Source organism: Protopterus annectens, chromosome 1.part1, assembly GCF_019279795.1.
Source record: "Protopterus annectens isolate FY-2018-M chromosome 1.part1, PAN1.0, whole genome shotgun sequence".
NCBI lineage: Eukaryota > Metazoa > Chordata > Ceratodontiformes > Protopteridae > Protopterus > Protopterus annectens.
In genome coordinates, this window is record NC_056726.1 from 349,056,019 (window position 1) to 349,128,107 (window position 72,089).

The window sequence follows — 72,089 nt, forward strand, 5'->3', positions numbered from 1 at the left end:
ACAGATGGACGACAGCAGAGCACAACTACTTATATTCCAGTAAGGCAGTGAGGTTTATGAACATCTGCTATTACAGGTAAATAAGACTTAACCAATTGCAGTTTCTCGGACTTACCCTTTGGGCTATCCACTACTCCAGGAATGAGTGTTCACAAAGTATCTAGGTCGTGTGATATCCCACAGCAGATAGCAGGTTATCCACACCTTGCTTTATTTAGGTGGATTGTTTATCTTTGCAGAGTCTTTTTCAAAGTGTCTGGAGTGTTATTTTTGTATAAGGGATTTCCTTTGTCCTCATCTGACCAAACTCATTTTACTCCTGTCTTACATTACATGCTGTCTAAGGGGGTTATAGAAGTCAGCTTTGGCCACAGCAAAGTCAGCCATCTGCAGTTGAAGCAAACTAGCATCCTACTGTGATGGCAACAGCGGTTTTAGCAATCTTTTCTATTTAAATGTCTGCTTACCAGCATTCTGCTTGGACTGTTGATTTTGTTTTTCACTAAAGTCAGAAGGGAGCAGAGAATTTCTTGGAAGCTTGGAGATGGGGGGAGAGAAAAATCTGAGAGTCCCTGAATTAGCTTACCCCTTTCATCACATTTATTGCTAATGCATGTAGCAAAAGGTCCAGAAACTAAATCTCTCTGCAAGGGAGAAATCAAAATTTCATTTTTACCATCTTCCGGGAGGTTCTGAGAATGCAGCCAGGCAGGCCTCCTCAAAACAGGTCCAGTGGCAACAGCCCTGGAGGTAGTATTTAGAATCATAAACACATTTTAAGTAGTGATTTGTGAAACAGAAGCAACTAAATTACACAATGCAGTTGTCTACTAACAGCAGGAAATTGATGCTAACGCATTCCTCATGCTTTTAGCCAGAATAAACTTCCAACATATTAGCCTGACAATTTAAAATTCTAAAAATTAAAGTTGCCGCAGCATACACTTTCACCAAACTTATCAAAAGCTTTCTGATCCTTATCAGATGAAGATGGATTAAACAGTATTTAGCAGCAGGCTGGGATGCCAGGAGAGCATTCAGAAGATATATCTAACCTTCTCCTTTTTTTTTGTTGCCTGATGAACAGCTCAGTACAAAGAGATTTTCTTCCACAGGAAAGAATAGATCTTTATGTAGAATTATTTCTGGAGTTTTACACTCAGACTTTAGTGTCAGCAAGGGAATAATTCAGGGTGTCATGGCATCCATGATTTTCATGATATGTCTTGCAAGACTTCATATGAGAAAGATGCAATGGTATCTGAAATCTCTGTGGTCCCAGGGTCTGCACCCATTAACTCTGCAAATTCTAGTTTTGAGACGTTTAAAAAGGGAGATTATCAGGTGGAGAGATCAAATGTCTCAGAATCCAGGTTTTTCATGCTCCCCTTCTGCTCCAAAGCAGTCAGCCACAGCAGATGTCCAAGACTTTGCTTGGGGTGCAGTATTATTGGGCATAAAAGAGCAGGCTCTTTGGCCAAAAAAGTAGAAATAAAACGTAACAACCAACACAACTAAAACAAAATATTTTATTGAATAACAAGTAAGTGCTTTCACGCCCAATAAAAGTGCTTCATCCGACCACAATACACAAACCAGTACAAACTCTACGTAAATAGCACAATTGATTAGTGCAATAAATCACATGACCTTGGTGCTGGTTTCACTGGTACTACATCAAGTATAAAACATTTATCAGCTTACAACAATATAATCCATCATAATTCAGCAGATTCTGTGTTGTTAATAAAATCTCCACCTCTCAGATCCTTTTGTAGCAACTGTAATACTAAAACCTTAAAATGTGCCATATGTTGCCCATATTTATTGACATGTTTTGCAAGAGGAGTAGTTTCCTTGTTTCTACATATGTTGTTAACATGTTCTAAGATCCGTTCTTTCAGGGATCTGTTGGTGATACCAAAGCAGAAACATGAACAGTCAACACAGGATGCTAATTAAATTCAGTACTACTGCAGTTTGCATATAGTTTGGGTGAGTGTTGGTGTGTATAAAACAATTACATCTCCAAATAAATTTGCAAGCATTACAAGAATAGCAAGGAAAAGTGCCATTGTGTGCAGATATCTTCTTGGCTTTTCTACCTTTCCAGTACCATAACTGACACTCAAGTGATTTACCATTCTTAAAACTAAAGCTAAGATGATCACTCACTAAATCGTAATTTTCAGTTAACAAAATTTGGCCAATTCATCCTGATAATATCACATACCAATGAGATATCATGCATATAAGTAAGAGGTACTTGAACGACTTCATTGGTTGATCGGGAAATGAGTAGTTGTACTATCCAATTGATCAACATTACTGAAATCAGCCCTTTGCTTTTTCTGCTCTCTTCTGATCTCTAGGAAAGTGGATGTGAGGTATTGCCAACTATGCCAGGAAACGTAGGGAAGTGGATTTGTACCATATGCTAGCATAGCTAGTTGGATTTTGTAGAGAATTACATGTCATTTGTATATCAAACTGATTTATACAGGTGCTTGTGTTGAAAATGTATTTCTAAAGTTGCTTGTATTAAAAAATGTACCAACAGTGGGTCCTGCTGGGCATAAGTATACCTTTGTCAGACTGTATGGTAACTATTAAAATGAATGCATTGTAATGGAGGATACTAGAAGAGAAGAGGTTGATCTCAGTCCAGCTAACTTTGAAAAATAGTTTGAAAATAAATTAATTGATATAGGCCATAAAGTTGTATCTCACAGGTCTCAATGCAGCCAGAGACACAAAGGCTGTACTAGGATGCCTTCTATATTGTCCTTGGGGAACTAATTGTTACTCTGGAAGGGTGGAAGTTTGAAATTGTTGTATGACTTCCAGAAGCTGCAACACATCTTAGCAAAGCTCTTTCTGTGTGTATCGTAAACATATGTGCAAGATTCTAGATCATTTTATAGTAAAGTGGGGTAGTATGGGAACCAGAAGTCTGATGAACACATGTATGTGATGTCATTCTGAAATCCAGCACAGAAATGATGTTTTAATGCTAGATGAGACAAGTCTCAGATCAGTCTGTTTTTTGGAAACTGACATAGAAGGATCTATCACCCACCTCATCTTGCCTTGCTTTAGTAAGTAACCAGAAAATAGTACTTCTTTAGAGCAGTCAGGAAAATATATTCGTTAAGTACTGTTTTTCTGTATCTGTGTGAATCTAGTCATCTGTGTTATTTTAATATTTCCTGTGTTTGAAACTTTGGTGTTTATTGTCAATAGATATTTAGTATTTTCACATTCTTTTATTATTTATCGTGAAATATATTTCAAACTGTCATTGTGACTGGTCTTTAAGAGAATGTTTTGACATTTGAAAGTACATATATTTATTTGGTGATACTGTGGCCGCTCCTGAAAGCCTTGCTGTTTGGTCAACATTACCATTTGTATTAGTAGAGAGTTGATTATCTTAACTAATTAGTACCTAGGGTAGTTTGGATAATCAAACTGGATAAAAAAACTTCTAAAGTCTTGTTTTTTTCTACATGCAGGAATACACTTTTCAACCATTCACTGATTCCAATGGACAATAAAGAATATTTTTTTAAAACACAAGCTGGCTACAAGCTCAAAAAACATGCTCAAGCAAATACGTTTAATGTTTACATATTCAAACTTTTTGATTTTTCCTACCCAAAAACTTTGGAAGGCTAGTTCTGGTAATTGACGTTTTTGATCATCAACATTCAGATATCGACTCTTCTGTAATATTAATTTCACTCATTATAATTTAAGAGCCTTAGAGTAGCTGGCTTTTGAGTGCCTGTAGGCAGTAACTACCTTTTTAGTCTGGGCAGAGGGGCATAGCTAGTAAATCTGTGCCAGCCTTTCCCAGGTGTGTGTGTGTGTGTGTTTGTGAAAATGAAATCTCAAGAGTACATGTGTCAGCTACTCGGCACAGAGACACTCACTGGTTTCACAGAGAGTGTGGTGGAGGACTTGACTTGGACACTTGGCTGAGGACTCAGCTCTACAGCCGTGCCAGTGGGGAGTCTTATTGGGGGCCTGGAAAGAGAGAGAGAAAGGGAAACCCAGCCCCCAGACTCTTTTCCCTGTGTGCTCTTAAGGGAAATTGTGCTTGATACAGACAGCTGCATCTGGAATTACTGTGTGTATCTATTTTTGTTCCAAGTCAATGTCCCTCACCAGTGTCAGTGGTGAGGATTCAGGCTGCTTGAGTACTGGCCCAGAGGGGAGACATCACAGTGGCCTGAGTGCCAAATACCTGTACATCATTATTGGTAGAACCCAATGCACCCACAATTACTTCATCCAGTCTGCTAGATACATTAAAATAAGGCTTGACCATCCCATTTCTGTGCTGCTGCTGAACCAACTTCATTGGTTGAGTACCATCTTTGCAAGAAATCACTGGTCAATGTACAAAAGCTCTGTTGCAATGTAGTTTTATCATTACTAAGTCTCAATACTATAGTAAATTGCCCCTTCAAGACATTATCGTATGCATAATTTTGATGTATATTAGCTCTATGTAGTAAATTATTCTTTTTACATGGTTTTGAGTAAACACCCATAGTGATATGCCCATCCAATTTTTTTGTAATAGTCACATCTAAGAAATCAATAGTGCATATTGACTATTTTACTGTGAATCTCAATAAAGTAGTTGTTTATTCTATATAGGATAAATATTGTTTCAGGGTAATTATTGGACCCTTCCACAACAAAAATGCATAGTCTACAAAATGTTTGTAGAAAAAGATGTGTTCTGCAAACTGATTATTCTCTAATATTTTCTGTCTCCCAATATGCCAGTACTGTATTTGCATAGCTATTGGCACACACACGGTCCATAGCAATACCTAGTGTCTGTAGGTTGTTGTGTCTTTTGGCTTTTCCCGGTTAGGGGTCGCCACAGCGGAACTCCGGTCTGCTAATGATTGGCAGTTGATTTTTACATACCGAGTTGCCAGCCCTGATGCACAACCTTCAATGAAGGTACGCCCATTCACGTATGTCTCCATGCAGAAGACGTTCTAGCTGAGAGTTGAACCGGACAGCGTCTTAAAATTCTTCAAAAATAAAAACATTGTGCTCTAGAACTAATTCAAGTAGGGAGCAAAGCAAACTAATCAGATCATTAGAATACCCACTTTTTCTGGACAGGAGGAGACTAATATATTCAACCCCAGTATAATTAGATATCAGTGAAAAGGTAACGTACATCAAGGGGAACAAAATAGCACTTAGATACATCTCCAAGACTGTGCACATATTCAGAGAGTGATTTCAAAACTTGCTTCATATCTTTCAAAACAGAGGGTAGTCCACCTAACACTATTTACAGCTTTCTCTCAATAAATATAGAGGTTCAGTAACCTATTTATGACCTGACACTATGGGTCTAAAAGGAGAGTGCATAAATCCTTGTGAATCTTGGAAAAGCCATAGATCACTGGAATGAGAAGATGTTCCACCAAGAGAAAATTATATAAATCAATTGTCAATTTGCCTGTTCACTAAAAATTCATATAAAGTAGCATGTATATATGAACCTAAACAGTGCAGTGTGTAAGGGCAGTTGCTTGGGAAGTTTTATGTTTGCAAAATAAAAACGCTTATGTATTTCTTGTATATTTAATTAAAGGCTTATTGTATTTTAATGTGAGTTGGTTGTGATTGTGATTAAGAGCTCCTACCAGGTAACAGTTCTGTTTTTTTTTTTTTTTTTTTTTTTGTTTTCTTGTTTTTTACAAAATGCCTGGCTCCAGCAGCTGCCTTCTGCAAACTTCAGGGAACTTACATTTATCTTTACCTGAATGATTGCCTCATCTTAGCAGAATCAGTTCAAGACACCTAGCCATAAACCTCTCTCAAAAACAAGTTTTCAGTCTAAACCTGTAGTAATCTTCCCTAACTCCATCTCACAGGTTAATGTTTCTCAGATGTCTGTTGGGACATTGCTGTCATCATGGCTTCCCACCAGACAAGATATTCTAAAAACTACAGATGTTATTTTGTCCTATCTCACCTTCATTCTTACAGGTTGGGTTCGGAACCGATCCTCAGTTCTGACTCAGCCATATACTTAAGCTCAAGTCTTCCACTGGCTCGTGGCTGTATCCCTATCCCATCATGCTCTAGTGAAGCTCCCCAGATCTCGTTTGCCGCTAAACAGATCAGGTGCTTCCATTTTGGCTGTGGCTAAGTGAACACATTTTTATTTTATATTCAAGTTTCTTCTTTTTCCTCAAGTAAATTTAGTGTTTACAGTTTTTGTTGTCATGGTGGTTAGTTAGACAAAATTAATTGCTGTTTGTTGCATCAGGCCATCGTTTTTTTGTTAGGCCTTTGTTTCCTCCCTGTCCCGGCTTAATTTTCTTTCACATAAGCCTGTTTAGTTAGGGCTTTTTTCTACTATTACTGTTGTTGACTTTTTTGAAGTTCTTAACTCAAAAAAAAAAAAAGGAGAAAAAGTGTCAGCCCATTTAAGTTAGAGGGCTGTCACTGCCCATTTTAGTTAGAGGCCATTTTCCTACTGTTTATTGTTAACTTCTTTAGATAGTTATTCTTACTGTTAAAACAAAAGGGATGTCAGTCTGTTTAAGTTAGAGGGCTACCTAACTTCTTTCCTTCCTCTTGCTTGTTGTAGTTTCTTCAAAAAAAAAAAAGTTTGATATTTTATATATTTACCATAGGTGTTTAGTGTGTTAAGTAGTAGTTGTTGATTTGCTCTTGTCTTCAGACTGTGATTTTGAATATTTCCAAGGAGTATAAGGAGACTAAGCCTTCGGGCTTCAAAAAATGTGATAAATGCAGCCAAAAGATGTTAACTGATTCCCATACTGTTTGTGTCTACTGTCTGGGAGCAGTACATCTTCAAGAGTCATGTTCAATACGTCATTCATTTAGTTCCAGAGTACTGCTAGAAAGAAGAAACAAGTTGATTGTGAGAGACCTACTGAAGCCCCCCCCCCCTTCCAAGAAGCTTTAGAAAAAGGTCCAGGCACCTCCAGATTGGCAAAATCTCCATGAGCAAAATCCGACAAATCCACCAAGAGATCTTCTCTCTCTTTAGGACAATCGGAGCCTGTAAAAAGATTAAGTAAAGTTGTTTGTCCACCTCCGACGACTACTGAACTGACAAAATTACTTCATCTGCGCCAGCTGTTTCAATGCCAATGGAGTTCGAACTAAGGAGCAGGTCCCCAGAATTGGAGCTGGTTACTTCTGTTCTAAGGCCTCCTATTCTGCAGATGATTGGATCTCCTACTCCTTCCTCTAAGGCCTCCAGGAGTCTTTCAGATGATGATGTGGATAGGATAGTGTGAAGACTTTTAAGGACATGGGCGCTGGCCAAACTCCTCTCGGCTCCACCCCAGAAGGAATCTGAGCTGGCCAAAACCTTCCCATCAACATTAATTCCTCCTCCGAGCTGACCCAGAGCCAGAATGGCTGGAACCAATTGCTGTGGAACCATCGGTGCTGAAACCCATCCTGGGATCTTTGGGCCCAGCGTCTGCTCCGACATCATCAGTTCAATCTGAGGGGTCTAGGAGTCGACGCTCTTCGGTCAGGTCCAGAAAGGGGAGTTGGATCTGACATTTTTCGGATCCAAACTTACCTCTCGGGGTTTTGGCATGCATGAGCTTGGCTCCTACATCAGCTTCAGAGCCAACCCCCTTGGTTCCAGGGATATCGTCTGGCTCTTCAGAGCCGGAGGTGTCCTCGGATCAGGAGGGGGGACTTTCGAGCTGATAAGGAGAGTGTGTCTCCGCAGACAGCTCCACTCAAAGGTTCCAACATACCTCCCTCTAAAGCACCAGCATCTGTCTCTGCACACCATCCACAGACCAGCAGAGACCCTAGGCCTTAGGATACTCCAGCAGGTGAACCCCTCTCTACCAAAACCTCTCAAGAATAAACTTACGAAGAGGTCCCTCGTAAAACACTCTGCAAGAGGAAGCATTTAGACTCCCCAGAGGAGTCAGTCACCTCTGACACAGACCTCGATGAGTCAGAAGGGTCCCCATGGATGCCCTCTGAGGATGTCTCCTTTGCAGACATCCTAGAAATCCTTAAGCAGAGAGGTGGCTGGAAGCCCATCAACCCTTCTGATGAGGAGTCTGTTTACCTGAAGGCCTTTGGGTGTTTCTGCCTTTCAATGAACTTATGGAACTAGTTAGTAGAAAGATGTGAAAGTCTCCAGACGCAGTGGCACCTGTCCCTTTGCGGCCAAATAAGTTCATCACAGCCCCGTCTGATAAAGATTTTCTGACTAAGGGTATCCATGTAGATGGTATGGTGATGTCAGCTGCCACCAAAAAGGAACTTTCTGAAACATGCTCATCTGTCCATCTGCCAAACAAGAAGTCTAGTATGATAGATACGGGAAGTGCATGTTTTCTTCAGCAAAATTTGCACTCAGATCGCTGAATTATCTGACACATTTTACAAGGCTACAGAGAGAGATCTCCTGAAGGAGCTAGGAGATACTCCAAGGTACCCTAGCTGCAGGGGTATCAGACAAGGTTTCCTCTCAGCTCTTCACCTTAAACTCTATAGTCAACTTATCCATGAGGCTCGTATCTTATGCAGCAGATGGAGTGAACAGGGCAGTGGGTTCAGCAAATTTCCTAAGGAGACATTCCTGGATGGGCCTGTATGACTTTGTGGAACCTTTTAAATCTTTCTTTATTAATTCCCTTTTTGATGCCTTGTCTTTGGGCCAAAAGTCAAGGACACACTAACCAGGTGAGAGCAAGAAGGGAAAATTCTGTATGCCATGGGAGTCAATTTTTCCATACCTTCTAGACCTTATCCAAAAGGCCAGAAGGGAGGAAAGATGTGGTTCCGTAAATCCCAGAGAGTTTTTCAGGACACACGTGGTGACTCTTCCCCTAGTGGCAGAGGGGGGAAGTACAAATGGAAGATGCCATCCATGTGGCAGAGGGAGTCTGTAAAATCAGGCAACATGGATTCTTTCCGTGGTAGGCCCTTTTAGCACTCCTGAAGGGAGGCCTATCTGTCCATCTCTGGAGGCAGTCAGGTGGTTGTTTATCTTTGTACCTAGAAGCCTGGCTGGAAATAACACAAGACAAGTGAGTACAAAGTATCATAGCCAGAGGCTACTCCATACCCTTTTTCCTTCCTGCCCCAATCATAAAGAACACCCCAGATGTTCTACCCAGTCAAAGGGATTCAATTGTCGCTAGACAAAAGAGTCATCCAAAAAGTCCCCTCAGACCCAATGGGATCCGGAACTTATTTGAGATTCTTTTTAGTACCAAAACAAACAGGGGACTGGAGGGCCATTTTGGATCTCAGCAAATTAAACAAATCAGTAGAAAAGACCAAGTTCTGGATGGTAAAACTGCAGCCAATCCTTCCCTTTCTGGGAAAAGATAATTGGATGTGCTCTATAGACCTCCAGGATGCGTACTACCACATAAAGAAGAACTGGCCATCCAGGAGTCATCTGAGATTCCAGCTGGGAGCCAGTCATTACCCATTTCAAGCTCTGCCCTTTGGTCTTACTACAGCCCCCAGAGTGTTCAAGTGTATGGCAGTAGTCGCAGCTCACCTGAGATGTCTAGGATTTAGAGTGTTTCCGTATCTAGACGACTGGCTCCTAACTGCCACCACCAAGCATCTACTACTGGAAGTGAAAGACACCACATTATTTGTCTGCTGTCACCTAGCGATCACAATAAATTATGAAAAATCAGCCTTTTTGCCATCATAAAGTACAAGTTTATAGGACCAGAGTTAGACACAATAAACACGATGGCAAAACTTTCTACAGAAAGAATTTTAGTTCTAAGACAGCAAGTCTCCAACCTTCTCTTCAAGACAAGAGTACAGGTGAGAACAGTTTTAAAAGTCTTGGGAACCATGGCGTAAACGATAAGTTTAGTCCCATTAGCACTCATGCACATGAGAATTCTGCAGTGGCTACTATTCGCTCACTGGTCATTGCAGGATCTACTCATATCTCATCAAATTCTGTTAACAGAGTCCTACAAGAAGGACCTTTGCTGGTGGCTTCACTGCAGTCATGCGACATCAGGTCAACCCTTTCTTCCTCCATAGCCTGTGGCCACAGTGACCATAGTCGTCTCCCAGATAGGGTGGAGTGGCATTATCTGGGAAGGACAGTCCAAGGCACTTGGCAAGATCATGAGGCCCATTTGCACATCAGTATCCTAGAGATGAGAGCAGTGTTTTTGACGTTGCAAGCACTTTAGGACTCTCTCCCGTTAGGAACTATTGCAATACAGACAGACAACATGTCAGTTGTCTGGTACATAAACAAACAAGGAGGGACCAGGTCTTATCCCCTTTGGTGAGAGGCCCTGAGAGTATGGCAGTAGGTGATCTCCTCCCAGTGATTTCTGATAGCAATGCACATCCTGGGGAAATCTAACATGAGAGCAGACAAACTCAGCAGGGTAATTCTCATGCCTCATGAGTGGTCCATAAAACAAGAAGTAGTGGAGATGATCTTCCACAAATGGGGCCAGCCTTGCTGTGACCTTTTTGCCACATCCATGAATGCCAAATGCAGCAGCTATTTTGCCCTGATCCCCCCTCCTGGGATGTCACCAAGGGTGTACTGTGTTTTTTTTTTACACTGTGTTTTACTCGTATTCTGCTTTTAACTGTATACTAAAACTTGAAAAGAGACCACTGCTCTGCCTCTTGTGAGTCAGACAGAATTTTTTTTCCACCCTCCCACCCGGTTACTGTTGTGTTCTTAAACACCACTGTCTTTCTAGTTGCTTGTCCCTTATGTTAATTTGACTCTATATCTCATTTCCTCTGCTTTTACTGTCTGGTGTGAGTAAGCACAAAATTATCATTTTGTGAAATCACTCCCCTTCAACTATTTAAATTTATTGGCCATCTTGCTGTATTCCATAGTATCAGAATACAAAAGTAACCACCCCCTTTCAGTCTATCTAGCTGTTTTAAAAATAGTGACTCACCACTAAAACTTAACTTTTAGACAGGTAAAACTTAAGTTACCTCTTTCACATCTAACTCCTCTAGTGCACACTGCAGTGCTTAGGATAAACCATTTTTTTCATCTTACCTTTAAGCATCTATTGCAAGACCACCACTTATTGTAGAGCCCGCATTCTGTCTCTCAGTAGTCATCTTGAGATTAGTGCTTCTGTTTTCTCCTGGTGAGAGGAGTGCAGTTACATTATTTCTTGGAGACTGCTGATCACCAGAAAGCTTAATAACTGCTTTATAGGTGACAGCTTAGAATCTGTGCTTATATTCTGATCCTGGTGAGAATAGGAGCAGAGTGCATTGATTCCTGACTATTTCTGGTTGGAGAGTGAATGTCTGTGCTTAACTTGCCTGATTGGTCTGGTTGCTATTTGAGGCATCTGCCAGAAAAAGGCTACAAGCCTGCAAAAACCCTTGCATCATCAGGGACAAGACTGTGGATCACCAAACAGGCCATCGCCTGCTTCTCTTCTTGGGATTGGTGCTAAAACTAGCTAGGTTTTTAGTTTCAGCACTCAAAACTGTTTCCTTGTGCACAGCACTTGCTCAGAACTCGTAAGCACTAAACTACAAATTACTACAGCACTCGACTTTACTCACTTGTCAAGAGGAAAACAGTTCTTAGTACTTAAATTACTAAGCACCTATCCAGGCATGTCCATGGGTCATCTCCCAGTGTTTTCTCCTGTCCACCTAATGAATCTGGGCATCCATTCCCAGATGCTAAAATATCTCCTAGACAGCAACATCCTGTCACCTATGCAGCATGGTTCCAGACCTGCCTATTGTACCGCTACAGCCCTCCTCTGCTTCACATACACAGTAAACCATCACAAAAATGAAGGCCTGCAGGTGTCAACTCTTTTTTTGGATATGTCCAAAGCATTTGACACAGTCTTGCACCAAATCCTGCTAAACGAACTAAACCAATATCACCTATCAAATTCCACTCTTACCTGGTTCCAAAGCTACTTAACAGACAGGTACTAAGCTGTGAAATGGGAAAATTCTCTCTCTCCTCAGGGTTCTATCTTAGGACCGCTACTATTCACAGTCTTCACAAATGACCTCCATACCTCCACACAGCATACATCTATCATTCAGTATGCAGATGACACTACCTTAATCTGTGCTGCACAAAACATTCCCACCCTCCTGCAAACAACTCAACTAGCATTCTCTGACGTTGAAAACTACCTTACCAAAGCCCAACTTATCCTCAGTCCAAAGAAAACTCAGCTTATGATTATAACCAGTTCTAACAAAACCACTGATAACAGTCAATTCACTATCTACTCCACAAATGCTAGTCCAATCGCTCCAGTGGCACAGGCTAAGCTATTGGGAATAACCATAGACTCCCACCTAAAATTTGATAGTCATCTCAACTTAACTATTAAAAAAGTACATGCTAAACTGGGATCACTCTACCGTATCAAACCATTTCTTACCAACAACACAAGATCAGCCATTGTTCTCTCCCAACTTCTAGCCACCCTACTCTATGCATTTCCCATTCTGACTAATCTTAACAAAACTGAACTAAGCAAAATGGAAGTCTGCTTTAACAGAATTGCCCGCTTTGCTGCAAATTGCTCATATAGAACTCATCACTGTACTGCTTTGACACAGCTCCACTGGCTTGAACTGCCCAACCTCCTAACCTACAATCAGCTCTACTTCTGTCATTCGATCTATTACCTCCTCGATAAGTGCCCTGCCCTCAAAAACCTAGTACAACATAACTCAGCCAAAAGAACTCTTAGATCATCAAGCAAACTACTACTAGAAGTCACCAACAGTTACAATAGCTTTGAAGATGCACTATATAGAAGTTCAGTGGCTAAAAAATGGAACTCTGTCCCCCTAGCATTCAAAACACATCTTCTAAAGCTTCCTTTAAAGACCTCATCAGGCAACATCTCAAGCAAAGTTGGCAGTGCCATGATTGCTCCCCAGGCTAGTGAAAGTAGATAAGGTACACATACTAAACCTAGAGTACTTTAATAGTTTTCAATCTTACTAACAAACACTGGCTAATCTGCAATGTATGTACTGTACCTGTGAACTATATATGTATTCTACCTATGTTCCAAATTTCAGCTGTACACCACAAATCTATTAATTACCTTTATTTTTAAATTAATATTTTTTGTTTCTCTCCACTGTAACTGTTGATGTGCTGCATACCACTGTAAAAACATGTATTTTATAATTTGTGTGTATACTGATCATGTATAAATAACTAAATGTATCTGTAATTTTTCTATGTGGAGCTTTTCTCCCCGGGTCTGTGCTGAAAAAGGGCCTTTTCAGCTCAGTCAGACACCCCCGGTTAACAAATGTAAAATAAAATAAAATAAATCTTGGGGCAATGTAGCAATTGCCTCATGTACACTGATAACCCTCTCCTCCTACCACCCAACACTACAACCTATGAGAGATGCACTTATATAGCCAAACTGGAAGCCAAGCTCTCTCCTGCCAAGACAGAACTAGACAGTCAAGAGTAGAAGGTTAACACCTGCACCACACCACAGTCAACACATAGTCCTTCAAAACCCGCACTACCAAAACCCACACATAGAAACACAAAGAACACACCCACATTCACGGAGGGTCTCAATAAAAATCTGCCCAAGAAACAAGAGACCTCCCAAGCTGAAATGCAGACAACCACCACCCCCCAACACTAACCAAATGACACATAGCCCTCAGTGTGCCACTCAACCTCAGCCCATAAGGCAAAACAACGTACCCAACACACTAGTCATAGGTGACTCTATAGTCAGGCACACTGATGTCCCACTCACTAGGCTAAATAAGGAGGAAATCACTGTCAGCTGCCTATCTGGTTCCAGGATCCGCTACACAATGCACGCACTCATGTCACTCCACAACAAGTACAAATACAACTCTGTCATTGTCCATGTTGGTGTGAATGACCTGAGACGTACCTTCCTAGACTACATGAAAAGAGACATGGAGGAGCTCTCGGATCTTGTAGCCTAGGCAGGTATGACCCTAGCCCCGAGTAGTATCCTGCCATCACCCAGAATGATACCACAGTACAAGAACAAAATGATTGACTTCAACAATTGGCTAAGCTTCTGGTGTTATTCTAAGGGGATCCAGTATCTGTCTGCCTGGGATGACATGGTCAACAGACCATGATGCTTTGCCAGAGATGGCCTGCACCTGTCGCCTCTGGGATTCTGGATACTGGCTAAGGCTCTTGCCACCCCTATAGTGCCTTTTTTAGGCAAGGTTCAAATGCTAAATTCACCACTGTAACAGGTACAAGCAAGCAAACTCTGAGGGTAATGCTACTCAATGCTAGAAGTCTAAACCTCAAAATGCACTCACTGAAGGCAGTCCTTAAAATGGAGAACATTGACATCTGTGCAGTGACAGAGACCTGGTTCAAGGCTCCAGAGAGCACCCCTGCATTACCAGGCTATAATTCATACCACACCTTTCGGCCACCTAACCTGGACCAAAACACTAAAGGCGGAGGCATGTCCATATTCATTCAGAAGGGTCTATATCACAACGTCGAACTAACAAAGGTTTGATCGTTGTAATATCAAAACCTAAACTCTGAAACCCAACAAAACCAAAAACACAGAACAGAGATTTTTTTTCCCAGAAAAAAATCTCTGTTCCGTGACAAAAAAAACAAAAAAACTTAACCTTAAATTTAAACTAACATGGAGGGTTTCACCCCCACACTCCCCAATGTGGAGGGCTGTGCCCCCCACATCCCCCTACTTAAATATACCAACTCTGAGATCGCACCACAGTGTGGGAAATAGCAAAGCCCTGAAAATAGCCCACCGATTTTTTTCCCTGGGGAAAAAAGTCGATGTGCCGTGATTTCATTATTTTCAACTTTCGGACTTTAGGGTTCGATATTACAACATTTGAATTTGTTTTAGTTTGACGTAATATAGACCCCATTCAGAATATCCACACCTCCAGGCTAGTTGCTCAACATAATGCATCCAAAATTATCCAAGTGCAACTAACACTGGGCAAGACTGCAGTCCAGGTTGTAGCTTATTACAGATCCCCCACCATGCCCCAGGATTCCCACTCTTCATTTCTTAAGACACTGGAAAATATTAAGGTACAACCCAATATCTTAATTATGGGCGATTTAAGCTACCCACCATCAACTGGGAAAACTACTCATGTACCAACTCATTCGCTCAACATTTTCTGGAATTCATAAATTCCAACACCTTGGATCAGCTTGTCCACACCCCCACCAGGGGGAGTAATATCCTGGACCTGGTCATTACCAATATGGGTTCCATGGCAGAGGTCAACTCCTCGCTGCTGGTCAGATCTGACCACAAGCTAATTATCCTAGACATCCATATCCCACCCCACCCCAATTAAGGAAACCACCATCAAAAACTACTCCAAAGCCAGCTTCATGCCTCTTAAGACGGAAGTGGCAAACGTCATGGAAAATAGAGGTACGACTGCTGAATCTTACACAAATGCACTGTATAAGCACATACACGAGTGCATGGATTGTGCCATCCCAAACAGAACCAAGACGGTATCCTCCAAATAAAGGAAGCCAATCTGGTGGTCCCCTGCCAGAAACAAACTCTACAAGAGAAGGAAGAAGCTGTTGCAAAAAAAGAGTAAAATCCCAAGAATGGAGGAACTCCCTGGTCAGCTTCAGCAAGAAGCTGAGATCCCTCGTAAAATCCTCCAAAGCCAGTTATGAAAATAAAATCACCACTGATTACATAGACAACCACAAAGCATTCTACAGCTATGTCAAGAATCTCAATGGCAACACTCAAATCTGTTCTGAGATACAGCACAATGGTACTAAATATACATAACCAACAGATATTGCCAACATCCTGGAAGATAGGCTCAGTGCTAACTTTACCCCCCTCTCACCCTCCAAAGGGCCCATCTTAATACCAGAAGAATGCAAAGCCCCTGTAATCACAGATGAACAAGTAAAGACTGCACTCTCCAAAGCCAAGAACACAGCATCCATGGGACCAGACAACATCCCAGGCTGTGTACTGCTTGAACTACAGAATGAACTGGCACCCTACCTAAGTAACATGTTCAGTCATAGCCTCACCTCAGGCTATGTGCCTACTGAATGGTGCACAGTGATGGTTACACCACTCCACAAAGGGGGTGCCACCATGGACCCCGGAAACTACCACCCCATTAGCCTGATGAGCCTGGTCTGCAAGGCCATGGAACGTATCATCTTGGAGCTTACAAACAAAGATATAGGTAACCTCCAAACCCTGGACCCCACTCAGTTTGGGTTTGTGAAAGGTAGATCATGTCTGCTAAACCTGATTGACTTTTTTGAAGCAGTCACCAGAGCTGTAGATGAGGGCAAGGTAGTACACAGAGCCTATCTTGACTTCGTCAAAGCTTTTGATACCACCCCCCACTCTGGAATTATAGATAAACTCACTAAACTGGGCATAAATCCTTATGTCACAAGATGGGTGGCCAACTGGCTCATTGACAGATCCCACACAGTAAAAGTAGCCGACTCCAAGTCCGACTTCAGACCAATGACGAGTGGAGTACCACAGGGCTCAGTCATGGGTCCTCTCCTGTTCGGCATTTACTTACCTAAAGTGCAGGCCAATACAGAAGGTCTTTGGCTAACAAAGTTCACAGATGACTGCAAACTGGGAGCCATAATAGAATCACCTAATGATGTAGATATTCTACAAAAGGGCCTTACAGAGACAGCTTGGTGTCAAAGTCATGACCTCAAGCTCAATGCCAAGAAGTGCATTGTCATCCCCTTTGGGAAAAACTTGGTACCCATAAACTACCATATAGGCGGTAGCTCACTAAACACTGAAAGTGTGATAAGAGAACCTCGGGACACAGGTGAACAGTAGTCTCTCCTTTGATAACCACATTGCCACAGTAGTCAGGAAATCCTTCTAATTGGCACACCTCATTACAAAAGGGTTCTCCTCTAGAAAAAAGAAGGTCATTGCTCCTCTCTTCTCATCCCTCATCAGACCCATTATAGAGTACAATGCCCTGTTTGGCATGTATCTCACAAGACACCTACAACAATTGGAAAGGCCACAGAAATACCTCACTAAGAGTATTACTGGCCTCAAACAGATGCCATATGCAGACCATCCCAAAAAACTCCAGCTCTGCTCCATCGCTTATCTCCTACTCAGAGGCGATCTCTGCCTAACATACAAAGCTATGTCAAACCCGGAGATGTTGGACATGCTACACTTAAAGAAAGCCCAATATCTCTGAATTACACGCTCCAGGGACCTAAACCTTGTCACCTCAATAAACAGAACATGCTGGAGGGATAGATTCCTGTCCCAAAGACTTCCCATACTCTGGAACAAACTACACATTCATGTCAAGCAAAGCTCCTCATTGGCCCTCTTTAAGAAAAATCTTGATGACTGGATAGGAAATAGAAAATTCACCCCGGGGATCACTTCTGCACACTGCTTGACAGGGGCACAGAAAAATAATTTTCTTGGATGGCAAAAGCCAGGGAACCTTTTTGGCTAGGCGTATATAGGCCCCAAGGCTGATAGCCTAGTACCTACCTATGAACCTATGCACTTGTACACGATTGGCCCTCGGGTTTCCTTTATGCTTTTCTTCCCTTTCCTTTGATACCCAAGGTTCTCCAGAAAGCCAAATCGTTGGGAAGCAAGTTGATTCTCATCACTCTGTACTGGCCTCATCAGATTTGGTTCCCCTTCCTTTGGTCTCATCTTCAGGGGGAGCCGTGGGTTCTGGACCCAGTTCCAGACCTTCTGACTCATACAACCAGAATACTCCACCCTTGCCTTCGAACCCTCAGACTGACAGCTTGGCTGTGCCAATTCCAGATATAGCCTTCCTACTTCTGTAAAATATATCTTGATCTCTTCTCATAAGTCCTCAATGAGAAAATTATATTTGAGTAAATGGAAAAGATTTTCTTCCTGGACATTAAGTAAACACATTGACCCATTTTCTGCTTCAATAACTTCTATTCTCAAATTTCTGGCAAAACTATTTAATGAAGGCACTGCTGCAGCTACCATTCATGTGCAGTTAGCAGCAATATCTAATTTCCATATCAGTGATTTGGCCCCAAATCTGATGTCTCACAGACTATGCAGAGCCTTCCTGAAGGGCACTAACCTTTTAAGACCACCCATAAAAACCCTTTTACCACTATGGGATCTGAACTTTGTTTTGTCCTGTTTGATTCTTTCCCCTTTGAACCTGCATCATCATGTGATCTAAAATTTTTAACCTGGAAAACAAGTTATGTTGATTGCCATCACTTCTGCTAGAAGGGTTTCAGAGCTACAAGCATTATCGATCAAACCACCATATATGCTTTTCCACAAAGACAGAGTACCCCTTCGAACAAACCTAACCCTCCTATCAAATGTTTGTTCAGAGTCTAACCTAAATCAGTCCATAGAGCTATACGCTTCACCAACTGGATGTACACAGACAGTTACACTTCTACTTACATAGGACAAGCCTGTATCTAAGGTCACTCTTTCAAAATGGCTCTCAGATTGTATTACCTCTATATGTAATTCTAACAGCAAAGTTCTTCCCTATAAACTCAAGGGTCATTCTGCGAGGTCCATGGCAACCTCTTCGGCCTTTCACGCTAGGTTTCCACTTGATACCATTTGTGCTGCTGCAACTTGGGCGAGGTGTCATACCTTTATCACTCATTACAAAGTAGATTTGGCCTCCAGGGACAGGGCCTCCTTTGGGTCCACTGTCCTGAAGAATATACTCCCGTGAGCCACCCAGGAGAGAAGGTACTAGAGACACTGTCCCAACCAGTAAGAATGAAGGTGAGATAGGACAATATAACATAAAGAAGTTATGTACTCTCCATAGTGTTCCATGTTTGTCCATTCTTACATCCCACACTCCTTTCACCTGCCTATGGCTCCTGGAGGACAAAGAGGATCTTTCATTTGGTAAGTGTGTCTCTGACCTTCTTTATTGTCTTCATAAGATGTGATGGTACCGTAGGTAACTGGAGTTATCAGCAAACAAGATCTGGGGAGCTTCACTAGAACATGATGGGATAGGGATACAGCCACGAGCCAGTGGAAGACCTTGACCTTTAGTTTACGGCCTCGTCAGAACCGAGGATCGGTTCCGAACTCAACCAATAAGAATGAAGGTGAGATGAACAACAAACATGGAATGTTATGATGAGTACATAACTTATTTTTCTTAGATCTGGTTCATCAATCCATGACTATTGCAAGGGAATATCTCAGAATTTTGGAATATACGGCCTCAACTTTAATAATGGTTCCCTTAGCCAGACTGTTTATGAGAAACATCCTTTGCGTCCTATTTCTATCCCTTTACTTTAAAAACAGTTTGTTCCTTATTCTTTCTTCCTTCTAGCTTTCCATTACAATGTCTAATAAGCCTTCAGGTTTTAAAAAAATGTGTGGTGTGCGGCCACAAAATGCCTAACTCAGTAGCACATTCCAAGTGCGTATACTGGTTAGGACCAACTCATTTTAATTTGGACTGTGACATTTGTAAGAGATTTAACTCCCAAGCTTTAATTGATCACAAAAATAAACTTATACTTAGATGCTTTCTGCCTTCTAAACCATCAAGTTGGAGCAGTCTTTGCTTCTCGGAGCTTTGGCACTAGATAACTCAGCTCTGACTCCCTCTGGTTGTTTGCCTGTGGGGAGATGGGAGCCAATGGTCCATAAGCCTGCCTTGTCAAATCCATCAGTTACTGTTTCTTCCAGGCATTCTGCCTTCAAGGTAGTGGAGAGAGCCTTTTCTATTGCTAAAGTTCAAACTTATTTGCCCTCTTAGCTCCAGCTCCCCACTCCCATTTGATCTTGCATTCAGAGCCTCAGTCATCCAGTCCACAGGGACAGCCAGTCTGAACCAGTCTCCAGGACACCCAACAGGGTATCATTATCTTCTCTGTTACCTCCCCAGAACACCACACTGAGAAGGTTCCTCAGATGAGGAAGTGCAAAAGGAGGCACTTAGACTGTCCACAAGAGTCTGTCAAGCAGGACACTGACTTTGATGAAGGGGAGGGGTCCCCCAGATCACATCCTGATGATGTCTCCTTTGGAGACATCTGAGAACTCTTGAACAAAGGGGTGGTTGGTACCCCATAACCCTCCCCAAGAGGAGTCAGTGTTCCTGGAGGCCTTCAGAGCTGGCACATGTTTACCTCCTGGGTGACTCTGTCAGCTGATGACCTCATAGATTTAGTCCCGACACGTGTGGAAGTAGCCAGACACAGCTGAGCTAATCCCTAATTGACCAGACAAGATCCTGGCACCACCTAAGGATAGGCCACACTAGAGTAATGGAGCACCTGTTGATGCCATGGTCATAGTGGTGACCCCTAAAAAACAAACTGGTAGAACAATGCACATCCTGGGGAAGTCCAGCATGATTGCAGATAAGTTAAGCAGGTCTAGTGTAATGCCTAATGAGTGGTCTCTTATATGAAGGTAGCAGAGATGATTTTCCATCGATGGAGCCGACCATGCTGTGATCTTTTTCATCTCCCCTCAGCAACAAGAGCAGCAGTTTCTTTGCCATGATTCCTCCCAGTGGGGGAATCCCCAAGAGATGCTGTACTTCACACTTGGCCCTCTGGTCTCCTTAACACTTACCCCCCCCCATTTACCCCTTATTTCCAAATTTTTCCAGAAAGCATCTCAATTGAAGAGCACAGTTATCCTCATTGTCCCTTACTAGCCTTGCCAGATCTGATTTCCCTTCATTTGGCCTCATCTTCTACATCCATCCTGGATTCTGGATCCAACTCCAGACTTACTATCTCACCCAACAGACATGACTCATCTGGACATTTCAGGCTTCAAGTGACCTCATGGTTTCTCCAGTTCCATTGCTTGCTAGACAGTCCTGGCTCTCCTGCCATGTCCATCACATTCTGTTATCATCCCACCAAGCTTCCACTAGAAATGTTTACGAAAGTGAATGGAAAATATTTGTTTTTTGGGTACATAAAAATAATTTAGATCCATTTTCAGCATCAATTTCTAAGGTTCTTGACTTTTTAGCTACAATTTTCAATGAAGGGGCTAGCTCCTCAACTGTCAGAGTACAATTAGCAGCCATTTCTAACTTTCATATGGGAGTAAATCACTCAACCTTAGCTTCCTTCAAGCTTTGCAAAGCCTTTCTGAGAGGAACATATTTACTTAGACCTCCTCTAAAGGATTCTACTCCTCCTTGGGATTTAAATTTTATTTTTTTTATTTAACATTTGTTAACCGGGAAAGTTCAACTTGGAACGAAGCCAATTTTCAGTGAAGGCCTGGGGAGAAATGCTCCAGATGCATGTCTTTGTAATGTGGGAGGAAACCGGAGCACTCAGAGGAAACCCACACGAACGCAGGGAGGACATGCAAACTTCACACTGAAGGCACCCCAGCCGAGAATCCAACTGGAGAACCTCTTGCTGTGAGGCGACAACGCTACCGCTGCACCACTGTGCCCTCAAATGTTGTTCTTCAGGCTTTAACCCAACTCCCCATCCCCAGTTTGAATCATCAGCTCAGTATGAACTAAGATTTTTGACTTGGAAGTATGTTTTCTTAATTGCTATTACCTCTGCTAGAAGAGTGTCTGAACTTCAGGCTCTTTCTTCTAAACCTCTTTATTTAAAATTTCACAAGGTTAGAGACTCTCTATGGACCAATCCTTCCTTTCTACCTAAGGTTCTGTCAGAATCTAATATTAATTAGGTTATCAACCTTCCAGTCTTCTTTCCAAATTTCTCAAAGGAAAACCTCTGCTACTTGTTTGAACCCCAGATTCCATTCTTTATTTTCCACTGCTGTGTAGGTCTATGGGCAGCAAACTAGATCTGAGGTATGTATAGTGACTTGGGCATTGTGGGTAAAGGGAGGAGCTTGAGAGTTCAAGTGTTCTACAATCTGGAAGAAATGTCTAGGCAGAAACTAGGCAGAAGATACTCCTTAGAAATAAAATCTGGGCTAAATGGAGAGCTACCAAATGCCCAACAAACCACTTTCACTATAAACAGCTAAGAAATGCCACCAAGAAAGATATTCTTAGAGATAAAAAAGACTTCTACCTTCAACTACAACAAACCAGCCAACAAAATCCACAAAAATTTTGGTCTGGAATAAACACACTTCTTCAGCCAGGCCACACCACTACTCCAGACCCAACTGGTTTCAACCATAATAACTCCAACCAGATCCCTGATGCCTTTAATAACTACTTTACAGAAGCCATTCTAACCCTGGTCAATTCTTTACCACCTTTCACTACTTCCCAAACTAATACCTGCAATACTTCATTGCCTACCTTTCAGATACAACCTGTATCTACATCCCTCATCTGTAAGCTACTTCAAAAACTGAAACCTTGCACCCCTTCTGCTGACCGTCTCCCATCTGAATTCCTACAAATAGCCGCAAAAGCCATAGCCTATCCCATCTCTATCCTTATTAACAGAACTATCTCAGAAGGCAAAATCCCTGCTCTATGGAAGATATCCCATATCATCCCTCTATACAAAGGTGGTCATTCTACTGAGCTTTCAAACTATCGCCCTATTGCTTTACTCTCCCCTTTAGCTAAGATCATGGAAAAATGTATTCACAAACAATTACTTAACCACTTACTACAAAATAACCTACTTGCAAACTGCCAACATGGCTTTAGGCCATTCCATAGCACATCGACTGCCCTCTTATCCTTTACCGACTCTATATATAAAAATCGTAACAGTAACTCTTTTTCCTCTGCACTATTTATTGACCTGTCAAAAGCCTTCGATATGGTTAACTATAACTTACTACTAGACAAACTAAATGCCCATTCTCTTGACCCTCAAGCTATACAATGGTTTAGGTCTTATCTGGAAAATAGACAGCAAGCAGTACTTTGGCAGAACAATCTGTCTTCTCTACTGCCAGTTAATATTGGAGTACCCCAGGGCTCTATCCTAGGTCCCCTACTCTTTTCTTTATTTATTAACAATCTACACATGAACATACCTCAAGCCACCTGCATTCAATACACTGACGACTCCACCTTAATCTGTACAGCCAAGAATATAGCCACTCTCCACTCCCTTACCCAAACTGTTTTTCAAAATGTTGAAAACTGGTTTATGCAACACTGCCTCCTCCTAAATCCCAAAAAAACTAAACTACTTCTTTTTACCCCTACTCACAAATCACCTACTCCTTTCTTCTCTATAACCTCTAACAATGGTACCAACATTACCCCAGATACTACAACCCGCCTACTAGGTGTAACAATTGATAATCATCTCAGCTATGATGAACACATCAACTCCACTATAAAGTCTGTTAACAAAAAACTTGGCACCCTCTATAGAATCAAACCCTTCCTTACCCCTTCTGCAAGGAAAACTATTGCCCAAACCCACCCCATTTCTACCCTTTTCTATGCCTGTGTTATATATACTAACCTATCCACAAACAACCTCTCTAAACTCTCCACCTGCTATAATAGCATAGCTAGATTCATCACAAGCTCCCCCTTTAAAACTCACCACTGCCTTAACCTCAAACAACTAGGATGGCTAGAATTGAAAAACCATATACTCTATCAACAATTACTTATTACTCAAAAGATCCTATACCACCCTAACAACACCCCAATCCTCACTAATCTAATTACACCATATACAAATCTATCCACACTGCGCTCTGCTAATAAGCTTCTAGTTTCCTCAAATAAAGCTAATAACAAAGCTGGGGATTCACTCTTCTCAAACACTGCAGGAAAAATCTGGAACCAGCTTCCCTCAGAATTATATACCCTTGCTTCTACTTCTCTTTTTAAAAAACATCTTAAAGAACATCTAAAAGCTCATTGGCTTTGTCCATGCACTAACCCAGACTGATATTTTTCTTCACTTTTACTCTTACCCCTTTCCCTACTCTTGTAACCCCAAAACTAGTTACTACTCTTTCTTTGATTTATGAGAATAACATTTGGGTTCTCTTCCCCTACCTGAGACTTACTCATGCATTCCATACCTCTCAAGTGTACCTCATTACGAGGAACGTACCTCATTTGGGGGTCTTAAAAAGTTCATGTTCCTCCAAGTTCCGCAAATGTTCCACATTGAAAGACTGTCACACATTCAGTGTTAGGAATTTTTGCTTAGTGAAATCCATTGTAAATAGAAATGAATCATATTATTTAATTAACATATCTTCTTTATAAGTAAAACTAGCATATTTTAACCATCCTATGACCTTCCTAGCTGAAGTTGTTAGTATGTGTTCCACATTTTGCCCATTTGTTCCACATTATGAGGGCTAGTGTTCCTCATTTTTGAGATCAAAGGTTGAGAGCTATGATGCATTCTACTGTGTTTTGTATAATTATTTAGTAGAATTTTTACTAAATCTGTTATAGTTTAAAAATGTATTATTATAACTGCTTTTAGACTAATACTAGACTGTACTGTGATTCTTTATGTTTCTATGCATTGTTAACTTTGTCACTGTTCATGCTTGGAGCTTTTCTCCCCGGGCCTCTACTGAAAATGGACATTTATCCCACTAGACTAGCCCAGTTAACAAATGTAAAATAAAATAAAATAAATAAATGTCTGATTCAGATATGAGGCTCTGATCTGAACACAACTGTTGAGGAAGAATGAAAATGGACAACATAGATAGAACATTATGCCGAGTATGTAACTTTTTTCTTTCCATTAATTCTAAGCATGTTCTTTCTAACAAAAGGTCTTGTATTCTTATGGTAAATGTTTCAGGTACATTTTTCAAAAGTCATTGTATCAAGTTGTTTCACTTCCCTTACTGCTAAATGACTGCTCAATTTCACCACATTTTTGTTCAACAATATGGAAATTCTTTTGAATACACTTTTTTGTTTTTACACATCTTTGCAAGTACAAACAACAGCCAGCCTCCACTTAATAATGAAATGAGTAACTTCATACAGCAATCTTTAAGCTTCTCATTTTCTGACAGAGAGTGTGTATTGTCCACTGCCATAGAATGCTATCATTTTTAGCTGTGTGGAATTATAGGTCATGTTATATCAATGATTGTGCAACAACAAAGAAAAAGAAACCATTTGCTGAAGCCCATACTTTGATTCATAAAAGTATTGCCACAAGGATAAAATACCCAGCTATTCTAAGCATTAAACAGCATGGCAGACACCAAACATTCTCCTCCATGGAAACAATGATGGTTTTCCTGCATTCCAACACCCTAACTAAATTGTATGTTTTCACTGACTCTGATGATGTCTTTGATGTTTTCATATGAACAGCATTAAGTCCGTGAATTTTATTTGCTTTTAAAGTGTGGGTTTATTAAAAAGCAGCCATTTCTTTCACAAATGAGTGATGGTTTTCTTATTTTTGTGTTTTACCCTAACTAAATTAGTTGACAATGAAAAGCCACTTCAGAAAGGGAATCCAATAACAAAAATTATCCAAATAAAATAAAAGAAAATCAGAGTTATGGGACAGCCATTGTCACATCACAGGACTTCTCAGATCTGGAAAGCCCTTGATTTGATCATCTGGATAAGGCAACAGAAGACTCCATAGACTTCCCTGGGACAATTTCATCAAGGTAATTATTCACCAGTAAGGTCCCACCCAAAAATAGGTTTGACCCTTAGACTACACAAAGGTAGCCAACATGGATAGCTCATGTCCTGCAATGAAAGAAACAACACCAAGACCTTTCTCCCACCAGAATTCACTTCAGCAAGGCCAGATAAATGTATTGACCCCACCAAGCTCAAGGTAACAGTAATAATAAAACTAATCAACATAAATGTACTTCATGAGTTCAAAAAATGTGCAAAGGTGGAGGCAAAACAAGAGGAAATTAGGAGAATTTACTTGAACTGGAAGATAGATCTTGCAGAGAGAGCCCCAGTTAACATGAATACCAGAAAAAGCTGAAGAAGGTGATGTAAAATCCTGTATTTGTATTGTCAATCTCTGTTTTTAGTATTTTATGGCCTCTACTGAAAATGGACACATATCCAGCTAGACTAGCCCGGTCAACAAATGTAAAATAAATAAAAATAAATAAAGGTTCATAGGTAGGTACTAGCCCAGCTGCCTGAGGGCATTTATAAGCCTAGCCAGAGTGTGTTGTTTTTTGCCGCCCCCATTGACTAATTAATTGATCCTCTGTCAAGCAGAGCCGATGAAGTGATCCCAGGGGTTTATTTTCTGTTACCCATCCACTCATCAAGGTTTCTCTTGAAGAGTGTTAATGAGGGGCTCTGCCTAATGTAGTTTGGAATTTTGTTACAAAGCATGGGGAGTCTCTGTGACAGGAATCTATCCCTCCAGCATGTTCTATTTATTGTTGTAGCGTGGTTTAGCTCACTAAAGCACGTGGCTTGCAGTGACTTGGATTTCTTTAGGTGGAGCATGTCCATCATTTCTGAGTTGGACATGGTTTTGTAAGTCAGGCAGAGATCACCTCTGAGTAAGCGATATGCCACTGAGTACAGCCGTTGTTTTTTCAATCGGGCTGCATAGGGCATGTGTTTGAGGCCAGTAATCCTCTTGGTGAGGTACTTTTGTGGTCTTTCCAGCTGTTGGAAGTGTCTTGTGAAGTACATCCCAAATGGGGCATTGTACTCTATGATGGGCTGATGAGTGACGAGTAGAGGGGCACTATAACCTCTTTATTTCTAGATGCAAACCCTTTTGTAATTAGATGGGCCACATAGAAGGATTTACTAACTACTTTGGCAATATGATTGTCAAAGGAGAGATTACTATGTACCTGGGTCCCCAGATCTCTTATTACCTCTTCTGTATTAAGGAGGCTGCCACCTATGTGGCAATTCGTGAGTGTTTTGCTTTTCACAAACAGGATGACTATGCATTTTTTGGCATTTAGCTTGAGGCCATGACTTTGACACCAGGTGTCCATCTCAGTAAGGCCCTTTTGGAGGATGTCCGTGTCAGCCGGAGAGTCAATTATGGCTCCCAGTTTGCAGTCATCAGTGAACTTGGTTAGCCATAGTCCTCCTGTGTTTGCCTGTACTTCTGAGAAGAGTATGCTAAACAGTAGGGGTCCCAGGACCGTGCCTTGCAGGACACCACTTGTGACTGATTTAGAGTCAGACCTGGAGCCCGCTATTCTTACTGTGTGAGTTCTGTCTGTAAGCCAGTTGGCAACCCATCTCATGATGTAGGGGTTTATGTTCAAGCTGGTGAGTTTTTCTGTAATACACAAGTGGGTGTCAAAAGCCTTGGCAAGGTCAAGGTAGGCTGTGTGAACCACCTTTCCCTCGTCTATGGCCTTGCTGACTGTCTCGAATAAGTCAACCAGGTTTAGTAGGCATGAACTGCCCTTAACAAAGCCAAACTGGGTCGGGTCAAGTGTTTGGAGGTTCCCAATGTCTTTGTTAATGAGTTCCATGATGATGCACTTCATAGCCTTGCAGACCAGGCCAGACAGGCTTAGGGGGCGATAGTTTCCAGGGTCATTTGTGGCCCCTCCTTTGTGGAGTGGAATAACTGTTGCTGTGTGCCATTCTATGGGCACATAACCTGTGGAGAGGCTGAGGTTGAACCGCGTGTTTAGGTGGGGGGGTTAGTTCGTTCTATAGTTTGTGCAAGACACAGCCTGGGACACCATCTGACCCCATTTATGTTGTGTTTTTGGCTTTTGAAAGGGCTGTTTTCACCTGTGCGTCTGTGATTTCCGGGACACTACATTTTTCTGGTATTGTTGAGGGCCCTTTTGGGGGTGAGAGGGGGGTGAAGTTTGCACTGAATCTATCTGCCAGGATGTTGGCAATATCAGTAGGTTCACTGTATTTTGTGCTATTTTGCACTAGTTCAGTACATATCTGCAAGTTGCCACTTAGATTCTTAACATAGCTAAAGAAGGCTTTGTGGTTATCTCTTGAATTCTTGGTTATTTGTCTTTCGAAGTTAGCCTTGAATGATTTTATGACGGACCTTAGTTTCTTACTGATACTGATCAGGGATGTCTTTCCTTCTTGGGATTTGCTTTTTTCTGAACTAGTTTCCTCCTTCTATTGTATTGCCTGTTTATGGCAGGGGTCCTTCAGACTGGTCTCCTTCTCTTAGAGGAGTGAGTCGTGGTTTTGCTAGGGATGGCACGATCCATGCATCCTTATAGATGCTCATAGAGTGCATTTGTAAATGTTTCTGCATCTTGGACAGCATTATCCTTTAGCATGAGGGCTGTGAAACTTACTGCCTCTGTCTTAAGTAACGTGAAGTTTGCTTTAGAAAAGTTTTTTACTGTGGTTTCCTTAGTTGGGGGTGGTGGTGGGGTGTGGACATCCAGAGTGATTAGTTTATGGTCTGATCTAACCAGTGATGGGTTGACCTCCGGTGTGGAACACCTGTCGCCCATGTTGGTGATGACCAGGTCCAATATGTTTTCACCTCTGGTAGGGGAGTTTGCCAGCTGATCCAGGGCGTTTGAGTTGATGAATTCCAGGAAGCACTGGGCCTGGAAGTTTGTACTCGAGTAGTTTTCATTAATGGTAGGGTAATTGAAATCGCCCAATATCAGGGTGTTCAGTAAGACCTTCATGTTTTCCAATGTCTCCAGAAAGGTGGAGTGGTGGTCCTGGGTCATGGAGGGTGATCTGTAGCAGGCCACAATTTGCATTGCAGATTTGCCCGATGTTAGTTGCTCATAGATGATCTCAGAGGTATCATGCTGCGCCACTAACCTGGAGGTGTAGGTATCCTTGATGAATATGGATACACCCCCTCATTTTGTGTTTCGGTCCGTGTTCTGTGGCTGAAACATGTGGTAAGAGTTGCAGCCCGGTAGTGTTGGTGTGCTCTCTGGAGCCTTGAACCAGGTTTCAGTTACTGCACAGATGTTGATGTTCTCCATACTGAGGAGTGCTTTGAGCACGTGCATTTTGAGATTTAAACTCCTGACATTGAGTAGCATAACCCTCAGTTTTATGTTAATTGTGCTGTTTATGGAGGTGGGTTTGACTTTTGAGCCTTGTCTAAAAAAGGCACTATGGGGGCAGCAAGAGCCTTGGCCAGTATTCGAAAGACTAAGGGTGACAGGTGCAAGCTGTCTCTTGTGAAGCAACGCAGCTTGTCAAGCATGTCATCCCAGGCTGATGGACACTGGATCCCCTTTGAATAGGTTCATAGGTTGATAGGTTGATACTAGGCTATCTGCTCTAGGGCACTTATAAGCCTAGCCAGTGTGTTTGGCTTTCGCCACCCTTTTAGATTAGCTAACTGTGCCTCTGTATAGTAGGTCACAGAAGGTAGCCATAAGAATGACACCAGAAGCTTAGCCAATTGTTGAAATTGATAATTTTTTTCTTTATACTGAGGTATCATTCTTGGTGAGGGAAGGATGCTACTCAGGGTCAGAGTCATACTAGCCTGGGCTACATGATCAGAGAGCTCTTCCATGCCTCTTTTCATGTAGTCCAGGGAGGTGCATCTCAGGTCATTCACACCAACATGAACAATGACAGAGTCATATTTGTACTTGTTCTGGAGTGACCTGAGTGCTTGTGTTATGTGGTGGATTCTGGCTGCCAACATGCAGCTAACAGTAACTATCTGCTTGTCCAGCCTAGTGAGTGGGATGTCAGTGTGCCTAACTACAGAGTCACCTATTACTAGTGTGTTAGGTATGTTATTTCGCCTTAAGGGCAGTGATTGTGTGGCACACTTATTTTGTGTTTTATGTGTTGTTTGGTTTGTGATGGGAGGTGCAGGTTGTTTGGGTGTCTGCTTTGGAGGTCTCTGATACTTTTGCAGGTTTTTATTTAGCGCCTCCAAGTATGATTTTGTGTATTTATTAGTATTTTTGGCCAGTGCTGGTTTAGTAGATCTGTGTGTGGCTGGAGGTGTGGTGCAAGTGTTAACCTTCTCCTCTTGACTATCTGTTCCAGTCTTGGGTGGAGACAGCTTAGCTTCCAGTTTGGCTGTATAATTGCATTTCTCGCATATGTTAGTGTTTTGTGGTAGGAGGAGAGGGTTGTCTCTGTACATGAGACAGTTGTAACATTGCCTCACGATACCCAGATTTACCAGCTGGACTGGATAGTACACCTGAAATTGCCCTTTGGTCATGCCTGAATAGTAGGGTGAGCTGCTTAGTCACTTGGTTAGTGAGGGATGAATAAAGAGCCTTGCCCTGCTGGGCAATCAAGTGTCAGGGTATATTAGTGCTTGTTATTAGGTCTGAGCAAGTGCTGGGCCGTAGGATGCTTTTTGAGTATTTAGGTTGAGAGTTAGACTAGTTTCAAGGGAAAAACTGAAGGGGAGACTTAGTGGAGCCAGGAATAATTTAACCGTAGCTAACCAGCACTGCCCGGTACGCAAAACCATGCAAATGCGGTTTTTATAGCAGGGAAATGAAAGAGATAGAAATTAGCCCAAAATGGCCAATAAATTACTAACTTCTGGGCTGGAACCACTCCTCCAGGGACAGATAAGCTGCACAAAGCTCCCCTCTCTCACAGGTGAACAGAGAAACTTCCTTCTATCCAAGTAAGATATGGGCAACTCAGAAACTTGTAACACAGCCTCCAAGTAAGGTATGGGCAACTCAGAAACTTGTAACACAGCCCTGAATTCAGCACTAGCCTGAAAACTGGACTATACTAGCTTAGAAAGGTGGGAAACAATGAACTTTTTGTTTTGTTTTTTTATTTTTTTGAAAAGATAAGGCAAAACAGTAAAAAATACACTTAAAACAGCTTTAAATGACTACAAATGATCAGAAAAGGCTATCGCACTTTAGTGTGTAGCCTACAACAGTTAAACAAATTATTTAAACAAAAAATGACTTAAGTGCAGGCAGTCAAATAAGTACAATATGTGAAAAAAAACAAGCTTTTAAATCATAATAAACGCTGGAAAATCAGTGTTTAGGCAGAAAACAGTTAAGTACAGGAAAAAAGGACAGAAATCTGATACTTAATCACTCCAAAGTCTCTCTTCTAAGCTAGAAGGCTTTTATCAGTTTAAGGCTTTCTAGTGCTTCCCAGTAGGTTAGTTACAGGGAAGATGGGAAACAAGCTCAGATGTGGTCTTTCAAACCAGAAAGTTGAAAGAGATGGACACACTGTCCAAATGGTCAATAAACTACAATTTCTGGGCCAAGAACCACTCCTCTTGTGGTAGACATGCTACCTAGTGCTTACCACTCCCATTGGTAAGCTAGAAGGCTTTCCTCCAATACAGAAAGGCTTGTGGGGCTCAGAAGCTTACCAACAGTCCTGGATACAGCAACTCTGTATCTGGACTAGGCTAGTTATAGGAAAGGCAGGAAACAGGTGCAAGTGCGGCTTTAAAACCAGAAAGTTGAAAGAGATGTAAAAAAAACTGCTCAAACATCCAATAGCTACAATTTCTGGGCCAGGGACCACTCCTCTTGTGGCAGATAGGCTACCTAATGCTTACCACTAATTGCATGGCTTTCATGAGAGAAGCTGCAAGCTCATACAGATATCTCTCAGAGTTGCATTTTGAAAGAGCACATAAGGACTTTATACCTGGGAACATGCAGTCCAGAAAACAACCAACACCATTCATGGTGAAATTGCAGTCCTTTAATCTGAAAAAAAAGGTCTTGTATAAACTACAGCATAAACAAGTATTGCTTAAAGTAGGTGAGAGTATGGACAGTGAGTTTTTCACTGTTCACAACAAAGCAAAGAAATCAGTTTATTCCTAATGTGTGCTTGTACTGAGAAAAGTATCTTAAATTAAAAATATAACGCCCATCATTTTAGAGTGTTGTATCAAATGAACCAAAACCCTATTTAGATGCAGCAGGTGCAGAAGAGGACATCACCACAATACACCCAATAACAAATAATTAAAACTGAACTTACAGGCAAAGGAGGAAATGGAACCTCAACAAGTGAGAAATCTGTGGCCTCCTTGAAAGACTTCCTCTTTCCTTTTGTATTTATTTAAGAGAAAAATGCACCAAAGAAAGAAGGATTCTTTCTTAACTGCAATGAAATTTAACTCCAGTGAAAATGATGGGATAAATTGTCTGGATTCCAGTGCTGGAAGAAGCATTAGAAGCAAAGGATTGATGGGGTGTGCTAAGATGACCTGCTTGGTGATCAAGCAAGCAAAAGTTATTGTATTGATGCCAGGCCCTCTTGCTCACTGAAAGTACTGTTTTTTTTACAAGAATAATTTATTTGGGATTTTTTCAGTTGCATTTGGTTATATTTTTAGCTGCACTGTTAGTCCAAATATCATCTTGCTGAGCTGAAAATTGTCATTTAAGACTGAGGGGTGGAGTCAATTGGAAACATATGTCATCAGATTACTTAATACTCAGTGAAGGCACAAATGTTACTGGGCCACCCTAGAAGTAAGTTAATGAACTAGTTATCCCTGTGTAAATCTTCTTCTTCTTTCAGCTTTTCCTGGTTAGGGGTTGCCACAGCGGATCACCTGTCCACTCATAATTGGCAGTGGAGTTTTACAGTGTCAAGTTGCCAGCCCAGCACCCAGTCTTCCACAGAAGGCACAAACATACACACTCTCATGCCTAGGGCCAATTTAGAGTGTCCAATCCAGCTACATCATGTCTTTGGGATGTGTAACTGGGCCAATAATACTGGTATAAAATTCAGCACAGAAAAGTATGGAATAAATCACTTTGGCAAAAACAGTATAACAACACGTTTTACTACATAATACACAATTAACCAAGGTCTTAAGGATATTAATTTCACCAAACATGGTATTAACCAAGCATGTTAATGAAATTATAGATAAAGCTATGAAATAATTATGTTTACTGTTAAAAAGCAAACTTACATTAGACCTTTACTCAAATACAGTAGTTGTTTTGTATTTGTAATAAGGATCATTTTAATAAATTAGAAAAGGTTCAATGTAAATTCACTAAGAGGATCAGAACACTTGGTGAACTATCCTATGAAAAGAGATGTACCAATTTAAACTTGTATTCTATACACTTTAAAAACCTCAGAAGAAAATTAATTTTTGGTTTTAATGTTTTCACTAATGAACTGCTCCAAGCTATGTTTAACAATAATACTGATGACAGTCTAAGAACACATAAATATATAAGAACACATAAATATAATATTGGTACGTTTAAAGTTAAAACTGTTACAACTGCTCTGAGACTTAAAACCATAACTTGATTAATTCCCAGATTGTAACCCTGTGTACATAAATAAAAAAAGGAAAGCTCCAACAAAATTCAAATAAAAGACCATTTTAAATCACCACATAAAAAAACTTTTGTTAACAAGGTTTCACAACAATGCCTCTTCAGGTTAACAATGAGTTTGAGATGTATTTTTGTATGCTTTAAGTCATTAGTTTCAGTACTTCTTATTTCAGACAAATAATCACATATTCTTAGATATGCTAACTTAAAAAGCTAAACACCATCTACATTTGTCTAAGTACCAATGTGTCTTTAGTGCCAACCTCATTGTTTTGATTTTTTAGTAATACAGAGATTGTATGAGAATAAGATGGTGTGGATATAGTTGTTCAGAAAATGTAGAGTTTGTGTGGATTAAACTAAGCGCAGATTTAAGTCCAGGTTTGAATGGGTTTAATAGAATTCAACCTGTTTTGAGGTTGAGGCAGATGAAATTAAGGTGACCAATGAGTAACTGTGTTTGAGATCATATGGTATTGATTATATAAACCAGATGGAGGCTGTTTTCTGTTTTTTTAACATGAAGGAGCATTGTTGCAAAAGCGTGTTAATAAAAGTTTTCCCTTTGATGATTTCAGACAGTCTTTTGGAGCTTTAACCATGTCTAGACATTGTTTAAATTGATATGGCTCATAGATGCATCAGTAATTGATTCAATCTTCTTAAAATGTTAAAACAAAGCTAGCTTTGAGGACTTGCCGTACTATTGTTGAGTTGCTGTCAAAATGACTTGGTTCTGCAGAAGTTGAGCATAAGGAAAATATTTAATGTAAGTCATGCATGTAATTTCTAAATGTTTTAAAGTTAGTTAAATTGTATACTTTTTATTACAGTTTCAGTTCAGTGTTCAGGGAGATAGAATGAAGAAAATTGCTTTGTTGTCTTTTTTTTATTAAATGCATTTATGTTATGAATCCTGTCCTACAAAATGAGAAGTGGCAAAAACTGGTGTCACGCAGAGTAGGAGCAGTTTATTAACCACACCAGATAAGTATGCAACAAAATTAAAGATATAATGGTGTGCATAGAATAATAAGTCTACAACAATGGTCTTGCGAAGGGGAGCAAGTTTTTTAGGTCCACGGTGAGCATATTGTTATATGGTATGGGGACATACTTTGCTACTATAAGAGAAAGTCAGTATAACATAGTGACAAAAAAGAGCTTCTGCTCTCAGTGAGGAGTTTGGACTTGAACATAGTTTAGTATTGTGCATGGTTTTAATGTGTATTAATGTAATTCCCCTAAATATGCAATTTTTTGTTAGAGCAAAGGTAGCTCATACTGATGACCAAAGAGGGGGAAAGTACTGGAAGCATTAGATGAAATATCTGCTGGATATAAAGAAATTGGGCATACACTGCTGCAGAAGGCATTGTCTCCATCCCTGTTAAACAATGTAAGTTAATTAAAATCAGATTCAGTGGATATCATTATGCAAGGTATGAAGGCAAAATAAAAATAGACAATAACAAGGGGGCCAGTTATAAAGAAGGAAAATTGATTAAAAGATGCAAGATATGTGGTGCTGAGAACTCATAGCTACATACTAGGCTGTTAGTTTTTAGCTCTTATATTTTGCATACAAATACCTCAGAGATGGGCTGAACAGGGATATCTTGGGACATTCACATTTCCCTTATGCATGAGGGACCAGAATGCTAAATCAGGGGTGAATTTGTGGGTACCCAGCTATCCTTCCAAATTACATTTGAAAAGATTAAGAGTAGTACTTTCCTTTATGTGAAGCAGAAGACAATTCCATAGAACTGGCATTCTCTGTAATACAAACCTATCCTTCCAACAAGTTCTATTTATTGTGAAAAAGGATATTTAGGTCCCTTTTTAGCAGGTGTTTATGATACTATTGGACTTTCAAATGTGTAATAGGTCTGACAGAAATGGGTCTGTTGAAGCTCTATATGCACGATAGAGACCACCTCTCAGTAGACTGTATAATACTGTGAAGAGAGCAAAGGCTTTGAGATTTTCTGCATCAATTTTGCAATTTAGGCCCGTGACAGTTTTAATGCGAAATAATTGTAGTCATTCTAGTTGTGACAAGTGTTTGGGCAGGTGCATACCAAAAAGGGCATTATAGTCAATGATTGCATCAAGTACAGTGACGCAATTATATCCCTGGACTGGGATACAATACCTTTAGATATAAGTTATAGAATGAAACAGAACTTCCTTACAACAATGGATATGTGGTGATCATAGGATAGTTTTTTGTTGACACAGGCTCCAAGATAACTAACTTCAGGATCAATTTTCAGTAGTGTGTTATCTATGTGATAGTTATAGGGTAGACATGTTTGCAAAATGATACACTTATACACTTCTTGGCATTTAGTTTTAATTTTAACACCAGCTATTTGTTTGAGACAGATGCTCTTCCAGAATCTTGGCATCCTCAAAGGAGTTTGTGATTGCACCAAGTGTGCAAAAATCTGCAAAACTGGTAAGCCACAAACCCTTACCATTAGCTTTGACCTCTGAGAAGTAAGTACCAAAAAGAAATGGCCCAAGGACTGAACCCTGGGGAACACCACTGGGAAGAGGTCTTCTGGAGGAAGTATAGCCACCCACCCTAACGTCCAGGGTTCTTTTGTGAGCATTCTACTTTCCAATGAATTAAATAAGGATTGGCATTTACTTGGGAGAGTTTAACTACAATATCTGAGTGTGAGGTGGTATCACACGCCTTTGTGAGGGGTCTAGATATGTGGTGTGCACCGCTTTCATGTCATCCATTGCTTCAGTAACTTTTTAGAAGAAATCAACCAAGTTAAGCAGGCAGGACCTGCCCTTGATGAATCTGAATGGGGTTGGGTAGAGAGACTGTAGGTTACCTATACCCTTATACATTAATTCCATAATGATCCTTTCTATAGCCTCAAGAAACACACAATAGCATGATAGCACTCAAAAACAAACTAGCAAATGAAGACCAAGTTCTAAAAATTGGGAATACAGTCGTCAAAACTGGAAACAAAGCCTGTATTCCACAAGACATTCAAAACCTTCATAGCCTTACAGATTTGTTATTAATTTGGATATAGTCAATTTTCAGTGGGTTGGGAAGGGAAGAGAAATCCAATTAAAGGGATTTTATAGAGAGCAAGAAGTGTAATGGCTGGACTCATGTCAAGGCTTTGACAGGTCTAGGGAAAGAGAATTAGTCTAGATGTTGTTGTTACGGGCACAGTTGATGGTGTTGGTAAAAAGAAAGTAGTGCAGTGGTAGTACTATGTGCTATGACATTGGCATTTATAGTGTTATTTAGTAGGTTGTTATAACATAGATGGTTACAGTTGTTTGTGTATACATTTTAGTAGGATTTTAGCTTAGTGGAGATGGCAGGACAGTATAGGGGCTTAAAGTGTAGAAAGGTCAGTGTTGTTGTGAAGGAGATGTAAGGGCAGTGAGATGTGATATCTCCAGATTGCTTGGAAAAGTGGAGATAATATGCCAATAGGTACACCAGTAAAGGGGATTTTTTAGGCTTTAGCTGCTACTTAATGAATTCAGCAGGAAGCTTGTTGTTTGAGGGGATTTTGGTTTTAAGTTTCTTTTGTGTAAAAGAGAAATAGGCAAAGGAGGTGGGTATATTTGAAAGTTGAAGGCAGGAGGTTGTGAAGGAGATGGTTATTAAATATGCCTGGGGAAGCTAATTGTGGAGATAAGTGGTCTGCTGGGACTGATATATGGAAGTAGTTAAGAAGTTTGATAGAAATTTTTTTTTGTTTTTATTTTTTGTGGGAAGGTGTCGAATATTTTCTTGTAATTAATTCTTTTTAGTAGTGCAAGTAAAGTAGCTCTGTAAGAAGCAAGTAAGTAGATGGATTGTGAGGAGGTATTGTTAGTTATGCATTGTGGAGATGTTGGGAGGTGTAATTGGTAAGTTTGAGGGAAGTGAGAGAGAGGAGGTTATGGAGTGTCTATGGTGGTGGTGAGAAGGGTAGTAGTGAGAAGGAATAATACAGTAAGAAGGAGATAGGTAATTTTAGTTGTGACTGGAGAATAATGATAGCCAAGGATAAAATAGTTGTAAGTTGTGAATGTGGTTACTGTGGGAAGTACTGTGGAAGTATAAGGAGTGTAGGTGTTTGGTAGGGGTGTGGATGTTTGCAGTGGTGGGAAGTGGTGGAGGGGGTAGTAGGAAAGATAGTAGGAAGTAGGGTTAGCTGGTAGGGGTGGGCCACAATTGAGGAAAGTAGGTGTGGCTGGAAGAAGGTGGAAGTAGCGGAGAGGTGTCTAGAGGTAAGTTAAATGTAGGACCCCTAGGGTGGGGTGGGGGGATGGGAGGGAGGAGGGAGTTTGAGAAGGGGGAGGGTGAACGGAGCTGGAAGAAAGAGAGAAAGAGGGAAGAAACTGGGGAAGAGATCAGGAGATGGAGAAAAGTGAGGTCAGAAAAAAAAGGAAAAAGTAGAAAAGAAGAAGAAAAAGACGAAGAAGAAGACAAAGAAAGTAGGTAATAGAAGATGAAGCATAGAGAAGCATAGAGTGGGGGAAAGAAGGTAAAAGAAGGTACACTGTAGAGGGAAAACTAGAGGTAAAACAGGGAAAATAAAAAGTAAGAGAAGAAGAGGAGAGGAAGAAGAGAAAAAAGGAGAGAAGAGGCAACAGATCTAAAAAGAGTAAAAGTAAGAAGGTAAAGAAGAGAAAGGGTGAAAAGATTCAGTGGAGAGTAAAGACTGCCCACCCCAGTGCTAGAGCTAGTATTAAATATGTAGAGAGATCTCTGCAGTAAGGAGAGGAGAAAGGACACTGGTCAGGCTAATTGGCCTATAATTACTTGGGTCCATAGAAGTCCCACCTTTGTGCAAGGGAATAAATGTTGCTGTCCTCCATTCATCAGGCATAAAGCCTGTTTTGAGGCTGATATTAAGTACTTTCTGTAAGGGATTAGAAGTGTCGTGTTTCAGGCTGACCAGTAGGTAGTCTGGTATGTTATCTGGCTGTATAGCTGTCATGTTCTTGGCCTTAGATAACACCTTGAGTGCTTTCTCTAGGCGATTTGAGTGGGAGGCTAGATAAAGGAACAACAATCGGGAATGTATACATCCCTACCAGAACAGAGCAGAAGGAACTGAAGAAAACACTGGGGTAAATAATAGCTTTTCAACAGGGTATAATTTGTATGGCAGTGATTGAAATATTGCAATAAATAGAACAGATGCAGACATGGGCTCCAGATATTATATAATATACAAAGAGGGAAGGTTTATAAAGGAATTTGTGAAAATGTTTGACCTGCAAGATGTTGCAAAGCTGGGATAGAACTCTCCAGAATATACCTATTTCTTCTCCAGTTGAAATACCAGGTTCAGGATAGATAGGGCATATATGTTATAGGAATATGCCTATATGGCTGAACAGTTAGATACACTTCAGACAGGAATATCAGACTTCTCAACTGTAGTATTCAATATTCTGATATCCTATAGGGACTATGAAATCAGGCACAGGAAGTTTCTCCTGTCACATCTTAAAGATTTACAACTTTCAGAGATGGTGTTAAGACAAATTTACAACAAAGCTAAATGATTTGTTGAATGCTCTTAGCAGACTCTTTTTGTAATGAGATAAAGAAATGGTACGGTGAGACATAGAAAAAGGCAAGCAGATATGGAAAGTGACAACAAGGTGTACCTAAGGAGCTTGCAAGAAATAAACGAGTTGCAAAAGAACAGGACCCGATTAAAAATAACATTCAAAAACAAAATAAGACAATATTTGTATCAATTCAATAATTATAACAGAATAGTAGTAAGGTTAGGTTACTTTGAGAATACAAGATCCCCAACATACCCAGTACATAGATTAAGTAAGGCAAGCAGCAGACATAGGAGTAGGAAAATATTTAACATACAACAAAACAAGCTGACTACAGACCCTGCAAAAATGGCAAAGATATTTAGAGATTTCTGTAGAGAACTTTATTGTGAAAGTCAGGAGGATATAAGCTACCTAGCAGTTATGGGAAACTTCCTGAGGAAGACTGCAGTTGCTTCATCTCCTACAAGGACAGAAAGAGAACCTGATCCCTCCAATTAGAAAGAGATCAGAATGTAGCTGTCTATGTTAGCGGGAAAATCTAGTGATAATGGTTTTCCTATACAATTGTGGGAAAATGGTAGGAACAAAATGATACAGGCCTGGTTGTTGTTATTCATTGCTATTTTGAAGAGGCAATGGATACCACCCTCATAGAGTGGGACAACTATTTCAATTATACTAAGAAAGGCATGAACCCAACTAATCCACAATATTACAGACCCACCCCAGTTTTAACAGTGATTACATGAAAATTCTAGCTGTTATGATAGCTAAATTATTACACAATCTGATTTGTCAGGATCAGTATGCATTTACAGAAAAGAGTCAGACCTTAGACAATATTTTAGAATTATTCTGTTGACGGAGCTACTACTGAGACAGGGCAGCAATTAGCAATAATGAGCTTGGATACAGGGAAGTCATTTGTCAAGAGTAAATTAGAAGGAGTAAAGCCAGACACATAATTTTAGTAACTTCTGCCTTTTTTGCTGTGGGTAGGCATAACATCTTAACTAAGTAGTCTCTTGGGCTTTAATTTCCTTTTAACCTTAGAAGACAAATATTAATACCAAACACAGAGTTCTTCTGTTGTCTTCCTCTTTACTGTTGATAGGCATAGCATCTTAGCACATTTTTTCTAATTTCTTCTTTTTTGCTGTTGTAGATACAGAAATTCTATTGTTTGTGATATATATTCATTACTTACATTTTCTTTACTTTGTAACACCTGAAATGTTCATCTAAAGCTATGCATATGTTCTTGTGCTTAGTAATTTTTGTGGTCCTATTGTTCGTAACTGTCTTTTGGACATGGGCATGATTTCTTAAGCTGATTTACTCTTTCTGTTCCCACTTGGTTGTTTGATTAAGCTGAAATATTTTGAATTGTTCTCTAGCTGCTAGCAAATATACTGTGGTCTGTTGCTCTATCTGAATTACTTGGCTACTTCTGTTTGCAGTGTATGTATGTCTTCCTGACTTGCAAAGTGTTGGCTATTGAGTGCTTCTCACAACAACAAGGCTTTGAGGTGTTTTTTCCCTAACATAACAAGGTTTTAAGTATTGTCACTTTGTAACCTGCCTTGTTGATTTCCTGCAAGTTTAGGTCTTGCTTGCTATTGTGCACATGCACGACACGTACTAATTGGCTACCACTTTGCTCACTGCTTGTCTTCAGCTTCACTGTCCTTTCACTCCTGTCCCTGGCCAGCTCCCTAGGTCATTACTGCTATAATTTAATAGTTTCACTGATCCTTGTATTTTGTAAAGTTTTGTCTACCTTACCCTCTTACATTACCCACACATTACAGCCATCTTTGTTTCCATTACTTTATTCATGTCAGTTACCAGCATCCAAACAATTACAGTTTTCTACCATGCAGTCAAGTGTGCTATATTAATTATTTGAATGAATTTGTCTAGTTTCAAATGTCTCCTTAACCTTTCTACATACTAGTTAGTATGATTATTTACAATTGACTTCTTGCACATATCCCTAAGCATGGATTGTCCTTTGCATGAAACATTAAACCAAGGCCCTCATCTACTTGAGTTGATGGTAGCTCAGGTGAATGTAAAAGACTTCATGGCACCTAGTGAAAAGAGTAGGGTTCCTTTATATACAAAAAAAACCTCTTGTTTACAAAATATTTACATATTCACAAATATTTACAAATATCAAAAACACACCTCTCTGGAACAAATAAAATCTTCAAAAAACCACAGGTAGCAGCCAAACAAAATGTACAAATATATAGATATACAATTATATTTACACGTATTTATAATTTTCCTTACAGTCATACTAAATATTCATCCCTATTAGACCACCACTCCTTTTTCCATAAGCACCATCTGATTTTACTTAGTAGTGTTGCTAAAATCCATTTGCCATTAAACATAATTTAATTTATTCTTCCATTCCATATAATCCATATGACATAAAATAATGCTGCATCTATTCTTTTAATGTATTCTTTACTTTTATTATTCTAATATCCATATTTAATCATATCCATGTTTATTTTATCCACTTCTTTTATATCTTTGAAAGATCTTCTTTACATAGTTTACCCCATGACTTTTTTTCAGACCCACATGTTCAGTCATTTCTTCTTCTTGGCAATGTAAACATATTCTATCACTTTTTATATGGCATATTTCATTTTACTGGTAATTTGTCTATTACCATACTCCACAAAAATATTGACATTCTATTTTCTAATTACTCCATTTGTTTCTTACTTTTATAGCTTTAAATTTTTCATCTGTTAGATATTCCCTTTATCATTACAATTTATACCATACTTTTCTTCCTTTCTTTTTCTATATCATCAATTTTTATTTTCCACACAAATATTTTTTCTTGGTAGCATTTTATTTATTCATTTATACACTCTTCTTTCTTTTACTCTTTTTTTACCATACCCCAAATTTATCACACTCATGCTAATACAGTTTTACTACTAATCTCACATCTTTTTCATTTATCCATTTTGTGTGAGTTTAATGAAGCAACATATACTACTGATTTAATTAACCCTAAGCCTCCTTCCATTTTATTTACATGCAAAACTCCTCTTTTTACTGGTTTTAATCTGTAACCCCAAATAAATGAAATAAATTCTGCAATAATTAATTTTCAAATACTGTTGGGAATATAAATATACTTGCTAAGTATGCTATTTTTCCCATCGGTACTGAATTTATTAAATACGCCTTTTTTCTGAATGATAATTTATATGTTCTATAGAAAAGATATTTTTTCTTCTATTGTTTTATCCATTGAATGCATATGTTAACAGAACTGGAATTCTTAACCCTTCAGGTGTTATGTACCCCACCTCCTTCATTTTGTAATTTATTTCATATACTATCACATTCGTAACTACTGCAAAAGGTATATAACTCATTGAGCATCCCTGTCTTACACCACTCTTTATATACACCTCTTGGCTTAAACAGCCATTTACAAGTACTTTTACTTTATTATTGCTGTAGGCTGACATACAGAAATTCCTAACTTTCTGACTTATATTCTTTCATTATTACCCATAAGATTTTATGTCCAATTGTATCAAATGCCTTATTAAGGTCTCCTATCATGATTTTTACTTCTTCTTTTCTATTCATAGTATCATCCGCAATTTCTCTAAATATTATAAATAATCAACCATTCCTCTTTGTACTATATATACTATCTTCCATAATATTTCCATTTTAGTTTCAAATATATTTTGTATTACTTTCATAAAGATCTTATACTCATTATTATTCAATACTTGTTTGTCTCCTTTTTTGTAATTGTCTTCTATCTTCCGTCTTCCATGTTGTTGTGTCTTTTGGCTTTTCCTGGTTATGGGTCGCCACAGTGGAACTCTGGTCCACTAATGATTGGCAGTAGATTTTTACGTGCCGAGTTGCCGGCCCTGATGCACAACCTTCAATGAAGGTACGACCATTCACGCATGTCACCACACAGAAGACGCTCTAGCTGAGAATCGAACAGGACAACGTCTTACTGTGAGGTGATAATATTGAATTTAAATATTCCACTACATAATTATTTATGTATAAAACCTTCATTTAACCATTCATTCAAAATGTTTAAAATAATATTTTGCCAGTCTCTTAAATTTTTATACATTTCAAAACCTATTCCTTCTGGTCCTTCAGTGAAATCTATATTTACTTGTCCTAATACTTCATCTGGCTTATATAAAGAAATCTCTTTTTCCAACTTTTTATTCTCTTTTTCTGTTAACTTCTTTACTTTCCATGTTTTCCACTACCTTCTTTTTTCTTTAAACATTTCTTGCACATATTGTACTACACTATTAATAATCTTTCCCTGAGTTCTTTCTATTAGTCCTTTTGCATTTTTATTTCTCTCTTTACACCAACATCTTCCTTTACTAATCTGCTTAACTAACTCAAGACTGCTTCTCTTTTTCCTTGTAAAAATATCTTTGTTTATATAACAATTCATGCATTTTTCTTGATTTCCTTCACATAATTCTTTTTCTTTGTGAAAGAACTTTCTATTATGTTCTAAATCTTCCAATGCATCATTATATGTTCCTTTATATTTTTCCTTTTCTAATTTTCTCACATAGGTTCATAGGTTCATACTAGGCTATCTGCCCTAGGGCATTTATAAGCCTAGCCAGAGTTGTGTGGCTTTCACCACCCCTTAGGTTGAAGAATACTATACCCATTAGTTTGCCGTGCCTCTGTCCAGCAGTGATACAGAGATGATCCCCGGGGTAAATCTACGATCTCCCATCCACTGGTCAAGATTCCTCTTGAACAGAGCCAGTGAGGTGCTCTGTCTCACATGGACCGGGATTCTGTTCCACAGCATAGGAAGTCTCTGGGTGATGAATCTGTCCCTCCAGCACGTCCTATTTATATCCGTGTTGAGGTTTAAGTCTCTTGCTCTTGTGACTCTGGTGGATTTGGATTTTTTGAGGTGGAGCATGTCCATTAATTCCAGGTTGGACATGGCCTTGTATGTCAGGCACAGGTCACCTCTGAGCAGACGGTATGCGACTGAATAGAGCTGGAGTTTCTTCAGTCGGGCAGCATATGGCATATTTTTGGGCCCCTTTATCCTTTTGGTGAGGAACTTTTGGGGTCTTTCCAATTGCTGCAGGTGTCAGGTAAGATACATTCTGAATGGGGCATTGTACTCAATCATTGGTCTGATAACTGAAGAGTACAGGGGAACAATGCCCTCCCTTGATCTGGATGTGAATCCCTTCATAATCAGGTGGGCAATGTAGAAGGTCCTCCTAACCACTTTGGCAATGTGAGTGTCAAAAGAAAGGTTACTGTCAACTTGGGTCCCCAGGTCCCTGATAACCTCTTCTGTGCTTAATGGATTGCCACCTATGTGGTAACTTGCGGTTACCTTGTTTTTACCAAAGGGTATGACTATACATTTTTTGGCGTTTAGCTTAAGGCCATGGCTCTGGCACCAGTTATCCGTTTCTATGGGACCTCTCTGAAGGATATCTGTGTCTGATGGATTTTCAACTATGGCGCCCAGTTTGCAGTCATCTGCAAACTTTGTCAGCCACAATCCTCCTATGTTTGCCTGCACTTCTGAAAAGTAGATGCGAACAAGAGGGGCCCAGGACTGAGCCCTGTGGGACACCGCTTGTGACCGGCTTGAGTCTGACATGGCACCAGCAACTCTAACCCTGTGGGTTCTGTCCTTGAGCCAGTTTGCAACCCATCTTGTGACATATGGGTTTACATTTAAGCTGGTGAGCTTTTCTATGATACCCAAGTGGGGTATTGTGTCGAAAGCTTTTGCAAGGTCAAGGTAGGCTGTGTGAACTGCCTTACCCTCATCAATGGCCTTGGTGACTGTTTCAAAAAAGGCGACCAAGTTCAAGAGGCATGATCTGCCCTTGACAAAGCGAATTGGGTAGGATCCAATGTCTGTAGGTCCCCTATGTCTTTATTTATGAGTTCCATTATGATCCTCTCCATAGCTTTGCAGACCAGGCTTGTTAAGCTTATGGGGCGGTAATTACCAGGGTCCGTAGAAGCACCGCCTTTGTGGAGTGGGACCACAGTTGCCGTACGCCACTCTTTGGGTACGTATCCTGTGGTAAGGCTAAGATTAAACAGCAGTCTTATGTGTGGGTTTAGTTCCTCATTGAGTTCGTGTAGCACACAGCCGGGGACACCATCCGGTCCCATTGATGCTGTGTTTTTAGCTTTAGAGAGAGCAGCTCTCACCTGGGCATTTGAGATGATTGGGAGGCTACACTCTGCTGGGATAGATATTTCTCCTTTTGGGGGGGAGGGAGGGGAGAAATTTTCACTGAACCTGTCTGCCAGTATGTTTGCAATGTCTGTGGGTTCAGTGATTTTTGTATCATTTTGGACTAATTCTGAGCATATCTGGGAGTTTCCACCCAGATTTCTAATATAGCTAAAGAAGGCCTTATGATTGTCTTTTGAGTCCTTGGCGATTTTTCTCTCAAAGTTGGCCTTGGATGATTTTATGAGTGATCGTAGTGTTTTACTAGTATTGATCAGAGATGTCTTCCCTTTTAGGGATTTTGTTCTATCTTGTAGTAGCTTTCTCCTCTTGTTGTAAAGTTTGTTTTTGGCTGGGGTCCAGCAGATCGGGCGCTTGCCTTTGGTGGAAAGGGTCTTGATTTTATTTGGGATTGCTTGATCCATGCAATCCTGGAGGTGCTCGTAGAAAGCATTTGTAAGGGATTCAGCAGCGTGGGTTGTGGTTTCCAGTGGCTCAGGGGCCTTGAAGGATACCACACCAGTCTTAAGAAATGTGAAGTTGGCTTTTGAGAAGTTCTTCACTGTGGTCTTTTTTGTTGGGGGTGGGGGTGGGATGTGGATCTCCAGTGAGATTAGTTTATGGTCTGATCTCACCAATGAGGGATATACTTCCGGGTGGAGCATTTTGTCCCCATGTTTGTGATGATCAGGTCTAGTATATTTTCACCTCTTGTGGGAATGGTGACAAGTTGTTCCATAGCATTTGAGTTTATGAACTCCAGGAACCTTTGGGCTAGGGTATTGGGGCTTGAGTAATGTTCCCAGTCTATGTTTGGGTAGTTGAAGTCACCCAATATGATGGTGTTTGGAGAGACATTTATACACTCCAGTGTCTTCAGGAAGGCTGTGTGGGGTTCCTGAGTTTGAGAGGGTGGCCTGTAACATGCTATAAATTGTATAGCAGTTTTGCCTATGGTTAATTGCACCTGAATGGTCTCTGATGCTTCGTGAGTTGCCACCAACCTGGAGGTGTGGGTATCCTTGATGAATATGGATACACCCCCTCCTTTTGTGGTACGGTCCGGGTTTTGGGGCCGGAACGCATGATATGAGGTAAAACCTGATAGTGCCGGGGTGCTCTCAGGAGCCTTGAACCAGGTTTCAGTCACAGCACAGACATCGATATTCTCCATACTGAGGAGGGCTTCGAGGGCGTGCATCTTGAGATTTAGACTTCTGGCATTGAGCAGCATTACCCTTAGTTTTTTTCCATTATTGTTTTCTAGGGCAGTGGGTTTAGAATTTGAGCCTTGTCTAAAAAATGCACTATGGGGGTGGCAAGAGCCTTTGCCAATATCCAGAAACCCAGGGGTGACAGGTGCAAGCCGTCCCTTGCAAAGCAGCGTGGCTTGTCAAGCATGTCATTCCAGGCAGACAGACATTGGATCCCCTTAGAATGACACCAGAAATTAAGCCAATTATTAAAACTGATCATTTTGTCTCTGTATATCTTGTACATCATACTGCCACTGTAAAAACATTTTTTTTTTTTAATTTTTCCTTATATAGCAGCCACGATTCAGGCCAGTTTTTAGAAAATGTTCTCAATGTAATATGATCTTTCCATAACTGTATTACTAATCTCTTTCCTTATTTATTCCATAATTTCTCATTTATCCTTTTTATTCATTTGCCTATTTTTATATATTCCTTGTTTTCCTTTATCTCTAGCCATATTGCAAGATAATTAGAAAATCCTGTTTCAACTACCTCCCCTTATCCTATAAATAAACCTTCTGATACTATAAAATAATCTATTTTGGTTCTATATATACCCCTTTTGTAGGTCCATGAATTTTTGTCCCACAGTTTTAACTTACCACATCTTAAAACTTCTAGCATTTTTCTTATATCACTTCCTTTCCTTTTATGCTTGTATCTTAAATCACAATTAAAGTCTCCTGTTGTTACAATATTCATATTTATCACTACATAATGTAAAATCCAATGAAATACACTTTCCGTTTCTTTACAATTAATATAATCCTATAATGTTATAATTCTATGTACTTATTCTTTCCATTTTAATTCTGTAATGGTTAAATTTCCCATTTTTGCTACAGTTACATAAAATATCTTTACTGTGTTTATACAGAACATAGCTATTCCAGAATACCTCTCATTTCCTAAATTCCAGATTATCTTTCCTCCCCATAGTTTCTCTGTTTGTAATATTTCTTCATTTCTTAAAAGTCTTGTGTCTTTTAATATATGTATATATATATATATATATCATATGTATCACACTACTCCAAAATCCCTATTTTTCTTATTATATTCTTAATACTATTCACATTTACAAAAAGCAATGTAAAATTTTCATTTATCTTTTCCTTAGATTTATGGTTTCATAAATTCACAGCTAATTACTAGGCTAGCTGGTTTTACCTTTAAAATGTGAGAAACACTGTAACCTGCAATTGTGACTCAAACACTTTAACCATTATGCCAGCCCCCAACCATTAGCTGTAGATATTCTTCTTCATCAATTTCCTTTCTTTTTTCTTTTGTTCTTGTCCTTTTACATTATCTTTTTCTGTTCTTTACCTATTTACTTATAGAATTTATTTTTTCTTTTACTATCTCCCAATTTATGTCTTCATCACTTATGTCAGTCTTGTGTACTCTGTTATTTTTTCTTGTCTAATTTTTCTTCTATCTCTAGTACTTCTAAAATGACCTCTTTGTTCATTTCCTTCTCCTAACCTTTCTTTTACCGTACTGATATTTTCAATTTTACAATTCATCCATAAATGTGCAGTTTTGTTATATTTATAACATTTCAATTCACATTTTTTTGCATCATGTCCCATTTCCCCACAAATATAACATTTTATTTTATAACAGCTACCTGTCAAATATATTTTTCCACAAGAAAGACATGTTTTGGATTGCCCCCAGTATTTTAAGACACCCCTATTCTCCTCCACATTTATCGTGCTTGGGATATATATATATATATATATATGTATATATATATGTATATATATACATATATACATATATATATATATATATACATATATATATGTTTGAAAGTCAAGGCTAACATTCAAGGCCTCTGGCTCACATTAATTTTTTTTGTTTCCCTGTTAAATTATTTTTATCATATAAAGATTCTATGGGTTCCACTCTGTTTTTTATTTATTCGCCAAGAAAATATTCCATTCAAAAAAGAGTCTGAAATATAATGTCACAAAATGTCTGTTTGTTAATAAGAATAAATGCTCTTAGCTCATGTGCTTTTACACCCAAATGCACTATTAAATTATCCCACACTTCATACCTGCCCATTTGTCTTCTTTGCTTTAAATCTTTACTGCATACTTACATTTTTCATTTTCTTATTACTTTTTCTTTTCTGCTACTTCCCTTTTGCCTTCTTTTACTTTATCTGAATATGTTTTCTTTTCCTCTCACCACTATTCTTCAGGATTGTCTCTGCATCCTCCTTTTGTATTTTCTCCATGATGTCCCCTCAGGAAACATCTCCTTCATTTTCTAGTTCACTCTGCATCACCATTTCTTTAAGTAAATCATCCTGCAACCCTCCCAACTGCTCAAAGTTCAAGGCCCACCCTAACCATGATACCACAGCTGCCAATGCAGGATTATTCACAGAGTCTTTATATAAACATAAATAACTGCATAGAGGCTGCAGTAACTACTAGAAGTAAACTTAAAACAAACATTAAAAACAAACCCAGCTGGTGGAATCCACACCTAAACAGGGTATATAATAAAGGAAAAACTCATGGCCAAAATCAGGAAGAGCAACTCTCTTAAAGACAAGTGCTCTGTTAAACAAATAAAGAAGAAACTAAGAAGTTTAATTAGGCCCAACAAGGTCAACTACAAAGTCAGAATAGTCTCATAAGATAAGGACAATCACAGGAACTTCTTCAGCTATGTCAGGAACATTAAATGTAACACATAGCAGTGTGCTGATCTGGTGGTAAACTGAACTATCTTCACTGATCAGGGTGACATAGCAAATCTACTGGCCCCACTCTCCCCAGCTCCTCCAGGTGAAATCTCTCCAAAATACTTCCCACAACTATTAGCAGGGACCAGATGCTGGCAGCACTTTAAAGCCAGGGACATCACCTCTATTGGGCCCAACAACATCCCCAGTTGCCTGCTGAACAATCTAAAACACAACTTATCACGACCACTTGAGGCACACTTCAACTACACCCTCAAAGCAGGTTGCATTCCAAGTCAATGGAGGTCTGCATCAGTCATTCTCCTGCACAAGGGATAGCCATAAACTGACCCAAGGGACTGAAGACCCATCAGTCTAACAAGCCTAATATGCAAAGCCATGAAATGAATTCTCGTGGAAATGATAAACAAGGACAATGGCAACCTACAAACACTGGACCCTTCCCACTTTGGCTTTGTGAAGGGAAGAGCATGACTACTTTACCTGGTGAACCTTGAGAGAGTTACCAAGGCAATGGATGAGGGTAAAACAGTCCATGCTGTGTATCCTGACTTGGCCAAGTCATTTGATACAATGCCCCACTCAAGCATTTTGACGAGTTGTCTGAGCTTTGCATAAACCCCTACATAACTTACTGGATTGCCAGCTGGCTCATAGGACCTGAGAATTCAGGATTGGTAAGGCCACCTTGATTAAGAGACCAGTGACCAGCAGAATACCTCAATGTGGCATGTTAGGCCCGCTCCTGTTTTACATCTACTTCTCAAAAGTCAAGACTAACATTCAAGGCCTCTGGCTCAACAAGTTTACAGATGACTGCAAATTGGGAGCTATTATAGATCCTCCCAAAACACCAACATCTTGCAAGAGGATTAACACAGACAAATGACTGGTGCCAAAGCCATGGCCTAAAAATCAATGACAAAAAATGCATTATAATGTCCTTTGGGAAAATATCAACCCAAGTTAATTACTCCATCGATAAAACCCTCCTTAAAGTTGATGCAGTAGTAAGGCATCTGGGAGTATATGTAGATAGCAATCTGGCCATTGACCAACACATAGCTAAGATAGTAAGAAAATCATTCTATGTTGCCCAACTAAAAGGTAAGAGTATGGTATCCAGGCCCAAGGAAGTTATAGTGCCCCTCTACTTGGGCTTTGTCAACCCCATCATTGAGTACAGTGCCCCCTTTGGCATTTACCTAACCAGACACTTGCAACAATTGGAATGTCCACAACGTTTTCTCACCAGGAGAATTCAGGGCATGAATTTTCTGTCCTAAACTGATTGCCTAAGGGCTCAGTCTTGGTGTTCAGTCTCCTACAGGATGCTGAAAGGAAGAGAAAATCCCTAAAATTCAATCCCTGTCCTGTACAACTAAACAAGAAGTTAAGAGGTCTAATTAAGTCTAACAAGGCCAACTATGAGATCTAAATAGCCTCACAAGCTAAAGAATATCACAAGGCCTTTTTCAGCTATGTCCAGAGCATGTTGCACATGCAAAAAAGAAACAGCACCAGAAACACTAGATCCAGTGATATGAACTTCACTTGTTACATAAACAGGAAGTGCTGGAAAACAAATATGTGTCTCAAAGGATCTCCCTGCTATGGAATAGGCTTCCCATCCATGCAAATTTACCCAGTCTGGCTCCCAGGTTGCTTATGGACACATACCAACAATAAGAAAAGTATAATTCTAACACCCCCCTACAAATCCCCTTAGTTACCTCCCTAATAACTTGCCTCCCCCTCATGTAGATACCCATGATATTTGGGATCCAAATAGGTTTGGAATGCATGGCTAGACTTGTAAGGAGCATAGTGATGATTAGTCTTGTAATAACCTATGAACCTCTTTGGCTAGCACAGTAACTGTACTAGCCAAATAATTACCCCACAGTTTCCAATTATTAATTCCAGTGAAAACATTAACCTGGAAGGGAGAAGTCGTACTATTTATTAGCATGATTTCTCACTTCTAACGCCACAAATATAGTAAAAGGACAAGCACTGGCAATTAAGGGGAAACAATCACAATGCTTTAGCCAGAAGTCTCTAATCATATAAATAAAGACTACCAGAAAGGATGCAAGGATCTTCAGGCACCTGAATTTTTATCTTACAGGCATGTCATTTGTTTCCTTTTTGGCAAGAAACCAGATAGAACTGTTAACAATGGTAAGTATACACTTCCCACAGCAGATTACAGAATACTTTTGTTTCATTTACCACAACGGACATGTGGGGTGTGGGGACTGGTGGCTGCAACTTCAGATCTGCACCAGCAACTTTACTGTGGCTGGTTGTACCACTTTTGCAGGTCATAAATAATCACCAGAACTGGCTATCTGGAGGACACAGTCAGTGAATGAAAGGAAAGGAAAGGATAGTGTTTTCACAGTAAAGTGATCACTGCTGTAGTGTGTGTCTGTGTGTGAAAGTTTTTTTTTTTGGGGGGGGGTTATAGACAGAGCATAGTGTCTGAAAGCAGCAAACTGAAAACACATTTGCTGTGATTGTTTTTTTCCCCACCTTTTTCGGGCAGGAAATCAGGTATAATTGTTGACAATAGGAACAGTACACACTGCCAACAGCATTATACACTTGATTTTACTTTTATGGTAATTGATATGGAGGGTGGGGTATACCATCAAGTGAAATATTTGACCGTGGCTATTTCATGACTTTTGACAATCATACATGAGAGGTGATTGCCAGGGTGGCTGACTGTTTGTGCATGTTTGGGGGAAGGCAGTGGCTGAAATCAAAGGTCAATTACATTAATGTGACTATTGCTGAGGAGTGGTGGGAGGCTGAGAGACATAACATAGTGTCAGAAAGTTACAGTGTGAAATACATTTGATGTGGTTCTTTGTTTTTTTTTTTCCTCTTTTTCTGACAGTAACCAAATAGATCTATGGGTAGAGGTAACAGTACACACTGCCCATGGCCCCATACACTTGTATTTTTTTATTTAATTTTTATGGCAGTCAATGTGAGGAGTGCCCTATAGTAACAAGTGGAAATGCATTACAGTGGCTGTTTCACCACTTTTGTCAATCACACATGAAAGAGGTGGTTGTGAGAATTTGCAGTCCATGTGGATGGGGGTAGGCTGTGTAGAAAAACAAAGGGCAATTACATGGTCATTTTTGAATGATTTTCAATATTGTTTGTTAGAGTGGTCAGTACCTGTCAAACAGCAACATGGACATTGCATTTATGTGATTTCTTCTCAGTAAAGGTAATGTACCCTCTCAAAAGTGGCACTTTCCACTGGGACAGTATGTGCGTGTTTTATTTCCAAGTATCTTGTTAGAAGTTATTGTGGACTACCACTGAGAAACTGACATATGCCCTGGAATTCATGGAATTTCTTTCCCCAACTCTAATTGCCTAGTGTGGGTTGGCCAGTTTGCGCAACAGAGATAAATTCCAGATCAGATGTGGTATGGACACAATGTGAAATGCCTCATTAGGGACTGATTACCATGTCCTTGAGTCAAACACTGCACTGTTGTACCTAACAAAGCTAGTATTTTCACACACATAACCACTCTTCCACAGACAAGCCTCCCCACTCACTAGCATTCACTGAAAAACCAATGCACCCACTTGCAACCTCCAACACATGCACTAATCCAGACTTGAGTCCATCTATCCCTGTCTAGTGCAAACACCAGGCAAAAACACTCACACATAAAAATAGACATACATTTATACAGCCTCATTTAGACAAACACACTGGACTTACCTGCACCACAATTACTTTTATAGTTGTGAATAAGTGACTGCCATCTTTTGACAGTTTTCACTTTTTCCTTCCTTGAGTAAAATTTTGCTTGGCCAAGTGATTCACTCTTTGGGAAAATCAGGAGCCGTGGGCATTTCCAGGGTGGAGAGCAGATTGCTAATTAGCATTATCCATGTCACCAAACTGCCATCTTAGCATGCAGCTTTGTCCATGGATGTCTGTGTAAGCTTAGGCTCCCATGAGGGAAAACTTTAGTAGTAGAGCTGTCTATGAACTGGAAAGGCTCAGTATGATGTAGAAGCCTTCTAAAATAAGACTTCTACCTAAAGATGGTCTCTTATATACAGCTTCTAAATCTACTGTTTCCGAAGGCTTTTATTGTCACAGTCTGCTACATTGCCTGGTTTCCACTTGGAAACTATTTCACCACTGCACAAATGACTAGGTAAAATTAATATCCAAAATATGTGTACTAAAATCTCATGTTGAAGAGGCAATATTCTGAAAAATGTCACTCTCAGACTTAGTATAAGTAAATCTGCATTTTCCGTTATTTATTCTTCACATTCCAGGAATCAGCATTGCGAGTTTCTGTTATGTGGTTACCTTTCATTCGATCAGGAAAGAATAGTAAAACTATTAGCACAATATTCCAAGATTTTAAGCACACACACACACACACACACACACACACACATATATATATATATATATATATATATATATATATATATATGTGTGTGTGTGTGTGTGTATGGAATTGCTTAACCACTAATAAACTCATTATCTATACCTCTAACTCTAATATTGTACTCTTCTTGACTTGACAGAAAGTAAAGAATAATAACTCTTTGACTCTTCAGGGGTTGCTCTTCCAGTTGCATTTTCCTAAACAAATCTATTGCGCATGCTGGATACAAAAGCAATAGAGCATAAGGTTTTGAATAGCATAATGCTTCATAGTAGATTTTTAATTTATAATAATGAAAACAATGTGCGCACTAGCCATTAATGTATGTATTCCTAGCCTTGAATGTGCACTCCCAGTCATTTTGTTGCTATCTTTTTACAATACATCTTTGTTACATGCAACAGAAAACACAGTAGTGAGTTTTGTTCATCTATCCAATGGTAGGGAACATGACTGTATAACAATTTCTAACTGCAACTGACCACACATCTCTGCTACAACACAACTATTTCTGAACTCTCTGACCTTTCAAATATTACACAACAGATATTACCCATCCATTAAAAGCAGGGTGATCCACAAAGAACAGCCTTACTCCCTTAGAGAAGATAGTGCCTTGACTCTAGACAGACCTCTTTTTAAGCTTACTGTTACTTTGAGGTCTTTCTTTTAAAGACTTAACCTGCTTATTGAAACATTATCCCCAAAGATATCCAGAACATTGTTGATCTTTGTCTTAAAAAGAGAGACTGATATCCCTCCTACAGAATAAAAGTAAAGGTAACCGATTTAAAAGTGAAGGACAACTTACTAACACAAATTACTTACATAATTATTTTTGCTTTATAAGAAACATATTTTTTCATCATTAATCACTTTTTAGCAGTCAATGCATGCATGTTAACCAGGTTCAAATCTTTTAACTTTTGCCTTGTCTTTCAATCTTTTCTGCTCCTAGTTATTGCAGAAGTAGCCCTGTACCTTATTAATCTTACTTTGTTACCCTTTTACATGGCTTTCTATACGCAATTCTTTCTTTACTCAGGCTTGAAATCCTAATAGCTCATTCAATCCACTGATATTTACTGATGGTGGGACCACTCTGCGTGGCTCTGCACATACCAGCTTCACACTGATTACAATACATTACTTATATTACTATCTGTGAACTACAGACTGCTTTATTTTATATTCATCATTGACTGAAGTACCTACTGCATCTCTTATCCCATTTTTGATTTCTAGTTTAATGTTCACGTTGACTGCTGATTGTTTACAGCCCGTGCCCATATCCTTTCTCCTCCAAAACATTTTTCTGCATGTATTGTTCTCACATTTTCCATTTTTTTTCTCTGTACTAATTTAATCATACCCTCTTCTAAGGATCCCACTTCCTGTTCTTTCATCTGTGTTACATTATTACATACTATGTGTGATACTGGGTTGTGTCTAAAAATGGTCCTTGGACCAGTTCCCCTTACCTATCTAACAAATCAAATAAATAAAAAAATAAAATAAACAAACATGCATTCTAGTATTATTTAAAGCTCTTTTTGAGCAAGTTTTCCTTGCCTGACAAGATAGTAACAATGATTATGATACACATATATGTATCTATCTATTATATATATATATATATATATATATATATATATATATATATATATATATATATTCATATATATGTAAGAGATATTATATTAAGGTGGAGGGTGATACTAGAAAAGAGGCCTGTCAGGGATGGCCAATATCTTTTTTCTATTTGAAAAGATTTCTAATCAAGAAAGTATAATGTTTTAAATCCTTCCACTACCCAGATAAATTAGCATCACGCTACTTATATTCAATAGTCTACTGCCTGCTGTGTGTTGAGGTACGTCTCAGTTTTTTAAGCTATGAATGATCCAGCTCTATCCCTACATTTCCTTTCCAACAATCAGAAGAGGTCAGAAAAGATTAGACAGTGGCTCTACAAGAAACTACACTAGGGACCTAGATCTATGGCAGCAAATAAACAAGACCAACTGGAAGGCTAGATTCCTCATTCACAGCCTAAAGAATAAGTTACAGGTCAAACAAAGTACTACTTCGGCTACCTTTAAACCTTGTCTTTTTTTAAAACACCTTTATTGAATTATCACTTGTGACATAGGCAAACTTACATTTATATAAAGGTAATCAAACCATATTAGCAAGTTCACATTTACAAACATTACACATATCATATATTGTCATATATCATATAAACAAACCAACATTAGATTAATTGTTTAACTCCTGCCATCTATTAACCCTTGTTCCTCCTTCAAAACATTTTTCTGCATGTATTATTCCCATATTTTCCATTTTTTTCTATGTGATTTACTCCTACACTTGTGTAAGGATGCCACTTCCTATTCCTTTGTCTCTGTTACAATATTCACTACTTCAAGTACAGTTTAGATTTTGATTTCCATTTTCTAGTAATAGCTTTTTTCGGTAGCCACCAGAATTAAATTTAACAAGGCCTATGTCTGGGCAATTCAGACCTGTATCCCAGCTCAAAAAATAATTTCCTTAGTTTCACTCATTTGCTCACCCAGTATTCCTGACAGAGTACTCTGCAGGGAATTTTTAAAGTCTGCCAGCTCACTGCACTCCAAGAACATATGCTCCCAGTTACATTTTCCTTCTTTGTCACACCGCCGACATTTGCCATCTGCCTGAGAAAAAAATTCTTTGGAGTCTGTTTAGGTATAAAAGTATCTATGCAAACATGTTCAAGCAAAAATCCTAAGTCTTCTAGATTTTGTTACATATTTGGGAGCCATACATATGTCCTCCCATTGTTTCTTTGTGAACTGAATATCTAATCTCTCCTCCCAATCTTTCCTGACCTCATCTGATTGATTCCTATATCTATCAAACAATATTGTATATGCCATACTAATTATCCCATTTTAATAGAAGCTTCTGTTCTAGATTCAGTTAAAAACTCAACCAATTCAGATCTTTCATTTAGGATCTCCCTATCCCTTTCTCTTTGTCTATGCTGTGATACCAGTCTCTGATAGGGAAGGCAAGAACTAGCCTGTGATCCAAATGTCTCCTTGGCCTCTTCCCATTCTATTACCTTTCCCTCAATAATTATTTATTCCCATTACCTTGGTTCCTTTGCCAGCTACCTCCAGTAAATTCTAGCCACATAATATATAGAATACTTGTTTACATTCTTATAGGTTCATAGGTTCATAGGTTCATACTAGGCTATCTGCCCGAGGGCATTTATAAGCCTAGCCCATAGTTTTGTGGCTTACGCCACCCCTTTAGTTTGGAGAAACTATGCCCATTATTTTGCTGTGCCTCTGTCGAGCAGTGACACTGAGGTAACCCTGGGGTGTATCTGCGATCTCCCATCCATTGGTCAAGATTCCTCTTGAACAAGGCCAGCGAGGAGCTCTGCCTCACATAAACCGGGATTTTGTTCCACAGCATAGGGAGTCTTTGGGTGATGAATCTATCCCTCCAGCACGTCCTATTAATAACCGTGTCAAGGTTTAAGTCTCCCGCCCTTGTGGCTCTGAGGGATCTAGATTTTTTGAGATGAAGCATGTTCATCAAATCTGGGTTTGACATGGCCTTGTATGTCAGGCATAGGTCACCTCTGAGCAAGCGGTAAGCAACTGAATATAACTGGAGTTCTTTCAGTCGGGCAGAATAAGACAGATTTTTGAGACCCTTTATCCTTTTGGTGAGGAACTTTTGTGGCCTCTCCAGCTGCTGCAAGTGTCGGGTCAGATACATTCCGAATGGGGCATTGTACTCGATCATTGGTCTGATGAGTGATGAGTATAGGGAGACTATGACTTCCCTTGATCTAGATGTGAATCCCTTCATGATAAGGTGGGCAATGTAGAAGGTCTTCCTAACTACTTTAGCAATATGAGTGTCGAATGAAAGGCTACTGTCAACCTGGGTTCCCAGGTCCCTAATAACATCTTCTGTGTTCAGGGGATTGCCACCTATATGGTAGCTAGGGGTAACCTTATTTTTCCCGAAGGGTATGACTATGCATTTCTTGGCATTTAACTTTAGGCCATGGCTCTGGCACCAGTTATCCGTTTCTGTGAGACCCTTCTGAAGGATATCTGTGTCGGATGTGTTTTCAACTACGGTGCCCAGTTTGCAGTCATCTGCAAACTTTGTCAGCCATAACCCTCCTGTGTTTGCTTGTACTTCAGAAAAGTAGATGCCAAACAAGAGTGGGCCCAGGACTGAGCCCTGTGGGACACCACTTGTGACAGGCTTTGAGTCTGACATGGCGCCAGCAACTCTGACCCTGTGGGTTCTGTCACTCAGCCGGTTTGCAACCCATCTTGTAATGTATGGGTTTACATTTAAGTTGATGAGTTTTTCAATGATACCCGAGTGAGGTATTGTATCAAAAGCCTTTGCCAGGTCTAGGTAGGCTGTATGGACTGCCTTTCCCTCAATGGCCTTGGTGACTGTTTCGAAAAAGTCAACCAAGTTTAGAAGGCATGATCTGCCTTTGACAAAGCCAAAGTGGGTTGGATCCAAAGTCTGCAAGTTCCGTATGTCTTTATTTATGAGATCCATTATGATCCTCTCCATGGCTTTGCAGATAAGGCTTGTCAAGCTAATGGGACGGTAATTTCCAGGGTCGGTGGAGGCACCGCCTTTGTGGAGTGGGACCACAGTCGCTGTGTGCCACTCCTGGAGTAATATCCGGAGGTGAGACTAAGATTAAACAGCTGTCCTAACTGTGGGTTTAATTCCTCGTTGAGTTCATGGAGCACACAGCCGGGGACACCATCAGGTCCCATGGATGCTGTGTTCTTTGCCTTGGAGAGAGCAATTCTCACCTGGGCGTTAGAGATGTGTGGGGGCTACAATCATTTGGTATAGATATCTCTCCTTTGGGGGGGAGGGAGAAGTTTGCACTGAACCTTTCAGCCAGTATGTTGGCAATGTCTGTAGGATCAGTAATCTTCACATCATTTTGAACTAATTCTGAGCATATCTGGGAGTTTCCTCCTAGGTTTCTGACATAGCTAAAGAATGCCTTATGGTTGTCTTTAGAGTCCTTAGCTATTTTTTCTCAAAATTAGCTTTGGATGATTTTATGAGAGCTCCTAGCTTTTTACTTATAGTGATCAGCGGTGTCTTACCTTTTAAGGATTTTGCTCTATCTTGTAGTAGCTTTCTCCTTTTGTTGTAGAGTTTGTTTATGGCTGGGGTCCACCAGACTGGGCGCTTGCCTTTGGTACAAAGAGTCTTTGTTTTGCTTGGGATTGCCTGATCCATGCAGCCCTGCAGGTGCTGGTAGAAGGCATTTGTAAGTGATTCAGCGGTTTGAGTAATGTTAACCCCCGGCTCAGGGGCCTTAAAGGAGACCACACTAGTCTTTAGAAGTGTGAAGTCGGCTTTCGCGAAGTTCTTTACTGTGGTCTTTTTCATTTCGGGTGGGGGCGGGATGAGGACCTCCAGCGAGATTAGTTTGTGATCAGATCTCACCAGTGAGGGGTATACTTCGGCGTTGAACATTGTGCTCCCATGTTCGTGATGATGAGATCAAGTATGTTTTCTCCTCTTGTGGGGATGGTGACTAGTTGTTCCATGGCATTTGAGTTTATGAATTCCAGGAACTTTTGGGCTAGAGTGTTTGGGCTTGAGTAGTGTTCCCAGTCTATATTAGGGTAGTTGAAGTCACCTAGTATGATGGTGTTGGAGATACATTTATCCCTCCAGTGTTTTCAGGAAGGCCATATGAGGTTCCTGAGTTTGGGTGGCCTGTAACATGCTACAAATTGCAGAGCAGTCTTGCCTATGGTTAATTGCACCTGGATGGTTTCCGATGCATCGTGCGATGCCACCAATCTTGAGGTGTGGGTGTCCTTGATGAATATGGATACCCCTCCTCCTTTCTTGGTATTGTCCAGGTTTTGGGGCGGGCATGATATGAGGTAAAACCTGATAGTGCTGGGGTGCTCTCAGGAGCCTTGAACCAGGTTTCTGTCACAGCACAGACATCGATGTTCTCCATACTGAGAAGGGCCTTGAGTCGTGCATCTTGAGGTTGAGACTTCTGGCATTGAGCAGCATTACCCTTAGTTTTTTCTTTGTTTTGTTCTGGGGTGGTAGGTTTAGAATTTGAGCCTTGCCTAAAAAGGCACTATGGGGGTGGCAAGAGCCTTTGCCAAAATCCGGAATCCCAGGGTGACAAGTGCAAGCCGTCCCTTGCGAAGCAGCGTGGCTTGTCCAGCATGTCATCCCAGGCAGACAGACATTGGATCCCCTTTGAATGACACCAGAGTTTAAGCCAATTGTTAAAGCTGATCATCTTATCTCTGTATTGTGGCATCATTCTTGGTGAAGGTAGGATACTGCTCAAGGTCAGGGTCATACCTGCTTGGGCTACATAATCAGAGAGCTCCTCTATGTCTCTTTTCATGTAGTCCAAGGAGTGCGTCTCAGGTCGTTAACACCAGCGTGGACAATGATTGAGTCGTACTTGTACCTGCTGTTGAGAGACCTGAGTGCATGCGTTATGTGGCGGATTCTAGCACCCGACAGGCAGCTTACTGTGACCTTCTCCTTACTCAGTCTGGTGGCGGGGCGTCAGTGTGTCTGACTATGGAGTCACCAATGACTAGTGTGTCTGGCATTGTGTTTGGCCTTAAGGGCTGTGACTGCTTGACACTCTGACTGTGTGGTCTATGTGTTGCAGGTGTTGTGTTCTGAGGTGGTAGTTGTTTGGGTGTCTGCTTTGGTGGCCTCTGCTGTTTTGGTAGATTTTGATCAGAGCCTCCAGTATGTCTTTGTGTGTTTATGTGTATGATTTGAGGTTGTGATGGTATTATGTGAGACTGGGTCTATAGTGTGTGTGGTTACCTTCTCCTCCTGTCTGGTCATGGCCAGTCCTATGTTGAGAGAGCTCAGCCTCCAGTTTGGCCGTATAGTTGCATCTCTCGCATGTATTTGTGTTTTGTGGGAGGAGGAGAGGGTTGTCTGTGTACATGAGGCAATTGTAACATTGCCTCAATATTCCCAGGTTCACCAGCTGAGCAGGAGAGGACATTAGCAACTGATCCCTCGACATGCTAGAAGGAATAGACAGAAAAACTTAAGAAAAGGTTCTGGGGGATGTGGGTGACCGAGAAATGGGGTTTGCTTTTTTGGGGTACTTTCTATAACAAGAGTGCTATATCGAGGTGTTAAGTACTGTAGGAGCAAGTGCTTGGCTATACAGATAGAGAATAGTCTACTTGGGAGTCAAGTAGAGATAATTTATAGTTGTAGGATACACTAAATAGAACAGTAGTATACTTTGAGGAAGGTAGTTTTAAGGGAAAATTTGAAGAGTGGACTTTAGGTAGCCCTAATACTTTAAATCTGATTAACGGCTGCCCTAGTGTGCATGCTCAGCTAAATGCCAAGCTGGCCTTTAACGCTCGGCGCTAAAAAGCGCTTAACGCTGCGTAGTCTTTATAGCAGGGGGCTGGAAAAAACAGGAAATGACCCAAAACGGCCGACGAATTACTAGTTGCTGCTTCTAACCACTCCTCTGAGGATAAACAAGCAGCTCAGTACTCCCCACCCCCACTGGTGAGTAAAGAAACTACCTCTGGCCACACAAGAAAATGGAGGAACACAGAAACCAAATACAAAGCCCAGGGATCAGCAAAATCTGATCACTGGAACAACTAGCTAGGAAAGTTTAGGAAAGGAGAAATATTTTTTTGTTTTTTTTGCAAACAGACAGAAAAAATGCAGTAAATGCTTTGTTTTTGACTAAATTGCTATCAAAGGCTGGTACACTTGAGTGTATTAGCCTGTTTGTTACACAAGCAATACTTTAGCCCACAAGTGCAATCAACAATATAAGCTCACAAAAACAGGAAAATAAGGTAATAAAACAGTAATATAGGCACAAACAGTAGTCGAAAAGCTCAAAAGATCGAAAAATGCAAATTAAAAAGTTTAAAAAATACTTATGATCAAGAAAGTTGGTTTTTCTGCTCTCTGCTGGCTTAGGAACTCTGCAGGGGACCACGAGGAGCTATGCCTAGTTCTCTAATGTCAGAAAAGCCTGCCAAAGCGTGCTTTATAGCAGGGGGCTGGAAAAAACAGGAAATGACCCAAAATGGCTGACCAATTACTAGTTGCTGCTTCTAACCACTCCTCTGAGGACAAACAAGCAGCTCAGTACTCCCCACTCCCACTGGTGAGTAAAGAAACTACCTCTGGCCACACAAGAAAATGGAGGAACACAGAAACCAAATACAAAGCCCAGGGATCAGCAAAATCTGGTCACTGGAACAACTAGCTAGGAAAGTTTAGGAAAGGAGAAATATTTTTTTTTTTTTTTTTTTTTTGCAAACAGACAGAAAAAATGCAGTAAATGCTTTGTTTTCGACTAAATTGCTATCAAAGGCTGGTACACTTGAGTGTATTAGCCTGTTTGTTACTTTTAAGCAATACTTTAGCCCACAAGTGCAATCAACAATATAAGCTCACAAAAACAGGAAAATAAGGTAATAAAACAGTAATATAGGCACAAACAGTAGTCGAAAAGCTCAAAAGATCGAAAAATGCAAACTAAAAAGTTTAAAAAATACTTATGATCAAGAAAGTTGCTTTTTCTGCTCTCTGCTGGCTTAGGAACTCTGCAGGGGACCACGAGGAGCTATGCCTAGTTCTGAATAACAAACTAATTAACTGTGTACAATATTTACACTTAGCCTGACATGAGTAGACTTAAGATAGGAACAAGGTTATGAAATAGATGATAATCATGACACTCGGAATATAAGTTATCGGGAAGAGACTGATTCCAATTGTACAGTTTCAATCAATGACAAATCCTTCTTCCACAGATTATTAACTAACGGCTTAGGATACATTCTTAGTTCTTTGATTATAGACTCCATTAATGCTGTCTTCTTCAGTAAAGATAGGAAGTCCTCCATGGTAGGTGCTGTGTTTGAGTTCCATTTCCTTGTTATACATTTCCTTGCTATTGCTAGCAATGTCCATAGTAAATATAGGTTTGTTTTATTCATAGGAGGAGGAGGACTTTCATTTATATTCAATAAAATTAGACCTTTAGTCATAGCAACTGTATCCATATAAATTGCTTGTAAAAATTATTAATATCATGCTAATATGCTTTAATATCTATACAGTTATAAAAAATATGAGACCAATCTGCTTTAGATGACCTTTGACATCTTCAACATAACCCATTACTGGAAGAATTGATTTTTGACATTTTATTGGGGGTTAGAACAGAGCTATGCAGACATTTCCAATTAAATACTCTCCAATTTTAAGAGTAAGATGTTAGCTTAACTAACAGTAGCATATTCGTAGGTTCATAGCTAAGTACTAGGCTATCTGCCCGAAGGCATTTATAAGCCTAGCCAGAATGTGTTGGCTTTTGCTGCCCCCTTAGATTAGTTCCCTGTGCCTAAGAGATCCCTGGGGTAAACTTTCTGTTTCCCATTCACTCGTCAAGGTTTCTCTTGAAGAGGGTTAGCGAGGAGCTCTGCCTAATGTAGATTGGAATCTTGTTCTAAAGCATGGGAAGTCTCTGGGACATGAATCTATCCCTCCAGCATGTCCAATTTATTGTTGTGGTGAGGTTTAGATCCCTGGAGCATGTGGCTTGAGGGGATATGGTTTTCTTTAGGTGGGGCATTTCCATCAATTCTGGGTTGGACATGACCTTATATGTCAGGCAGAGATCACCTCTGAGTAGGTGGTATGCAACCGAGTACAGCTGGAGTTTCTTCTGTTGAGCTGCATAGGGCACTGCTTGAGGCCAGTGATCCTCTAGGTGAGGAACTTCTGTGGTCTTTCCAGTTGTTGCAGGTGTCTTGTAAGGTACATCCCAAATGGGGCATTGTACTCTATGATGGGTCTGATGAGTGATGTGTAGAGGGGCCCAAAGACCTCTTTCGATCTGGATGCAAACCCTTTTGTGATTAGGTGGGCCACATAGAAGGATTTTCTAACCCCTTTGGCAGTGTAATTATCAAAGAAAAGGTTACTATCTATTTGGGTCCCTAGATCCCTTATTATGTCTTCCATATTTGGGGGGCTACCACCTATGTGGTAGTTTGTGGGTGCTTTGTTTTTTTCCAAAGGGGATGACTATGCACTTTTTGGCATTTAGCTTGAGGCCATGGTTTTGACACCAGGTATCTGTCTCAGTGAGACCCTTTTGGAGGATGTCTGTGTCAGCCGGAGAGTCAATTATAGCCTCTAGTTTTTAGTCGTCTGTGAACTTGGTCAGCCATAGTCCTCCTGTGCTTGCCTGTACCTCTGAGAAGTATATGCCGAACAGGAGGGGTCCTAGGACTGAGGCTTGGGGAACACCACTTGTAATCAGTTTAGTGTCAGACCTAGTTCCCGCAACTCTTACTATGGGGATTCTGTCCGTGAGCCAGTTGGCAACCCATCTCATGATGTATGGATTTATGTTCAGGCTGGTGAGCTTGTCTGTAATACCTGAGTAGGGAATGGTGTCAAAGGCCTTTGCAAGGTCTAGGTAGGCTGTGTGGACCACCTTTTCTGCATCTATAGCCTTGGTAACTATCTCAAAGAAGTCCACCAGGTTTAGGAAGCATGATCTGCCCTTAACAAAGCCGAACTGGTTAGGGTCCAGTGTTTGGAGGTTTCCAATGTCTCTGTTAATGAGATCCATGATGATGCGCTCCATAGCTTTGCAGACCAAGCTAGTCAGGCTTATAGGGAGATAGTCCCCGGGGTCTGTTGTGGCTCCACCTTTGTGGAGCAGAATAACTGTTGTTGTGCGCCACTCTATGGGCACGTAGCTGTGGAGAGGCTGAGTTTAAACAGTGTGTTTAGGTGAGGGGTTAGTTCATCTTTGAGCTCGTGTAGGACGCAGCCTGGGACACTGTCCGGTCCCATTGATGTTGTGTTTTTGGCTTTGCAGTGGGCTGTTTTAACCTGAGTGTCTGTGATTTCAGGGGCACTATATTCTTCTGGTATAGTTATGGGCCCTTTTGGGGGGTGAGAGGGGGGTGAAATTTCCACTGAACCTGTCTGCCAGGATGTTGGCTATATCGGTCGGTAGAGTGTATTTTCTGCCATTCTGCACTAACTCTGAGCAGATCTGAGAATTGCCACTTAGATTCTTGACATAGCTAAAGAATGCCTTGAGGTTATCTTTGGAATCCATGGCAATTTTTCTTTCGAAGCTCGTCTTGGATGATTTTATGAGGGAATGTAGTTTCTTGCTGAAATTGATCAAGGATGTCTTCCCTTCTTGGGATTTTACTCTTTTCTGTACTAGTTTCCTCCTTCTATTGTATAGCTTGTTTATGGCAGGGGTCCACCAGACTGGTTTCCTTTTCTTGGAGGACTGAGTCTTGGTTTTGTTTGGGATAGCATGATCCATACATTCTTGTAGGTGCCCGTAGAGTGCATTAGTAAAGGATTTTGCAGCTTGGACACCATTATCCTTTAGCATGGGGGCTTTGAAACTTCCCAACTTGGTCTTAAGTAACATGAAGTTTGCTTTTGAAAAGTTTTTCACTGTGGTTTCTTTGACTGGGGGTGGAGGCGGAATGTGGATATCCAGAGTGATTAGTTTAAGGTCAGATCTAACCAGCGAGGGGTTGGTCTCCGGTGTGGAACACCTGTCACCCGTGTTGGTGATGACCAAGTCCAATACATTGTCACCTCTGGTGGGTGTGTTGACCAGTTGATCCAGGGCATTTGAGTTAATAAATTCTAGGAAATGTTGGGCAAGGGAGTTTGTACCTGAGTAGTTCTCCCAGTTAATGTTCGGGTAATTGAAATGACCCAATATCAGGGTGTTTGGTAGGACCTTTATGTTTCCCATTGTTTCCAGGAATGCAGAGTGGGGGTCTTGGGACATGGTGGGTGATCTGTAGCAAGCTATAATTTGAATAGCAGTTTTGCCCGGTGTTAGTTGCACGTGGATGATCTCTGAAGCATCGTGCTGTGCCTCTAACCTGATGAATATAGATACTCCCCTGCCTTTTGTATTTCGGTCTATGTTTTGTGGCCAAAATGTATGGTATGAATTGTAGCCTGGTAGTGCTGGGGTGCTCTCTGGAGCCTTAAACTAGGTTTCTGTTACTGCACATGTATCAGTTTTGTCCATACTGAGGAGTGCCTTGAGTGCATGCATTTAGAGGTTTAGACTTCTGGCATTGAGCTGCATCACCCTCAGTTTTTTGTTACTTGTGCTATTTATGGAGGTAGATTTGTCTTTTAAGCCTTGCCTAAAAAGGCACTATGGGGGTGGCAAGAGCCTTCGCCAGTATTCGAAAGCCTAAGGGTGACAGGTGCAAGCCATTTCTAGCGAAGCAGCGTGGCTTGTCGAGCATGTCATCCCAGCCTGACAGACACTGGATCCCCTTTGAATGACACCAGAAGCTTAGCCAATTGTTGAAATTGATATATTTTTCTCTATACCGTGGTATCATTCTTGGTGAGGGCAGGATGCTACTCAGGGTCAGGGTCATACCGGCCTGGGCTATGTGATCATATATTTTCATGTAGTCCAGGGAGGTACGGCTCAGGTCATTCACACCAACATGGACAATGACAGAGTCATATTTGTACTTGTTCTGGAGTGACCTGAGTGCTTGTGTTATGTGATGGATCCTGGCACCTGACAGGCAGCTAACAGTAACCTTCTCCTTGTTCAGCCTAGTGAGTGGGACGTCAGTGTGTCTGACTATAGAGTCACCTATTACTAGTGTGTTGGGTATGTTATTTTGCCTTAAGGGATGTGATTGTGTGGCACACTGGTTTTGTGAAGTATGTGTTTCATGGTTTGTGTTGGGGGTGGAGGTTGCTTGGATGTCTGCTTTGGAGGTCTCTGTTGCTTTTGCAGATTTTTATTTAGAGCCTCCGAGTATGTTTTTGTGTATTTATGTGTGTTTTTGCCAGTGCTGGTTTCATAGGTCTATGTGAGACTGGTGGTGTGATGCAAGTAATTCCCTTCTCCTCTTGACTGCCTGGTCCAGTCTTGGGTTGAGAGAGCTTAGCCTCCAGTTTGGCTGTATAACTGCATCTCTCACATGTATTAGTGTTTGGTGGAATGAGGAGAGGGTTGTCTGTGTACATGAGGCAATTGTAACATTGCCTCAAAATGCCCAGATTCACCAGTTGGACTGAAGAGTACACCTGAAACTGCCCTTTGGACATGCCTGGATAGGTACAGTGAACTGTTTTACTGATTGGATGGTAAGGTCGAATAGAGAGCCTTGTCCTTCTCTACAGTATAGGGGGGTCTAGTGCTAAGGTTTATTAGTGCTTGCTATGAGTTTTGGGCAAGTGCTGGAATGAGAAGTGAATGATTTGAGTGCTTAAGTTGAACGTTTGTCTAGTTGCAAGGGAAAAAATTGAAGAGTAGACTTTGTGGAGCCAGGAATAGTTATACCCTAGCTAACTGGCGCTCCCAGCGCACAAAACCATGCAAATGCGGGTTTTATAGCAGTGGAAATAAAAGAGATAGAAATTAGCCCAAAATGGCCAATAAACAACTAATTTCTGGGCTGAAACCACTCCTCCAGGGACAGATAGGCTGCTCAAAGCTCCCTCTCTCACAGTGAACAGAGAAACTTCCTTCTATCCAAGTAAGGTATGGGCAAACACAGAAACATGTAACACAGCCCTGAATTCAACACTAACCTGAAAACTGGATTAAACTAGCTTAGAAAGGCAGGAAAATAAGTATATATATATATATATATATATATATATATATTTTTTTTTTTTTTTTTTTTTTTTCAGAAAATAAAGTAGATACAATCAAAAAAACACTTTAAATGCACAGAAATGGCTATCACACTTGAGTGTGTAGCCTACAACAGTTAAACAGGTAATTTAAACACAAAAATAATTTTGTTAAAGTGCAGGCACTAAAATACGTACAATATGTAGCTGAAACAAGCTTTTTAAATCACAAAAACTCTAGAAACTTGGTGTTTTAGGTGGAATTAGCTAAAGGCGGCAAGAAAATGCAGAAAAATGATACTTAATAACTCCAAAGTCTCTCATGTCTCTCTGCTGCTGTAGAACTCTGCAGAACACCAGGCAGGAGCTTGCTGAGCTGTATACTAGCACAAAAACCTTGCAAATTAGGGTTTTATAGCAGGGAAATGAAAGAGATAGAAATTAGCCCAAAATGGCTAATAAACTACTAATATCTGGGCTAAAACCACTCCTCAAGGGTCAGATAGGCTGCTCAAAGCTCCCTCTCTCACAGTGAACAGAGAAACTTCCTTCTATCCAAGTAAGGTATGGGCAAACACAGAAACGTGTCACATAGCCCTGAATTCAGCACTAACCTGAAAATTGGACTAAACTAGCTTAGAAAGGTGGGAAAACAAGTATTTTTTTTTTGTTTTTATTTGTTTTTTTGTTTCAGAAAATAAAGCAGATACAATCAAAAAACACTTTAAATGCACAGAAATGGCTATCACACTTGAGTGTGTAGCCTACAACAGTTAAACACGTAATTTAAACACAAAAACAACTTTATTAAAGTGCAGGCAGTAAAATAAGTACAATATGTAGCTGAAACAAGCTTTTTAAATCACAGAAACTCTAGAAAATCTGCGTTTTAGGCGGAATTAGCTAAGAAAATGCAGAAAAATGATAATCACTCCAAAGTCTCTCTTTTGTCTCTCTGCTGCTGTAGAACTCTGCAGGGCATCAGGCAGGAGCTTGCTGAGCTGTATACATATTTGATGTATTTTCAGATGATAAAAAAAAATCTATATTCCTTTAGTAATTTATTGCCAATAAGTTGTTTTAGGAACTATTTTATAACTTTTTATTATATTATATAAGTATGAGATTTAATTCTTCATATTAACAATATTGTATATAACTCCAAACAGCCCATTTACAAATTTTGGGGTACTCTTAAAAGATGAAGTATTTATTACTTTTTATAGATCCTTAGAGTATGATAAAACATTCTGTAGTAGTAGCCTCGAGTCTCGAGAAGTTAGTCTAATAGTTGATGATAAATATTGTGCATCTGCTTGTTGATTTTTTTATGCAATGCTGCCAGCATATTAAATTCTTATGTTCCCAGGAAGTAAAGATCTCTCTGTGCATCTTATCTGGAAAGTTCTTTGCAATGCTGAAAGGTATTCAAAATATGAACCAAAGCTTTATGTCTATATTCATATTAATAAATTTTCTGAAAACATCAAAAAGATGATTAATTAAATTTAATTTAGTAGGTTTTTTATATTATTTTGTAAGTTTAAACTCAGTGAGTATCATAATTTATTATCTTTATCCGTAACTAATGAAGTTTTGACAAGTTATTTCCATTTGTTATTATGACTGAATGCATCAACTTCCAATTAGATGTGTAGTTAGGATTTATCTAGTCTATCACAGTTTTGAGTATGGTCCTTGTATAAGATTCAATATCTGAAAAATTTAGCCCCCCTTAATCCCATTGCCTAATATGATGTGAGAGTGCAATTCTATTTCTTTTAGGGTACCATAGAAATCTTAACAATATTGAAGTTATTTCCTTGAGAAAATGTTTCTCTTGTAGTAGCAAGACAGCTTGTGCTACATACAAAATTTTGTAAAGTAGTACCATTTTTATCAATTGTAATCTATCCTCAAATGTTCTAAATATCTTATTCCACTTGTTCATCAAAGTATTGATTGAGTTAGTAACATTTTTATAATTGATGTTTAATATCTCTTTTATATTTCTACACAAAACAATCCCCAAATAGTTTAAGGTGGAGACTTGTTCACCAATAATGTGATTACCACCTACTTGAATTCCCTTTTTTGTTCAATAACACGAATTTTGATTTTGATTTATTAAAATGAAGACCTGGGATATTATGAAACTTCCCTATTAATAATTCTATTTCATCTAAAACGTCTTTTCAGTTGGATAAGGTAAGAAGCACATCATCAGCAAAGAGCATTATTTTAGAGCTATATTGGTCATAAATATCTATACCTTTTATCTTTGGGTTGCTGCTTATTAAAATATCAAGTATCTCTAGATCTAGTGCAAATAATATAGGTGACATGGGGCAACCTTGCTCGGTACCTCTAGTAATCTGAATTGCTTCAGAAGTAAAAGGTCCATTTTAACATAAGCTAAGTTATTTTCATAGACATTCTTTATAAGTGTAATAAAACAGAGGGGAAAATCAAATACATTCAGAATTTTAGTTAGATATCCCAATTTAAGGAATCAAAAGCCTTTTCTATGTCCAGTCCAATTATCAGAGCTTCTTAATTTTCTCTATTTAAATAGTCAATTAATGTCAGTGTCCTTTTAAGTTTGTCATGAGTGTCTATTGTGTATAAATCCAGTTTGATCATTATTGATTATTTTGGATAATGGGGCTTTAATTCTATTTACCATGAGTTGCATGAATATTTTATAATCGTTATTCAGCAAAGATATTGGTCTATAAGAACAATAGCTAGAATCTTTATTTTCCTTTAAAATAGGGGTGATTAGAATATCTCCACGAGGGGGGAATTATCACAAGTGTTTGAATTTCAAATAATGTTTTATGTAGCAGTGAAGTATGGATGTGGGAAAAGTTTTATATAATTCTATTATTAAAACATCTATCCCTGGAGCCTTACCAGGTTTACTTTCTTTAATCTTATCTATAATTTCCTTGTGTGTAATTGGTTTTTGCAGTTCTATTTTTAATTCTTGTGGAATTTTTTTAATGTTAGGAAGTATAGATTCTAGAGTCAAATGATCCATTATAGTATTTTCACTTTTATAATGTTCTGTATAATGATTTTTAAAAGCATCCAATATACCACTTATTTCTGAGACTTTCTTTCATTTTCCCTCATGTAGGGTGTTAACAATAGAATTAGACTTAGATTGCATTTTAATTTTCATGGATAAATTATGTAAATGCGTTGGAGAAGTTGCATAAGAGTTTATTTTTAATCTTTCCATGGCTAAATTAGTTTTATGGGTTAATATTTCATTATATCTTTAGCTTAGAGCTTCTAATTTGTTTTGGTTTTCAATTGAGTTGAAATGTTTTTTGGATTTGAATAATAAGAGTTGATATTGGAATTCCTGTAGTTCTGATTCCCATTCTTTAATTTTATTTTTGTACCAGCTAAGGGTTTTACCATGTATATAAGCTTTTAGTGAGTCCCATACCATAACTGTGTTTACTTCTGGTTTGTAATTGATGTCTAGAAAGAGGTGGAGTTCAGTGCTTAACCATTGCTTAAACTCTTTCATTTTTGTAATATACGAAGGAATCCTGGAGGTAAATGTTAACTGTCTAAAATCTATTTGAATCTTTAGGACAAGAGAGTTATGATCTGAGAAAGGGCATGGAATTATTGAGGAGAATAAGATTTTTGAATAGACATCTTGGGAAACATATATTTTATCTATTCTGGTTTGGGTATCCAATCTATAATCCTGATGAGAAAATAATAATGAATTAATTCCTATAGTACTATGAGTATATCTTAATTTAAAAGTTTCAGTCAATTTTTAAAGATTTTGCAGTAGATGATAAATGTGGGGATTTCTTGTTTGAAGTTTCAGAAGTATCAGTGATACAATTAAAATCTCCATCTATTATTGTTACCTTTCGAAAAATTTTTAATGAGGTCTAAATGTTTCTTGACTGTTCTGACCCCAATACAGGAAACCAATGTAAGTTTACTAATGTCCACATTCTGTTATTAAATTTCAATATAACAATAGCTATAAGTCCATCATTATTCACATGTTTGTATATAATTTCAGGACTTAAAACATTCTTTTTCCATAAGATTGCCACCTCCACTGGTCTTTGATTCATAAAAGGAATAGGTTAAAATTATGTAATCACTAGGGTTCCAAACAAAGTTATCATTCATTTTAAAATGTGTTTCTTGCAAAAAGATTACTTGGGCTCTGTTTAATTTTAGATATTTTAATAGGTTGGATCTCTTATTTGGATTATTTAAGCCATAGCAAGCCACGGTGGTGCAGCGGTTAGCATTGTCTCCTCACAGCAAGTGGTTCTCCCATTCGATTCTCGGCTGGAGTGCCTTCTGTGTGGAGTCTGCATGCCCTCCCCGTGGTCAAGTGACGTTAAAAACATGCAGGTAGGTGTAAGCGTGAATGGGCATGCCTTTGTTGAAGGTTGGGCATTGGGATGGCAACTCGGCACCATAAAAATTCACTGCCAATCATGAGCGGACCGGAGTTCCACTGTGGCAACCCCTAACCGGGAAAAGCCGAAAGTCAAGTAAGTATTTAATAGATAGCAAAGTTAGGTCCATGTCAGATTACTTTAAAAGAAAGGTTTGTTGTTATTATTTTTAATATATAAGCCTCCTCCTCTAGTTTTAATTCTATAATAATTTGCAAAGTTCCAACTATCTTAGTCAAGAATGTTTCTTTCAAGAATACAAATAGAAAAAAGCTTAAGTCAGGCTTTTTAAAAGCAAAACATGATTTAAATAATAATGTTTTTATTGATATTAAACTGA